The 56,149-nt window shown below is 36.6% G+C and overlaps 2 protein-coding genes across 3 annotated transcripts; both read right to left on the reverse strand.

Annotated features, from left to right (window-relative positions):
• Positions 1 to 6,062: 6,062 nt before the first annotated feature.
• LOC121423031 (mu-type opioid receptor-like) lies at positions 6,063 to 10,516 on the reverse strand. The gene is made up of 2 exons (XM_041618304.1): positions 8,725 to 10,516; positions 6,063 to 6,777 (listed from the first exon to the last, which is right to left on the reverse strand). The coding sequence occupies exons 1-2, from the start codon at positions 9,646 to 9,648 to the stop codon at positions 6,373 to 6,375; spliced, it is 1,329 nt and encodes a 442-aa protein (XP_041474238.1). The 5' UTR covers positions 9,649 to 10,516; the 3' UTR covers positions 6,063 to 6,372.
• A 7,262-nt stretch (positions 10,517 to 17,778) lies between these two features.
• Positions 17,779 to 29,071, reverse strand: LOC121422460 (dynein assembly factor 5, axonemal-like). Of its 2 annotated transcripts, XM_041617527.1 has the most exons (11): positions 28,371 to 29,071; positions 27,196 to 27,372; positions 26,462 to 26,573; positions 25,993 to 26,225; positions 24,917 to 25,126; positions 24,341 to 24,484; positions 23,036 to 23,204; positions 22,379 to 22,677; positions 21,737 to 22,088; positions 21,000 to 21,132; positions 17,779 to 18,431 (listed from the first exon to the last, which is right to left on the reverse strand). In XM_041617527.1, exons 1-10 carry the CDS (start codon positions 29,043 to 29,045, stop codon positions 21,002 to 21,004), a joined length of 2,502 nt encoding a protein of 833 aa, XP_041473461.1. In that variant the 5' UTR covers positions 29,046 to 29,071; the 3' UTR covers positions 17,779 to 18,431; positions 21,000 to 21,001. The 2 variants fall into 2 exon arrangements, with proteins under 2 accessions (XP_041473461.1, XP_041473460.1); XM_041617526.1 differs by lacking the exon at positions 17,779 to 18,431 and having other exon boundaries at positions 20,662 to 21,132.
• Positions 29,072 to 56,149: the final 27,078 nt, after the last annotated feature.

Here is a 56,149-nt window from a genome sequence, read left to right on the forward strand (position 1 = left end):
AATCCAAAAGGGTCTGAATTACGTAGCCTAAAGTCCTTGCTAATGACTTGTGTACAAAAGGCCCTTAAAGTAAAAACGAGTTGTATTTGTTCTAGTCTTGTGAGAAGACCCACTTGTCGATCAACGTTTCAATCAGGGTCTGTGCTTGCAGACTATGTAGTGCCTGCCTGCCAAACTAGGGTTGGTTTCACAAAAATCTGCGTAATATTATGCCCCTATCCCCTATTCATGTATTTTAATTGATTTTCAGATCTGGGTCCTTTTGATGAGCACTTGTTTATACACAATTACGAGTTTACTATCATCCAATCAAATTGTGAATGTTATTCTAACCAATTTCATGAAACGGGCCCAGTTATTACTAGGACCCCGTAGCATAAAACTTCCCATTCTGCACTTTGACATCCAATGGGATCTTTCATGGAATCCTTGATTTTGATTGGCTGATGAGCATTGATACCATATTAGTTACCATTGGATATGGCAAAGTTACCGGCGTAGTAGCGTTTATGCAACGTGACCCAGGTTTGTGAAGAGTGCGCAGGAAACGTGTGACATGTCTACGTGATTGAGCCTCATTAATCAATAATAGATACTGATAATTAGACTCTTTGTAACAAGATCGGTATGATAAAGATATATCGAGCTCAGGGTTACAACTGAAGTCATAATTAGAGTTTGTTATAATGAGGTTTTTGGTGTTATTGTCTGACGAGAGTGAGTGAGGTGATTTTATATCTGATTTACGGGTTAAAAGAGAGAATTACCAAAAATATGTTCAGCCCCACCCCACTTTAAAATTCACATTCGGGGCCCTTGTATAGCACAAGAAGGGAAAGTTAAATGTAAATTATGTATATAATTACAAGGGGGTGATGGGTAGAGAGAATGGAGATTTTAGCTGAGTGAGAGAGGCGCCCCGGGGGGGGGGGGCAGTCAAATGTATTGCTGTACACATGCGTGACCAAATTATTTTTAAACACCCCCTTAACGAGGTTTTCTGTGTGCAAAATAACCCCTAAACAAGTTTTCGCGGGATTTATTTACACATTTCGGCCCCTAAACAAGTCGCCAGAATATGACCCCGGGGAAAAAGCTTGGGGGAAAACAAACCCTAAACACATTGGCTAGTCTTAAAAAAAAGCTTTGGAAAATAAAAAAAAAATACCCTAAATGCGTTTGACCCCATGATTGACCAGTCTTTCAAAACCAACCCTTTCCTTGAAAATCGGTGTTTTTGATACCCTGAATGAGTTTATGCTCAACCCTCGTCCAAAACTGAAAAAAAAAACTTTAAACGTGTTTAAGGGGGGGGGGGGACTATGCACATGTGATCGGCCTATTTTATTGGTGACGGAGTGGTAAAGAGGGAATTGGATGGAGAGACTATAGTGACCAGTAGAGAAAGTGAGAGGGGAGGGGGTGGGTTAATGGGGGAGCAAAGCACGGATTGTGAGGTTTCGAGAGAGGGGATCGAATATAAGCGATTTTACATGATATGGTTTTTAGTGGTGCGAGGTGGATGGAGGAGAGAGATGCAGCTATCACATTGCAGTGACTATAGGAGAGAAACTGAAAGAGTGATGGGGGGGGGGGCTCGTGGAAGAATCGGAAGGTTTTAAAAAGAGAGAAAGCTGTCATGGATGAAGATGGTGAAGGCATAAAAATAAGTGACAATCTCCATTTATTTACTACTTTAATTTTTTTATACTTTACTCAGTATAATAACCCTTTCAAGTAGTTTTGGGGTCGTGCGCATAGGCGGCGGGGGGGGGGGACGTGTCACCCTCTAAATTTGAGGAGGGGGGACGGTCCCCCCCTAAATTTGTCGTTGACCTTTTTTTTTTTTTTTTTGCTTGTCAATTTATTTTCCTACGTCCCCCCTAAAATTTTTGGGTTGAGAACCTTTTTTTTTTTTTGCTTGTCAAAAAATTTCGGCTTGTCCCCTCCTAAAATTTTTGGCTTCCGCCGCCAATGGTCGTGCGTAGCGACGGCGCTGATCTATAGAGTTCTCTCCAATTTATATATATATATTCATCTTTCCCCCTCCCTCTAATTTTATTCACTTTTCTTCCATTTTTCTTCTTGTTTCTTAGTCCCTCCTCCCTTATTTTCTCCTCCCCCCTTTTTCATTTTTTTTTGTTATGTGCGCCGCCAATATAGAGGGGGCCGGTGGTCGCTAGTCCGACCCGCTCTTCCTGTATTAGCATATGCGAAAGACCCCTTCATGCATCTTGCTCATGGATACAAAGAAAAAATGCGGAAGGGTATTTTCATTAGCAAAATACGAAGGCTTTCAGAAATGTGATGTACATTCCGACATTAATTTGCAGAATGTTTGCTTCCAAAAACGTCAATGGTTCCCAAACTCCAAAGTTTCATAAAAGAAGCGAGAATTCGTTATGGAAATATATTTCCCACCACAGCACTCGCGTCCTTTGGCAAGGCGTTTATCTACTTTTTCCACTCTCGACCCAGGTGTAGTGAATGGGTACCCGGTAGCACATTATTATTATTATTTATTTTATTATTATTATTAATAATATATATATTTTGGAAATATATATCCCTTATTGACTAAACACAGTTTTGCCAGTGTGTTCACATAGTTGATTATGTGTAAATTGTGTGTTAACAATGGGGTCACAGTTTGGGACTTCAGATCACATAGTGAACCACATAATTACCCATATAGTTGGGTAACACAGTGTTGCCACAGTGTGTTCACATAGTTGACTATTGTGTGTTAACTATGTGGTCACAGTGTGGGTCTTCAGATCACATAGTGATCCACAGAATTACCCACATGGCTGGTATTCCGAACACAGAGCGGCACACAAATACCACAGTGTGGTATGTATTGAACTATGTGTAAACCATGTGTTCACAGTGTGTTCTCATAGTTGACCGTTGCAATTGTGTGTTAGCCATGTGGTCACAGTGCTGTTCTCATAGTTGACCGTTGCAATTGTGTGTTAGCCATGTGGTCACAGTGCTGTGATACGTGATAGTGTGGGACTTTAGATCACATTGTTAACCACATAATTACTCAAGTACATAGTTGGCATTCCGGACAGAGAGTGGCACATATATACTACAGTGTTGTGTGCAAAGAACTATGTGTAAATCCTATTTTCAGAGCGTTGATATAGTCTAAAATTTAAGTTTATGTGGGTTTCCACATATTTTCCACATAGTTGGTATCCCGGTTGGTATATTGAACGCAGTATGGTATATTTTGAACAAATGTGTACACCCTGGGCACCCTGTATTCATAATGTTGTCACACTGTGAGAATGTAGATCATTTATTTACCACATATCATCCCCATAAACTCGGCATACTGATTACACAGTGATTCGTGTGCTTATAACATAGTAATGCTGAACTATGTTTAAACCTTTCATGTGTCCATAGTGTTGTCACACTGTGGGGTTTCAGATCATTCATTCATTTACGACATCATCATGATGTCAATACGACGTCATTTAATTGCCAATCTACTGGACGAGTAAATTTGCATCGACACTTATGAAGTGATTGATTTGGTTTATTAGTACCAACCCCACACAACTCGCTCAAATCGGACCCTAAACACGTAGCGTTGGGGCAAACACAGGGGCGGCAGAGCGAATTTGAAAGTGGGGGAGGGGCAAAGGGAAAAAAGGCACATTTTTTTCGAAAGGGACACTATTTTAAAACAAAGACTAAAAATTACTTATTTAGAGCGGTGTAATAAGCCACAAATTTTGAGGCGGCTAGATGTGTCATATCACGTAAATTTATATTTTGACATTTTTATAACTAAAATCCAATTTTGTTATATAGATTTTGACATAATATTATATTTCACCCATCACTCTTTCTTTTTCTTTCCTTCTTTATTTTTCGCGTGAAAAATTGGGTGGGGAGGGTGCAAGAGGCCCCCCCCCCCTGTACGCCACTGCTTATCTACCCCACTCACATGACTCATGAAACTTAAGGCACGTTGATTATTTGTTTTCCCTCTTAAGTAGTAACATATAAAAATTAGAATATTGTTTTTCTTGTTCTAAAAGAGCTCGTTAAAACGGGTGTTTCTCAGGTTAAAGGGGTACAGTGCACATTCGTGAGGGGCATTTTTATTGGGTAAAAAAAAGGTGCCTATTAGAAGGCAAAAGGGTACTTGCTAACGGTATAAGACTGGTCAGGCAAGAAAAGGGCACAGAACACGTTTGTTAGGGGCGCTTTTCTTGGGCACTGATTCGAAAAAGGGCACTTACAAGAAAACGGGTCCATCTCAGGTAAGGGCACAGTACACATTCGTGTGGGGCATTTTTCTTGCGTAAAACTGGCACTTTTTCAGTCAAAAGGGGGGGCACTGTGCCCCCCCCCCGTGATCGCCGCCCCTGGGTAAACAGAACATCCTTCATAAAGTATTTAAGTCTTTTTATACCCTCGCAAATTGGACCGTAAACACGTAGTTTTCCTAATGAAAAATATACCATATTTTCATCATTTTAGTGTTTTAACACCCTTATTACGTTACGTTATTACGTCTGAAAAGGCCCTTAGACCATTAGTATTCTGGGGGGGGGGGGCTTCGGGCCCGGACCCTAAAGCGCTCACCCCTCCCCTCCCTCCATCCACGCCTGAATCGTTCACGACATACATTTTGAAATCCCTTAAACACTAAAAAAAATCTCACTTGATGATTACAATATCGCTGTTATAGGCCTACCTTAATTCTAAATAATAGCACTATTATTACTTTCATTAGTACCTCGCTGTGTATCTCGCTAATATGCATACAGTTTATTTCAATATCATCAACTCGTATAGGGAATCGAATAGAAGGTCAAAAAAGGTTCGATCAATATATCAATGCTTTCACCACTGGTGAAATTACTCCCATTTTCACTTTTCAATACACCATCGAAATAAGACCTTGAGTACGTACAATACTGCTTTATTATAGACAGGCAAGATTTCGAGATTTAATCATTTGAAGAACAGGTACGTGTAAGTATAGGTTTAAGAATATCGTTTTTGTTTATATTTATATTTCGTGAAGAACAAAATGGAAATGTCAGTTTAATAGTTGGATCCATTCATTAATCGACATTTGATTCTCATCAAATTCGATTATTTATACACTTATTATTTTTTTTAATTCAATTCAATTTGAATTTATTTAATTTTCAACAGAACAAAGTTAAGTGGTCGAAATGATTACAATGAACTTATACAGACAATATAAATTGAGGCAAGTACAATATATGATGTTTTTCTATAACTTAAACATAAGAGAGTATTAAATATAAGCAAAATATCATAAATATCATAAATTCTAAGAAAATGGAGGGATCCCCTAAATTCTTAAAGCAGCGCTTTTATTGTGTGGACCCCTCTAAATAATTATTGTAGAATAATTATTTTACCCTGCGAAGAGTCGGTTCATTTCAATTCATTTGAGAAAAAAATAACTTGTTACACTGAGTCGATGCGTTTATTACCGGATGATAAAAACACGCCACTAAATACTAAAATGTATAGGCCTATGTATATATATTTTTTTAATTCCACATGTTGATCATTATTGTCAAATGGTAGGTTATTTAATCTCTTCCAAAAATCTAGTTCTTATATACCATCAGATAGTAGCGCAAAATCCCCTCTCCAACCTGATTTTGCACATCATGCCATTGCGTGCCCCACCCCCTCCACATTCATCCATGCATTATAGACGTAATGGCTTTCCAGGGGGGCGTTCTCATCAATATTTTCATCTGAAAAGTTGTCAGATCTGACATCTTTCCATGATTTTGATTGGCTGCGAGACACTGTTCCTATGGTAACTGTCGGATAAAATGGGACTTGTCGGATAAAACGTCCGACAAGTCCTTTCATGAAACGCTCCCCAGAACTCCTGATCATCAGTCTGTCCCCTCAGGAATGCGAGAACCAAGACCATTCCACGTCCAGTTAAAAATAGACACTCGTTTTGCATCGATTTGTGTATTAAAGAATATATATATGTACCAATTCATAAACTATTCTACAGGTTAAACCTAATACCCATGGTCTAAAGTGTGGCATATGTTTGGGGATGTATAGTTCTCACCATGTAACGATATCAGAATAATGCTGGAAATCATTTTTTAGAGAATATAATTATATACATGTAAATATATCCCGAAGAACAGTGTCACAAGAAAAGTTTCAAAGCGATACATTTTTCTTTTTTCCGAACAAAAATGTCCGTTAATTTGTTTCATAATCCCGGGTGATACAAGATACCATAATGAAGTCCCAAATGCGTCGTTACGTTCGAATAAAACTATATGAGTATATAGGGTATATGCTTGCAATATTCTTTTATAATCATTGATACTACTTTTTACACCTACAAGAAACCATCTGCCGTAATGAAGTCCTAAATGCATCGTTGATCAGGGAATAGACGAACACGTTGACGATGTGGTTGGTGAGACGGAGAGCGGTGAGGATGTCGAAGGTCGTATCAAGAACTCGACTTCGATCGAGTGTGATAATGATGTTCTTCGGGAGGACACTGTAGACAATCTGGGGCATCCATGTAACGAAGAAATAGACAGTGATGACGAGCAACATCCGCGTTGTCTTCCGACCCATGTCCGACTCCTTCGACTTCGAAACGCGTGGACGATTCGGACGTTGACGACGGCAACAAAGGCGGTTGATGAATGAAGATGAATTGTCATTTTCGGGTGTGAGAATGGCTGCTTGAGTGCTGTCATCAGGTTCAGGGTTGTTTCTCTGTTAATAAGACATCAAGGGTTGGGAAGATAAGATCATTACTGCATTGAAACTGTGTAGGTTGGTTCGACAAGGTTCTTTTCTACCGCCATTCTTATTCTAAGTTCGACGTTCTCCAAAAATGTAATGATTAATTCATTGATTATTAATTAGAATAACTGATAAAAAAGGGAATATAATGCTTTTTACACAAGCGGGCAGTCTTCCTTTACAGCTGGAAGGAGAAATCAAACAATAATAATAATAATAATAATGATAATAATTATAAAAATATAAATAATAGCCAATTTTTATACAGTGCGTCCCAGAAAAAAAGAAACCGAGATTTAGTGATGATTTATCATAACTTAATCATAAATAAAATAGACAAATGACCTACCATTTTAAAGCGTAGAATCTCTTCTTTCATCTGAAATTACTTACATTATTCCTCATTGACGCATGAGTGAGCAAAAACAATTCAAAGAAAGGATGCCAAAAACTCATTTGGCGGGGGTATCTAAATTTCAAAAAGTCACATGACTAAAACGTTCAATATCTGCTTTTTTAGTTGATACCTTAATCACAAAAAATGGTCAAAAAGTAAAAAAGTTATGAACCCTCGAAACAATGCTTGTATTTCCATAATTTCATAAATAAACGTGTTTTCACCAGTTTCCCACAGAAGCTATCGCACGGTAACAAAAGAGATAATGCATGGCTGATCGTCAACAAAACGGAGCGTCGAGTGAGTTTGAACGCTTGCTGTAAAACCTATTCATTTTATGAAATTATTGAAATTCAAGACTTATTTCAAATAACTTTGTTATTCCTTGACTATTTTCTGTAACTGAGGTATAAAATTAAAGAGCAGATATTGAACTTTTGAAAAATGTGGTTTCTTTTTAAAACCAAGATACGGCCCGCCAAGTGACTTTTTGGAATCCCCTTTTCAAATTGTTTTTGCTCACTCATGCGTGAATGAGAAATAATGTAAGTAATTCCAGATGAAAGAGGAGATTCTAAGCTTTAAAATGGTTGGTCATTTGTACATTGTATTTGTGATCAAGTTATGACAAATCATCGATAAATCTCGGTTTCGTTTTTTGTGGGGCGCACTGTATAGCGCTTTTCCCAGAATGGCCCAAAGTGCTTAACAGCATATTATTTCCCCAGTCATTGGATTCATTTCAATCCTGCACGAAAAGTGCACGACCTCCACTCCCTGGGGATCATTTCTTGCATTTATCGCAGTCTCATAATGGCGCTGGCAAATTCAAACATAAAATATCTTTCGCATCCTACCGGGTACCCATTTAACACCTGGGTCCACTCGAGAGTGGCAAAGTGTGGATTAACGTCTTGCCAAAGGACGCTAAACCGCGGTGGGATTCGAACACACGACCCTCTGTTTACAAGGCGAGAGTCAGAACCACTACACCACGGCTCTTCCATAATAGATTGAACTCATAAGAATTTATAATTCGGAAGTTATGATTTCAATCTATGTTCTGACAACCAATCAAAATGAACAATTGATGATCAATTTGCTTTATGCCGTTCTCTGACAATGGTTATTCTTTTCAACAATGTTTAATATTGAGCATTGGAGCGGAGCATCGGTGACGAAACCACATATTTCTCAGCTGTCGCCTCCAAACTTCGACAATCTCCGAAAATAAAGTTGAGAAATTTATCTTTTCAATCAATACATGAAATATTATCATGAGTGTGAGATATTACATAATCTTGTCCGCAGAAATTTGTTAGATAGATTCATTTGACCTTTTAAATTAGATTTTAAATTTGAATTTAAAAGGTTAATTCAACTCGAGTTTGAAAACATTTCGAATTTTAGCCTGAATTTAAAAAAAATATACAAACTTTAAGCATTTCAAGCCACAGCTACAATTGCAACATTTTGCAGGTTGTCGGTTACCAACAAAAAATAAACTTGAGTTGATTTACCTTTGGTGGTGGCGATCTGGTATTCGACAGCGTCAACGGTTGAAAAGATTGAATAGAAGAGTTGGTTACGTTGTCATGGTGATTGTCGTCTGGTTTTATTGATGCGATATCAGTTGATATATTCTCGACAATGGGACTCTTGCTGTTTATCTTGACGATGGAGTTTGGAGTATCAGTGGATATGCTCTTCTCGTCTTTGCAATTGCTTGGTTGAATCGTAGCGATGGGTACCTCGTTGCCAACGAGTTTATTGTGAATCTTTACTCTCTTCTGGAGGAAAGCATAGATGATCACATACATGATCGAACTCGTCATCAACGACAGCGCAAATAGGAGCACGAATATGATCGACATCGTCAATGTCGCCGAATACGAGATCGTCTGGATACATTTATCATCTCCAGCTCCTGGGCGAACAACCTGGAATACCGTCCCGGGTATGTTGATGCCGATGCCGAGGCAGACGACGACCAACGACGTCAAAACCGAAGACCGCTTCGTGAGGCGACGTCGTAAAGGGCGACACACCGCCAGGTACCGGTCGACGCTGATGACCGTTGTGAAGAACAACGACGTGAAGGCGCTCGATGTTTCGGCGAGGTAGGCGAAGCGGCAAAGGCCAGTCGTCACCAACGAGTAAAAAGTACAGCGCACGATGAAAGCAGGGGTGAAAGCGCAAGCGAGGAAGTCGACGATGCCCTGGCCGATGATCAGCACGTCCGTGCTCGTCTTCCGTTTCTTCCTGCCGTATATTGCCAGGATAATGGCATTGCCCGGTATCCCGATCACGATGACAAGAACGTAATAAGTCATAAAAATAGCGATATTATTGTTGATGCCGTCGCCGTCTTCCGGTCTGTCCGAATCACCTCTATTATCGTTAGAAAATGTATCGTTCATAGGAGGAGACATATTTCGTCGCATTGTCACTGATATGAAATAAGTATATCACAGCATGATATCAAACTTTGTTCTAAAGCAGCAGAACATACAGCAACATCTCCATCAAAGATGAAGCTCGATCATAATTACATACAAATAAAAAAATCAAGAGTCGCGTAATTTTAATCAACAGCAGCTTTGGAGCATGTAAATCCACGCCCTCATCCGCTGTCCGTGCCGACAATAGGTAAAAATTCATATCACAAGATTATCTGCCGTTATATCACATATCCTATGGAGAATCATCAATTGACAGCTCAAACTCGAAATTATGAAGACCTTTCAAATAATCCACAGAGACAAATTGGGAGGAGATGAAAAGTAAAAGAGAAATCATTCCACTGAGTCAACAAGTTCATATCTAAGGCAGTTTTCGCGTCACTTCGTTGGGATGGCTAATGGTCGATTTTCTTTCAACGTCGGTGAACTCGTCAAGCTATATAATATAGTCTTGGTTCTTTTTATTAAAGATGCTTCCAAGTGATTACAACAGATCGAAATCGCGCGAAATTGGCTTTCGGTGACGGTGGTAATTTGGCTTGTCCGCACTCCCCTCGCTTCGTTACGTTTTGAATGAAAAAGATAAATGAATCCATTATACGTTATAGGAATACATGGGTCTCCTCCTGAGCATATTAGCTTTTCGGTTCTGTAATAAAGCACACTCGGTGATGATGGTTTTCGCAAAGTTTTGAATCATCTCATGCCTATTTCACACCAACGAAATTATCTCCTAACCGATTGACGATATGCCATTCGAAAGAACGTAATAGCGTTGATCGGTCATGATTTGGTTTTGTCGGTGTGAATGGGCATTAGGTATATACACTTCAATGCATCACCTTGAGACCACTTTACTTTGCTATATATATAAAACAGCTAGGTATATAGCTTGGGGCCAGCCACCGTCTTTTAGGGGAGGTTCATTCCGGCGGGGAGGGGGTGGGTCGCATTATGATGGCACAAGACGGTGGGATATGTAGGGTAGAGATGACGTGTGGGTGGGGTAGTAAGCCTTGCCCAATTAGCAAGCCCTCTCTCTCTCCCTCTCCCCCTCTCTCTCTCTCTCTCATAAGTCTCCCCATCTTCCTTCCTGCCTCTGTCCATACGATCATCCCTCCCTTCCCCCTCTGTGAGTGTGTGTGTGGGCGTGTGTGTGCAGGTTGATGTACCCCTCTCTAAATAACACACTGATTGGGAGTAGATGAAAAGTGAAAGAGAAATCACGCATCCACCCACTCTTTCTTTCTTTCTTTCTTTCTTCCTTCCTTCCATCCTTATTTTCTTTCTTTTTTTCATTCTTTCTTTCTTCCTTTCTTTCATAGATCCGTCTACCCCAATCCCCCTCTCTTCCATTCTCCCGTGCTATATAAATGTATCATATTTTTAATTCTTTCATTTTGGAAGGGGGCAGACAGACCCCTATACCTATATACTTGGGCCGCACGCGCGCTCCCTTGTAAATTGAGGATTTGTCAGATTCGAGGCCATCGATGTTTTAGATGTTAGATACATAATTCCACAGATTAAATAATTTGACCTTCTTTACCTCAGAATAATTGAAGCTCCCATTCCATTGTCCCAATTATTTGATTAATAGACTGTCCATACAAAAATTATCTAATGGGTTTTTACAGAGTGCCAATTCCCGCACTATACCATGACTATACATTAATTAGTCATCGTCTACAACAGTCGATCCTAAATTATGATGTTATCCTACCCACTCGAGAGCGGCGAGAGGGGCACAGAAAAATGTTCCGTCTGGCTTGGAAAAATTGATTACTTTCAAGCAACCCCCTCCCTAAAAATAGGTAATAACAAGAATGAGATCAAAATGAATATTCATCATAACAAAAAAAAACAAACAAACAAACCAGCCATGAAATGAGGCTTCTCTTTTCTATTTACCCCCTCTTTTATACCCACCCCCCGGCCGCTGGTCGCCCCTTCCCGTTTTCTCTTTTGACGGTTAGTGGACCCGCCAATTAGAAAATGTGGTATGCAATGCTATGCATGGCTACAATGTATGGTAATTATTATTTTTAATAATCGTTCTATTTTTTATGTTCTCACAACTACTTTACTTCAGGTATACGGTTGTCTATTTTCTGCGTTTTATATTTTTATGTTTTGATCTCAAACATGTACATTTTTTTATAAATTCTCTTATACAATATCAATATGATATTATCTTGTTTGTCTGTCTTTTCCCAGTAATGAAGTCGTATCATTTTACCCTGCATCTTAGGATTAGATCTTTTAACTCTGTTGCGACTAAAACCAGTCGAGGTGGCTCAAACTGATTTTCAAAAATGTATTAAAAACAAAACAAATGGTATTTTAGGCAGAAAATAGTTGAGTTATTTTCTCTCCCCCCCCTCGCTCTCCCACTCCCTCTCTCCATACCCCCTTTTCTCTCTCCATCTCTTTCTCCCGCCGAGCTCCTTCCCTTCCCCCGTCTCCTTCATCTCTTCCACCCGGCCTCTCTCCCCCTTTCCCCGTCACGACCCACTCTCTTCTACAGACATACATTCTTTCCTTCTCTTTTCAATTTTATTACCACTCTCTGTTGGCATTCTTTTTAAAGGACAAGTCTACCCCAACAAATTGGTGATTCGAATTAAAAGAGAAAAATCCAACAAGCATAACACTGACATTTCCATTCAAATCGGATTTAATATAAGAAAATTATGCCATTTTAAAGTATATGCACATCCTGAGCGGTATGCAAGTGTACAGAGTGATGACGTCATCCACTCACTATTTCTTTTGATAATATTATAATTTTCTCCTCATTGCCAAGTGAAACAACGATTAATTACTTCCTGAACATGAGGAATTAGCATTTTCTATGGTTCAGTCAAGTTGGTCTTCATTGTCTAATCTGTAAAAAATTTTATAATTCAATCAATAAAAAACAAAAGAAATAGGAGCGAATGACATCATCGACTGACTCATTTGCATGTGCATCACTGTTTTGTGAAAAATAAACGAAATTTTAAAATGTCATAACTTTCTTATATTACATCCGATTATGATGAAATTTTCAGCGTTATGCTAGTTTCATATTTCTCTATTTATCCAAATCAACATTTTTTTTTCTCCGGTGGACTTGACCTTTAAAGGGGGAGCAAACTGACCAATGCTGTCTATGGTTTCTCATTGATTGTGTGTAATAGATAGCTATAATAGTCCTACCCTTTGAGAAACAAATAATACAGAAGAGTCCATCAGCCTATAATTTTACTTTTAAAAAGAAACTAACGTGTTTTTGAGACGATAAATACCTGTTTTGCTTCTCTCTTGCTAATATGCATACTTTTTTGTATGAATGTGACGAGTAGTTGAAATTAGTGTGATATAATTCTAGTGGGCACGTGTTTCTAGACTACAGAGTTCCGAACGTAGCATTATGGGTTACATACATGGCCAGATTTGAGTGGTTGTATTTGCTTTAATAGACACAAAATGATGTGGGTTACACTTCGTAATTCCGAAGGTTCTTTATTACGAAGGTTTGTAATTCCAAAACACGTAAATTGCATATACCTCGATGTTCGTTAGTCCGAAAACGTATAAGGGTTCGTTAATTCGAACATTTGTGGCGTTATTCCGAAGGTTCGATAATCCGAAAACGAAATAAGGTTCGATGTTTCGAAGGTTCGTTGGTCCGAAAACGAAATAAGGTTCGTTGTTCCGAAGGTTCTTTAATTCCGAAAACGAAATAAGGTTCGTTAATCATTACGTTTTCGGACTGACTAACGAACCTCATTTCGTTTCATGACATTATGAAGTTTCGATTTCCCCAAAACAGGATTCTATATGCACTTCCTGGTCGGTATGTAACTGAGGGAGCTGATTACGTCACACGTTTACTTGTTTTTTTTTGTGGTCTAAAATATAAGATTTGTATAATAAAAAAGGACATAACAAATAATAATGATGGTTTTATGTATTCCATTTGAAATCAAACTCGGTTAGGAAAGATTGAAATATTTTTTAAATTATCACAAATTTGGGTCAATGAATTTTTACAAAATAACACGACAGGATTATAACATGTCTTGAGGGGGTTTTGAGCTGTTTGGCCAACTACAATATGATTGGGAGAGAAGTGAAATATGGAAGATAGATTCGCCTGGATTGAAAAATGAATATCAGGGCATTTTGGTTGAACATTACGATTACTGTTTTTATAGCAAAGAATATAGTTTTTGCTATTATATCACTTTGCGTATATTTTTTTTGTATATGCTTTATTTCATGCGATCTCCTTATTTGAGGAAAGTACCCATCATTCAATTTTGCCGTGGCTAGTTTTCTTACGATCGTCTGCGTTCGCGGAGCAGGTTTGGAGCGGGGGCGTAATACATCTGTCAAGCGTTTAGATACGTCGTTTCGATGTTTTTATAAGCGCTACTATATTAAAGCGGATTATTATTATTATTTTAAAAATAACATATGAGCCCATTATTTACAACGAATATCGATGACTAGAGCAGTGAGTAGACGGCGATTTCGTGAATTCTTTACCATCAAGAGGGGGGGGGGGGGTAAGACGACCATCTTCATTCTATATCGGCTGTTGTATAAAATTCGACAATCTAGGGGGGTACGACCAAATAAAAATCCATGTTCCCGCCTCTTAGTGGATTCACTGGACCATTAAGTATACAAGCTTTATATATTCAGAAATGAACTTAGACGCCATTATATTTCGTGACCTTTGATCCGAGCCTTTGATCAGCGGAAGTTTGATCAGTTTACTTGTAAAGGCATTCAGATTTATCTAAACGTCTGATTTTATATAGCTGTAATGATAAGGATTTAAGATTACCTAGGCACATGATATTTGGTAATGCGTGTTACTGGCAAATAATTTGGAAATTATTCTGATTTAACTCGTACCTCATGATCATGCGCCAACGAAAGTCGTGAAAGAATCCGGGAAAGGATCATTTTCATTTATCCTCCGTTTTACGTTCAGGAAACCACTGGTTGTTTATAGCAAGCAGAAGGAGAGGAAATAAATGATTTTACAGACTGCTGTATAGGAATGTAGAATACTAAATTGCCTTCTGGTTTCAAGCACTATGTAGACTATTTCACTGTTCCGGTATATGTTTCACTTCTGTGAGGATTGATCATGGACTATATATACATTAAGTCATTCCTCGAGACACCGTCAAACACTTCTTCTGACTCTCTATAAGTGTTGGGATGATCTGAGTGCTGTGTGAATGCTCGGCTGGTTTTGAAGCTATTCAGCATATTGAAACCTAAATGAATATGTGATATTTTCATTTATGCATGGACTTAAACCGATACAGTCACTGCCTGGTAATATTCTACCTCTTATATTGACCAGGTAAAGAGTCTGAAAGTCCTTTGTGTCTGGAGGAAAAGACATTGTTATAGAATTATGGAAACTCAAAGTGGCTGTTTAACGGTGCACTCAAAGTTGCGGTTAGATTCGCTGGAGAATTTGGAAGAATAATGGTTGGTATATGAAACAGGCCTGCGGTGATCCATTCCCCCGATGATTATTTAACTCTCATAAATCCCATTTTCATAAAAGAGCAATTAATCTTCAAATAAAAGTATTATTTTCATCATGTGTCAGACTTATTCAGAAACTGGATGTTGCGGCGGTCAGAAACTTCAGACCGTGTCTTTGGTCAAGAAGTTCTTGATTTTTCTAGCATTGATTTTGGCCTCGGTTTCACTCTCCGTCGCTCTCTGGCTGCGAATCGCACGACTTGGATCGCGGAGATTCGTGTTAGGGGTCGACGATCAACGTACGATTTGGGCAGGCAACGGCGATTTCTCTACGACCTTTTGTTCAGAGTACGAGTTAAAGGTGAAGAGCACCTCATCATTTGATCAATCGAAACAGCAAGGACGAGACGTAGATCAAGGATTTATCGATGCATATATGCTTTTGGATTACCCAAAACGACGAACCACGTATACCAACTCTAGAGAATATACCATTAATCTAACCTCATCAACAGACTACGTTTATTGGGCGTATCATTTGAATAATCCCGATAGCCTATTCCTCCGCATGACAAGTTCAACTTGTTCAAATTTGACAATGTATAGATTTACAGAAAATAATTTCTTGCAATGGATGGATGACTCGCGGCGCGGTGTCTTCTGCTCCGAGTGCATCAGCCAGGCATATCGGCCTCACTGTGTTTTTGACAAAATGAAAATGGAATTGCTGTTCTCCGATGAAGTCCAATCCGAATACATATTCTTATTTCAGGACCAGACACTCTCTCCAAATTCATCACTGACGGCGACATTCTATTTCACGCTCTCCCGTGAAAATCTGATCATCGATGATGACGATGTCGCCGGTCGCTGCAAGAACGCAACAACCTGCCGGATAGACGTTCTAAAACCTGCGGACAGCATCATTTTCAACATGGAGGCCCACGCTTCCGCATCGTCCGTAACCTTGGAAACGGGATGCGTTCCCAACGTTGGTATGTACTCGGGATATTTCCTCGCGGCGCCTCTGGCGATATGGTCCATCTTCGCAGGGATGGCAGGTTTCATATTGCTTCTTATAAAATGCCAAGATGACGTGATCCTATACGCGGACAACGCCGACAATGCGCGTACCATGGCGAGGTTAAGCACCGGCCTCCGCCAGCGTACAGCAACGACACTCGCACAGCGCCCTCGTCGCAAACTCGATCTGGATTCGCCATTTTTTCCCGAGGGACGCCAAGACAGCAGCAGCTTCCTCTGATTAACTACGAGGTCACATCGGATGAGAGCGAACAGGGAGTTTCGAGAACTCCTCCTGCCTATGGCACCTTGGACAGAGTCTCCGTCCCGCGGTCTGAAGCCAGAATGGAATCTCAGTTTGAAATGTACGCCAGCACCCCTCCTCCTGACTATAGTGACGCCCTCTCTCGTTGCAGCAGCCAAGATGGTGATAATGCTGTAACAACTGCCTAGTTGGTTATTCCCCATTTTATTACAAATGTATATAAAACATCCACAAATTTAACTTTGTCGTCGAATTCTACAGATGTTATTGCCGCCGACTTTTGCTTTACGTCTTTCATGCCAGAGAATTTTTTTTCGCCTCATTTATGTTTCCAAATGGTAGATAGCTCTGGGGAACCTTGATTTAAGCTAGGCCTACCATACATACATGCATAGTATACTTTCAGTCTCTTCAACTATATCGCCTAAATAAAGTATGGGTAGGTGCTAAATTGTGCAGCAATTTTTGTCTTCTGTGGAAATTTTTAACATAAGCGATTTGAAAATATCCAGTCGGCAAAGACAGGTTTTATATATTTCATATTTTCAGAATCATATCTTGTTCTTCCCTAGACATAGAAATACACAAAACACCGACTTTGTTCACTCTGATATTTTTGAGAGGGTCCACGAAGCTAATTTTTTCATATATTGTATTTTCTTTTATTAAGATGTTTGTCTGAGTCAATTGTGGCTTAGCCTGTTCTTCATGTAAACTAAATTATACTCTTAGACCATTTCAATAGTGCAGTTAATAACAATTAAATATGAGAGGGGAAATTTTGAGAAAATCAGCCTTGTGGGAGGACCTCAATATGATATCCCATGCCATCTGGGCCCATCTTACAAAGAGTTACGATTGATCCAATCAATCGCAATTCTATGGAAATTCAGTATCATAACATTTTGTACAAGAAATAAAAAAAATGTCCTTTGTAAACAGAACGAAGCACACTGAACTTTCAAGAAAACCATCGATGTATGAACAATATCTATGAATACATCATAGATAGAAAATATTTTGAATATGCATTTCAGATGTTGACATTTCTGGCTTTCCATAGTTGTGATTGATTGGATCAATCGCAACTCTTTGTACGACGGGGCCCAGATCTTCCAATCAATTATTTGAAAGATATAATCTTTTTACTGAACTAAAGGGAATTTCAAAGGTATCACATCAATGTACAGTATATCCGAATTCTCTCAGATGCGTTCTTGATAAAACTTGTAGTATTGGCAATAATTAAGGTAATTTTACTAATAAAAGGTAATATCAATATTTAATTTATAATTATTTATCACTAATCAATATCAATAATTAAGGTAATATCAATAATTATGGTAATGTCAATATTTTCATCCATGTTAACTGCATAATTTTGGACACACCTTATAGGAATGAACTAAAAATATGCCTTAAAAACATGGAACTTAGGGATGATATGTACTGACTGTAAACTATGATGAAGGCTTTTCAATTCAAGTTGTAACATGTCACTGCAACACTTAGTATATGTGGAGCTATTAATGATTAACAGAGGTAAATCCACATGATATAAACAATCAAGAAATTCAGATTCATAATATAAAGAAAATTATTTATTGACTTAATTTAAAAATGCCATATTTTTGCAATGTTGTAGAATGATATATAGTGGCTCTTACAGGGCTACAATACTCCCCAGGGAGTGGAGATTGAGAGGACGTGTGTACATTGTGTGCTGAAAAGCAAAAATATGATGGTGAAATAAGAGATGATGTCCAAATGTGTAAAGTGCAATATAAAAGGACAATAATATCATATCTATGATTCTTAAGTTCATGACTAAGTTACTAAGAAATTGTTGGTATGAAAGAGTTCAGGTAATAGAACAAAAATATTTTCAAAATTTTACAATTTCAAGAACAAGGTCTGTGTTCGAAACAGCTCACTGGCCTGCAGATGGGGGGACTTGGAGGGCTCTTGCTCCCACCTACTTTTCACCAAAAAGAAGAAAAAAAGAAAATGAAAGAGAAGGGTGAAATATTATATTTTTTCTGATTATGTCAAAATTTTTCACAAGATTGTATTTTGTAATAAAAATGAGATGACAAAATTTTTGCTCGCTCGCTTTGCTTGCAACTTTAAAAAAAATTTCCGTGATGTGCCATAATTAGCCCCCTCAAAATTTTAAATACTGGTATCAATGGACACGGCCCTAATCTCTCCATTGACATGCTAATAACCTATTGATTTATACACACACAAAACAATTATCAGACCAAAAAATGAATCATAAGATTTCGACACACTTTATTACAAAAAATGGAAAACACCGGAAAATAATGATATCATCAATTCTGTAATAATTCTTCCGGAATATCATTCATTCAATGATGAATATCTTTTGTCACAATTAGATTTTTAAAAAAATCAAATATATACAGATTATTTTCATATCCTACAATATGAAAAAGTTTGATGTCATAAGAGTGTAAGAGGTTTTTAACAATCAAAGTTTGCCCAGCAATTTATTGAGGGACTCAGAAGCTTTGAAGAGACTTGTAAGCACATAAATTTACAATATAACCAAACAGTTTTCTAATGTTTCAATCAGATGTATAACTGCATTTTTTAGGCACAAATCAAAATTTGGATGACAATGTGTGTTAATGATAAAACCATCAATTAACATTCAAATATTCTAACTAAAATGTAGCTACTGCCAGTAATTACGCAAAAACCCATTTCGCTTGCCATAATTCTACAGTTTGGAAAGTCATCTGTATGAAGACACTCTAATTTGATACAGAAGTTTAAGAGAGAACAAAAATGAATATGAAATTTTAGGGTTTCTGATTTAATCTTTATTCAAATTCATTGATGATTAAAGTGAAATGTTTAAGCATTTTATTTGTTTCATACTGTATTATATACATAGTAACTTGTAGAGCCATAATGCAGCTGAGTTTAAATAATGAAAGATTTACCAATGGGTGATTTCAAGTTCAGTGTTGACCTCTTGGTGTTGGGTCAATTTTATGGGAGTATGACACCATACATATAATGAAGATGGTCCTGACAAGTCACTCACTAGGTGTTGAGCCGTCAATATCGTGGCCTGGATTATTTTGTTTCAACTTTGAATAGGTTTTGGAGCTAGGAAACAATATCCAAAATATGCTTCCAATACCAACAACAGTAACACCGAACTTGAAATCACCCACTGTAATGATATCAGAAGTGCCGTAATGTGCACCAATGTACAGAGTATCAGAAATAACATGTACTTTGTACATAACTTTATGGTTGAAATTTCCATTGTTCAGCAAGGAAACTATGCAACTGATAATCTCTGGTTCAAGCAAATGATCTATGAACATGTAACGATCATAAAAACCTAATAAATTTCTCACTTTTGACACATCCATTTATATTTGCTTTTATTGCTTTCAAATAGACTGGCCACTTGCCAACATAGCGGATGGAAGATCAGAGTAAGAACTATTCTTGACTTATAAGTTATAAATTCTGTAGGTTTGCATGTCAGGGAAGAATGAATCAATGTAGAGACACATTGCGTCTTTCATGGACGTAGCTTGGTCTGGGAATGTTAAGTTTGGCTGGTTTGCTCCCAAAATGTACCATAAAGCATCAGCATTGATTGATACCAATGGAAAATCAATGTAGAGACTTCATGATACACATTGCGTCTCTCATGGATGTAGCTTTGGTCCGGGAATGTTAAGTTTGGCTGGTCCTCTCAGGACTAAACACGTGCTTATAAATGAAATTTTGCTCACTAGGTGTACCATACAGCATCTGCATTGATTGATACCAATGGAAAATCAATGTAGAGACTTCATGATACACATTGCGTCTTTCATGGACGTAGCTTGGTCCGGGAATGTTAAGTTTGGCTGGTCCTCTCAGGACTAAACACGTGCTTATAAATGAAATTTTGCTCACTAGGTGTACCATACAGCATCTGCATTGATTGATACCAATGGAAAATCAATGTAGAGACTTCATGATACACAATGCGTCTTTCATGGACATAGCTTGGTCCGGGAATGTTAAGTTTGGCTGGTCCTCTCAGAACTAAACACGTGCTTATAAATGAAATTTTGCTCACTAGGTGTACCATACAGCATCTGCATTGATTGATACCAATGGAAAATCAATGTAGAGACTTCACGATACACAATGCATCTTTCATGGACATAGGTTTAGTCTGGATATGTTGACTTTGGGTGATCCTTTTCAGGACTATACACATGCTCACGAAAGTTTTGCTCACAAGGTGCACCATAAAGCATCTGCATTGATACCAATGGGATAACAAAAAAATTCAAGGTGCAAAAGTAAAATGATAATTGACAATATTTTGGTCATATCGTGTTGCCGCGATATCTCCACATAATCATAAATGCATTAATGAATCTTCCATATCACATAACTTAGATATTATTAAAATATTACTCAGCACTAGTAAAATGTCACATTTGATAAACCAGTCAAAGGGATATCACTACACACTGGATGAAAAGAATGTATTTACTGTTATTGCATCAATGTTTGAGCGTGTTTTATCAGCTGGTCACAGTAGATGAAGCTGCGATGTTTGTGTCGAACCGATTCTATTTCCCTGATCAGCAAAGACGGTTGGACCTTGGCGGCTTGCTTGAGTACATCTACATAGGGTTTGATGAAAGAGAAAGACAAAATATTAGTGCCATCACATAGAAAGAGAAAATGAGGATAGAAAAAGAAAGGTAGATTACTAAAGGAAAGGAGAGAAGCATGGAAAATAAATCAGCAAAAGGATAAAAATAAACAAAGTTACTCAGCAAGGAAGGAAGGAAAAGAAAGAGAGTTAGAGACAGTCTATAGAAACAAAAAGCCCTTGATAATGTACTGCTAAATCTTGAACAAAGTGAGATGTTACTTGACCTGAACATGCATCCTCTCTGAAAAAAAATCTGAAAAATAGCCAAGCGTCGCTAAGTCACCCGCGAAGTCCGGGGTGCCCTGGTCAGGGTTTCAAGCTCTTGCATAGTAGAAAATTGAAAGTGAATTTTCAAGGTGGGACTGCATGATAGTTTTATCATTTCATTAAAAAAGTAAAAGTAAAGTTAGTATTATTTATTCTCCTTAACATTTAACTCTCTTTGAGCGATACAGACAATACAGAAGAATAATGAAGTTTACCAAATTTTTCTAGTACACATTTATAACAAATGAAGCTTGAAATGTGAAGTTTAGGATTTTTGTACTTAAATTCTAATAAGTACTCACCAAGCACGGCCTCCTGGATGGTCTGGTCAGGATCGTCCATGTGAATCAGAAGGCCACTATACAGGGTCTCTAGGTGAGCCTTGTACAGTCCCACGTCGTAGTCCTCAGGAAAGCAACCAAAGAATGCCCCGAAGGTCTTGGCCACTGCCACCCTGATCTCGTCGCTACTGTCATCCAGGCGCTTCAGGAGCTCCATGTAGACCTGGTGCAGGCGTTCAGGGTCAAAGGTCGTGGAGCCACAGACGGTCAAGATCTTCTGCAGGATGCGGACGGTGATGAGGCGGGTGGAACGGGAGTCGTCCTCCAGGAGCGTCAGCAGCTGGACTTGGAGATCATCCATGATGGAGTCCAGCTGTTGGGTTGAGAAGAGTGTTTTAATGATCAATACGAATTGAGAATAGGGTCAGAGCTTGAGGTATTAGAACAAAGGTGAACAGAGATTATAGACTGATTGAAGACAAGAGGGAAAAAGATATTGACATAAATATAGCATCTTGACAGATTTAACACCTATACAATAAAAAGTTAGAATGTTTAAGTCATTTTTGACAAATTTCTCAGGAATTGGTTGAGCATAATCTCTTAACTTCCTCATAAACGGTAAAAACAAAACAAACTATTGCAAATAAGGGTGATTCCTACCTGCTTAGCTGTGAGCATTTCACTCTGCAGGAGGGCCCAAAGGCAGGACACGGCTGTGGTCCTGATGGCTGTAGCTGTCCTCCCGGCATGCCACACACAGTTGGGAAGGACCATTGTCCGAACAACGGTCAAGGAGAAGTCCCTGAACCTGTCCTTGGAGTCGAGGGTCACTGGAGCACTCATCACCAGACGGGAGAGCAGGGAAAAGAACTTGAGACGGAGTTCTGCGTCCTTGTCCGGCTTGAGGTTGGTCTCCAGGATGGGGATGATGTCTTCCAGGAGATCACCCACAACTTCACCTGAAATTGTCAAGAAGCATATCAATGTATCACCAAAAATGTTCATCGTTCTCATTGGTGTGATGACATCAGGACATGTTCAATTAATGTGGCCACTCAGACTCAGATGTGTGCCCAGCTGGAGCTACAACTGGGGTAATATATAGTGCACCATTAAATAGACAACAAGATAAAAGGCCTATAATTTTTTCTCTCGTTAAACTTTTGAAGACCATACCAAAAATCATCATTCTTAAAGGTTTCTAAAATATTATTTCTAAGGGAAATAATCCAATTTAGCCCCACTTTCCCCATAAAATACCTACTAAATGGGGTAAGATCCTACTTAGTAGTTCTACAATTCATAACTAATCCTAACCTGCTTCAGAGAGCAGACAGTCAAAGACAAGCCTCTCCACCGACAGGTTGGTCCACTGATGGTATGAAGACTGGAAGGACTCCAGGACTTGCTTGGTATGGGCATTGTAGAGGGAAGCAGGGGTCCCATGACCCGAGGCTGCTGCTAGGTCAGTCAAGGTGGATTTGACCTGTTTAATCAAAGGTGGGTCACAGATATTAGGTAAGTTATTAGTAGAACAGCACAACCTGGCATTTGTTGAAAATTTTCTCAAAATTTGAGAAGATAATTTTTTTTTTCTTGCTTATATTCATGTTTACATGATGTAATTTGTCTTTGATCAGTTTACTGCTTATAAACTTACTTGCTGATGTACAATTTGAAATGTGAATAATAATAATAATAATCATAATAATAACAACAATAATAATAATAACAATAATAATATGATTTATATAGTGCTTTTTCCAGAGGATACAAAAAGCTGTTAAAGGCATTTCAAGTTTAGGTTTATATTTATACTCATATTTTTTCAGATTTTTTGTTTGGAGAAGACAAGATATTGAAAAAAAAATGAAGCCGGCCTGTTTTCTGGATTTAGAAAGGATAAAGAAAGGAGCAGATGAAGAAATAGCAAAGAAATGTAAAAAGGAAGAGTGGTTGATATAAGTTTGAACAAGTATTCAATAATGTATTCTTTCAGAAATGGGTAGCCAATGAAGTTCATTTTATAGTAGAGGGGTAGCATCACACCATTTTAGTTTTTGACGGATTAAGCGTATCTGCATAATATACATATGTATGAAGCAAACCTATACAAATAACTGGCTTTTATCTTCACATTTAGTCATTCGGCTCACTGGCAGAAGGCATTTAAACTCTCGCACACACTGTATCATTTTGCATCACATGCACTTGAGCTAATGCCCTTCTGCCAGCTGCATAGGAATTGAAAACAGAGCATGCGGGACCTACCGCCCTTCTGCCAGTCAGGCAATGATTTTTGTCACTGACCAAAGAGTGTCGTGGCCCAGTGGGATTAGTCTCTGGATTTTAAAATAGAGGATCGTGGGTTCAAACCCAGCCATGGCAGAGTTTCCTTCAGCAAGTAATTCATCCACAGTGTGCTGCACTCGACCAAGGTAAGGTAAATAGGTACTGACAGCAACAGGAAGTAATTCCTCAAAAAGCTGTGTGCACCTGAATAGGTAACCTAGCTCAGCGGGGGTAATAATAATTAGCAGGGCCCGCTGGGAGAACAGTTTTCGGAACTGAAGTGGCTACCCTGGGTAAATATACCGTTACTATTATTATTATTGTTATTACCTTGTCTCTGAGTTCACTATCTCTTGCAGTGGCCATGATGGTGATGAGAACGGTGAAGAGTTCCAAGGTAACATCACCACAATCTTCTTTAGCAACCAGAATAATGGACATCACACAGGACAATAGCTGATTCTGGTAATTCTTCTGTACAATGAAGGAATATGACAATAAAGAATCGCTTTGATAAAAACAGCGAAATAAAAGCTTTAGTTGGAATATATTTTTTATGAGATCAATGCTAAGTGAACTCTTTTCTTTCTTGAAAGAAAACAATTAGACAGGTATACAAAAAAAAGAATAATTTCTAATCATGTACTTTCATTTATAGACAAACATACTATAAATCACAGGCAGATCAAGGATTTTCCAAGGAAAAATTTGACCAAAAAAAACATAAAAAACAAACAAGATTTCAACCTAAATTTAAGGACATATCATCCTTGAAAAAAGTTTTATAAGCACAAAAAAAATAAAAATTTATATTAAAATTTTAATTGTGCCTCTCAAAAGGGGGGGGGGAGGCAAGGGACGGCTTTGCCCCCCCCCTGGATCCGCAAGTGATATAAATCTACTTACATCTTCACTCCGACACACATCTGGCTCAGCCAATGTTTTGCAGATAGCGACGAGATATGATTTGAGGGCTGCCCTCTTTGTTCCGAGTAGAACAGAGGCAAAGGTCATGAGGACGCCTGGTCCCTGGGCAGCCTGGACCGTCGGTAAGATCAGCTTACAGTAGATCTCTGGTCCTACATAGAACCCAACCAGCTCACCAGACTTCTGAATCTGAAATAGCAAGATGGATTTGAAGGCACTAAACAATGTTATTTTATTGCATGCTTTATGTATCCAGGGCCCCATCTTAAAAAGAGCTACAATTGATCTGATCAATTGCAACTATGGACGGCCAGCATCTATTATGCATGTTTGTTCAAAATATTGTCTAGCTATGATATATATTCATGCATTGTTTTCTTCAAAATTCATTCAATGAGCACTAGTGGTAAATACGACCTTGGTGTACATGCACATGCTTTCAAAAATTACACTAAGATGGACATCCTGTTTCATTCGATTATTTAGAAACAAGATATGACTAAATTTCTTGCAACGAATATGACTGTATAAAGTGCACTGACATTGTACTTATTGACCCTCATTCTCAAAAGAGGTTTAAATGGTACGAAGTCTTAAAATGCAGGGAATAATTTTGCTTTACAAATTTGAATAACATTATTGGTCATAAGAGAAAAGCTCTCAACTAAGTAATGATTGTATAGTCCTATGCAAAAATATGCTATACAAAAGACTTCATGCATAGCAGTCTTTCAAAAATGTGGAATTAATTGCGATGTGATACCAGGAAAATCATTCCAAGTATTTAAAATCATTTCTGTTTTCCTCTTACTTTTGTTGAATACTGTATGTTAATGTAATTTCTTTTTCTTTTCTTTTTCTCCCCGTAATCCCTCCATCCCTCTGTGCCTCGGAATAGTTTACTTGACAGATGGCACATAATAAATGCTGTGTATTATTATTATTATTATTCCCTGAAATGATGGTGATGGTTCACTATGATGTTTCTTTCTCTCTCTTTAACAAATTTGGGACTGCCATTATCAGTTGTACAAAATACAGTGATTATAACCCACCCTGTGGACCACCTCCATCTCTTCATCGGAGCATGCCTTGTACATCCCAGCCAGGAGCGGGGCCATGTGCTGGGTGGTGTGGTCTTCAGCGTTGACCAGGAGAACGTGAAGGAGCTTGGCCGACATGATGCGGTTGGTGATGGTCCAGTCAGTGAGGTCGTTGAGCAGGCCGGGAAGGATCTTGGACATGTTGCGGAAGATGAGGGTTCTGCAGCCCAAATTGGGTCTCTCATCTGAAAGAAAAAAATACCAGAAAAATATACCCGTCGTCTTGAAACGAATATCATATCCTTGGTGTCATACATTTTTTTGGAAAAAACACATTCATATTATGTAGAAATGAATATGAATAATGACATTCACTTTGAGGGAATTTACCAATACTAAAAGTAAGATTTAATTGTAAATGTCAAATATTAATAGTCATTAAATGATTTTAGATGGTTAATTAATAATAATTAATGCTTACTGTATCCTGGTGGAAGCTCAATCTCTGGATCAACAAAATCCATCTGATCCTTGAGATCCTTCTCATTCTCCTCAGCGTATTTCTTTCCAACATCTACCCAAAGCTGCTTAGCCTGAAGGAAAAAATTAAGATAAGAAGAATAGAAAATGAAACACTTTACAAACACAAAGCCAGAGCAAGGGGCCTGTTTCATAAAGAGATACAATTTGACCCAAAAAAATTACATATATGAAAAGGGCTAACAGATGTGGGTTAACTGTTGACCGATAATAATCATTAGAAATTAGATGGAAATTAATGAAATTCTATTATTCATTCTGGATTACTTGGTAAAATATAATATGGAAATCAACAACACACTTTTCCCCTCTCCTTTTTTTTCCATCAAAATATTGAATGAAGAAAGATCTACTGTAATTTTTCTTGTAGGCCAAAATGCATAAAAAGCAATTATAATCAACAAAACTTTTCTTTTCAATTCCAATCCCTCAGGCTCACGCAAAATAACCACTGTGGCATCAAATGTATTGTAATTAAAGAAATAAAAGGAACACTTACATACAACCCTTAAAATCCCCATCTAACCAAGTAACGAGGGGCACATACGCAGAAGCTTAAAGCCTCAACACCAAAGTAAACCAAAGTAGTCAACCAAATATATATGTAAATTGATTCAGTATCTTCATTGCCTGTTTATCTAATTGCCAACTTACATTCTCTACTTCAGGACTTACTTTGCTTGAGATTTCATCCAACTCATCCGTCTGGCTTGTCAACAAAAGAGGAATTAGCTTATGATGGAAGGAGTAGCGATCAACAAAGTCAAGTAACCATCCACCAACAACATTAGTGACTGCTAGCCTAACCTGAGGGGACTGGTCAAAGAGCCGTTGTGCTAGATGTGATATAACCTGTCAAATAAAAAAATTAATTTCATTTCAATTTTGTTCAAATATGGTAATTTTTAATGGTGTTTTTTTTTGTCTTTGGTATATTTCTTATTGTTATTGGAAGCTTGCAACTGAGATAAAAAAAACAAGAATAAGAATGCACGCAGTCAGTGTATTTATATTCTTGTATGATGAATCAATACATAAGAGGGAAATATATTATCAAATTATCTGACAATATCTAGAGTGATAAATAATAATAAATATTTCAATATAGGATTTGTATAGCCTATGTATCCACCTTGCTTGGTGCTCAAGGCGCTCCTATATTATCCCGGCTAAGCTGGTCTACCGATTACAGTGCACACAGCTTTTTGAGGAAGTACTTCCTGCCATTACCCGTTTACCTCACCTGGGGCGGGTGCGGCACAATGTGGGTAAATTTTTTGCTGAAGAAAAAAGCCATGGCTGAGAATCAAACCCACTTCCTTCAGATTGAAAGATGAGAGTCTTAACCACTAGACCACGACGCCCCCACGATGAACACATTTCCCCATCATTTCTGTAAGGTGCATGTAGATACATGCATTTTCTGTGGGTTATAATATATCCTTGATATGGAATCATCTCCCATTGGAAGTAGTGAACAGTTACATCACATTAGGTCTTCAAGTCAAAGATTATAGAGTCCCAGATGCAAATAGAACACTTAAAATCTGACCCATCCCAATCTCATCAACTGAATTCAAACACCCCAAGCTATATTCACCCCATCCATGTACATGTACATGAAACTACGGCAAACCTCCCACATATGAAACAATGTAAAACATATGTGCTTAGTGGCACTGATTGAACTACACAAAAATAAGTCTTTGGGAAGAGTTCTGTTTTGCAACAGCCCCCCAATTTGAAGACAATATATATAGAACTATGAGGGTTAGGGTGGCTGTCGCAAAAGGAACTCTTCCAAAATCTTTCATGAAAAAAAGGGTTATTGCTTCACAATTCACACACACCTTTTCCATGGGTTTGTGATTTCCAAACTGCAAAACATCTCCAACTGTGTAAATTACTTGCACCCGAACTTTGGAATGCTGATGACTAATAGTCTGGAGTAGAGGAGTGATAAGGCTTTCTGATTGCATATGAAAATGTTGTGGAATTATTCTAGCTAACTTGCAAGTGCAAGTGCAACTTTCTCTTCGTACATCCGCAAATGGGTCAACAAGTGTTCTCTGCAAAATCTTGACAAAATCATCCAGAAATGGTGCCGATTTATCCCCAGTTAATTCTACAAGCTTTGTCAATAGCTGGACAAGGGAAAGTCTGAGTTCTTCTGCTGACTCCACGATTTCCTGGTTGCCTAAACGGGTCACAATCGTTGGAACAAGATAAGGGAGGATTTCTGAAGGCCGCGGGATCCTCTCCACAAACTCCTGAACAAGCTGCGCCGACAGTTCCCGGCACTTGTCAACTGGATCACCGAAGCATTTCAGCAGCGGCTTCATCTCTGCTTCAAAAACTCCTTGTAAAACTTCTGCATCGTAGGTTGGATCCTTTCCGATTGTTTCTTTTCGTATATTATCCAACGCTCTCCGTTTTGCCATTCGACTTCCTTCACTCAGACAGTTTATATGGCGAGCAATCGCCTGCCGAATCTCAACAATTTTTTCAGTCGTGGGAGCCGCCATCTTTCAACTGTTGCCGTGACACGGAATGCTAAACGATGAGGGCGCGTATCTTTTATACAGTAGGCGGCAAGTACTGTATAGTAAGAATTAAAAAAAAAATCTGTAGATTATTTTATTTTATTTATTTTTTTTTGGGGGGGGTGTTTATTTCCCCTATTTTCGGGTGATGAATACGAACCTACTTGTTGTCAAACTAGAAAAGATACTGAGGAGTTGACATGAATTAGGCCTATAGGTCTACACTTAAGTTCACTATAAATAGTTGTATGAAAACACAGTATAACTGCTAGAGGCGCCAGAATTTTTAAACGGGGGAGGGCATTTTTGGGGAGCAAGGGCAGACATGAAATTTGGGCCTGTTTCACAAAATCAAGCGACTTGATAAGGGACCTAGTAATTTACTAAGTCAGTGAATTGTAAAGATGATATCTCACGAAGTAAATAATGCGAGCGCGAACTGAAAATTTAAATATCCTGAAATGACGACTCTGGACGTTCTAAGCACTTTTTGTAGCAATTATACAAGATGGGCATTCATGCAAGCGCGTAGCGCGAGCTGAAAATTGTAGATATTCAACATTTTCTGGTGTTTTCAGATTAAATTTAGTTTTATTTCCAACAGAAATGACATAAATAATGATACAAATAATTTTCATACTTTATAACAAATACTTTCGATACAAATCATTGTCATTATAATCATATAAAAAAACATGATAATAAAGATATAAAGATATGTACAAAATATGGTGCATTTTGTAGACAAATTATGATATATAATTTAAATAGAAAAAAGGGTATCTGTGAAAATGGAAGATTCACTAAAAAGCATAGCTTGTATAATGTGAACCTCCCTAAAGAAAGAGAAGGGGGAGCGAGAGAGGGGGAGACGCAATGGTTGCTATTTGCCTACGGAGACTTGCTGAATAGATTAAAAAACAAACCAAAAAAAGCAAAAACAAAACAAAAAACAACAAGATAACCCACAGAACAATAAAAAACAATAAAGAGTAAAATACCACAAAGAAAAACAAAAACAGGACGACAAAAAGAAAAATAAACATAAATAGAAACAGGACGAATTGCGACCGAAAATAGAGAATAAAACAAAATGATAGAGACTAATAAAAATAACTTGGTGTCTGAGAGGGGGTAATAACGAGCGGGAATTAGTAATAAAGACCTCGTAGGATTTAAGTAAGAAGTTTTTCAGTTTTCTTGTAAAAGAATGTATGTATGTGGTTATACGAACATGTAGGATGTAAAAACAAATATTGAAAACTCATATCTCGCCCCCTTCGGCAATATTATTCCTTCTCTCCCCCTATATTTTTCATAATGTCTCTGTTTTCTTTGCAGTATCGTCCCGTATGTTTGTAATCTTATTATTTCTCGCCATTAGCCATCATTTTATTTTTTACTCTTATGATTAGATCTCATCATAGTTAATTTTCTCACAGCTACACATACGAATGAGTCTTCAATTTTTAATTGTTCGATAAAGTATGATAGGGGATGCACGCTCTACAAGCAATACTTCTTAGTGGATCCCCTCTTTTCCAAACAAGGTTTTGTTAATACTATACTATATTTATTACTATAGTTGATTTGTTTTAATATTTGATTTGTGTTTGTATTTGTCTTTGTATACGATGAATATGAAGCAGTGGCCGCGGAACGGTTTTCAAAGTGGGGGTGGGGGCTGAGCCAAAAGTGGGGGGGGGGGGCTGATATGCTAAAAAATCACAATCCTATGGTCATTTTACGTTTTTGTACACGGTTTTGGAAAAAAAGTGGGGGCTGAAGCCCCCAGCCCCCTGGTTCCGCGGCCCCTGTTATGGAAATAGAAATATTGAACTAGAAGAATTTGTGTATAATGTATACTGACTTGAACACTTGATTTTTTAAGCCCCATGCTATCCTTTCGAACACATTTTATTTATCTCAATCAACAGCCACTGTCATTGAGAACTTCGAACGAAAATTTGAATTTCATACATTGACCTGAAAGATGTTTGTGACTAATATTCTTGAGAGCTAACAGTGAATGGATGAGAAACTTCTCAAAATTTGTAGCGTGAAAAGGCTGTTTTGGAGCACTTTACAGCTTAAAAACATTTTGTTTTAAGTTTTCAAGATTTCAGGGAGGGTAAATGCCCCCATGCCCACCCACCCCACTTGGTGCCGCCACTGTGAAAACAAAAGGATCAAGGCCAAGGAATAAGATCAAGGTTAAGTTTGAGGGAAAATATCATTGGTCAAACCATGCTTTACTTTTACAAATTCTGCAAACTCCACACCTTATGATCCGATTTTGGAATAAAACGTAAGAATTTTTTAAATCTAAACATTGAGACATGGAACATCTTACAGTCAGAACTGTGTAAAGTTCTAAATTGTTGAACAAAATTTAATACTTAATGCTCATGTTGAAATATGAGACTATGCATCCTTACTAAAGCATGAATAATAAGTATGATGTCTATCTATCTACATAATGAGTTCGAATGTTTTCAATAGTACCTGTAACGTTACTGACACTTGTTGTTGCTATAGTTTGTAATAGTATAAAAAAAATACCTGCTGTACTATTTAATCATGTGTCATGCGAAGTATTTCATGCCTATTCTTGCTTTCTCGCCTCACTATATGCTCTTGTCTTCTCCCTTCTCTTCCTTTACCTTCTATAATATTGTTAATAATCTACAGACCAAGAAGAGCCCAGGTTTCGATGGTATTCGTAATTTCCTACTTAAAAAAATTATTTTAACTATCGTCGATCCTCTGGTCCACATATTTAATGTTTCTATGAACACAGGGAAAGTACCTATAACCTAATGAAACTAGCCAAAGTCATCCCCCTTTACAAAAAAGGTGATAATCAGCTTGTTTCTAATTACCGTCCTATTTCATTGCTCACTTCGTTATCTAAAATTCTCGAGAAACTTATACATACTCGTACAACTACGTTCTTTAATACATGCAATACTTTTTCGAACTCGCAATTTGGTTTCCGCGAAAATCATAGCACCTCGCATGCAATTTTGACTTTTATTAATAAAATTACTTCTTCCATAGATAAAGGTTGTCATACTGTTGATATAAGACTTCTCCAAGGCCTTCGATACCATTAACCACGAAATACTTCTTCATACATGTAAACTTTCTTTTTATGGTATCAGGGGGAAGGCCTTGGAGTGGTTCAAGAGCTACCTAACAGACAGGTCTCAGATTGTGTCAGTCAACAACGTTGTTTCTTCTACTCTTCCCATTACATGTGGAGTACCACAGGGTAGTTTACTAGGTCCTCTTCTTTTTATTACATATATTAATGACATAAAAAAGTTCTAATTTACTAACATTTGTATTGTTTGCTGACGATTCGAACATTTTCTTTTCTCATGATAACCTAAACCAACTTGTAAGAATTGTAAAGTCAGAACTTATACATGTCACTGACTGGATTAAAGCGAATAAACTATCACTTAACTTACAAAAGACGAATTTTATGTTTTTTAGTAACAGAATAAATACAATACCTGATAACATAATTTTTGATAATACTGTTCTTGAAAATGTTTCAGAGACCAGATTTTTGGGGGTTACTATTGATAATAAGCTATCATGGAAACCACACATCAATAATATTTGCAAAACAATTTTAAGAAACATCGGAATTATCAACAAACTCAAATATTTTCTCCCATCTCACACTTTACTTACACTGTATCATACATTAATATTACCATACATTAATTATGGCATTTTGGCATGGGGTTGTGCGACCCAAACACAATTACAAAGAATACTGTTGCTGCAGAAGAAGGCTCTTAGAATAATTTTTCAAACCCAATTCAGATCACACACAGACAGTGACAGATATACTATTCTTCCAAAATAATATTCTTAAAGTGAGCGATTTATATCTTTTCCAACTCGCCCAATTTATGTATAAACTAAACAAAGATGATCTCCCAACAGTTTTTTCAAATATGTTCTGTAAAAACTCCTCTATACACGATTAATCAACGAGACAACGTAACTGTTATCACCTACCCCCTACCCGTACTATATTAGCGAAAAACTCTTTTATCTTTTTTGGACCTGTGTATTGGAATTCACTGCCCAACGACTTTAAAGAATCTACAAACCTTAACATTTTCAAACGCAAACTCAAAAAGATGCTCATTTGTCAATACTCCACACCAACAAGTCAAGCTAACACATAACCTAAAAGTACATAATAACTTAACCTTTAACTACCAATAAATTACTTATAAAAAACAACACTACAACATGATACAATACATTACGACCTGTGCACCTGGCTGCCATGTTTCCTATTTTCATTTGCACTTTTTATTTCCACCTCCCTTATCTCCCTCTTTCTTTCCTTTGCCACTTTACCCTCCCTATTATAATTTTGTAAGTACTTTTTTGTGTGTGTGTTACCACGGTAATTATTATTATTTGAACTACTTTCTCTTATTTTTTTATTTTGACATTTTGTGGATAACTTGTTTTAAGTTTGTCTTCTGCGTCCGTCTCGATTTTTGTATATAGTTGTATATATAGTTTGTTTATAATTAGCATTGAAACTAAGTTTAGGGGCTTGCCTTCTTTACAAGCTTTTGCTTTTCTTGGCAAGTCCCTCCGTTCATTTCTTGTTTCTTTTCACTGATAAAATTACTGCAACAAATTGTAGTTTTGATTAATTTACATTCAACATTTGTTACGAAATGTTATTGATTTGTCTGTAATATCTATTATATTGAATATGTATTGTTACTTTGATTGTATTTTGAAAAAAATTGTTGAACGGGAATAAATAAATCTAATCTAAATCTAATCTATTAGCCCTTTCTCTTATTTTTAATCATTAGGCCTATAGTTTTACAGGCGTATCCCGACACAAGCACATGCATGCTTTCTGGGTTTTACGCCTTCTTAAATTCATGTGCACAATTTAGGCCTACTGTATTTTGCATTCATCGTTTTTGTACTATTCATGTTATTATTGATTAGTATATATATTTTACATGAAAAATGGATGAAATATCAATAGGAAGAAAACAAATGTTGAATTGAAATTTAAACAAAGCGAATTTAATCGTAACGTCATAGCAATCGTGCGATTGGCTTTAGGCCTACGATTTAAAACCAGCTGAAGTTTAAACTTTAATTTGAAAGACAATATCCTAACTCATGGGACTACAATTTTGAGGGAGAAAATGCAAAAGAGAGGGAAAATATGGAAGAAACCTAAGAGACTTTATAATACACAATGTAAATGCACCAGAAATGAAGCTGTTTATAGAGTATAAAAAATGGCTACCAAAACGGCTGTGTCGGGTGAGGCACGAGCCCCCCCCCCCATTCGAGAAAAGGGCCCCCTAAATTCCAGAAATGAGGGGTCGGTATAGGCAGAGGTCAGACTACCCCTGGCGGAATTTAAGCAAAAGGAAATGTAAGAAAAGGAAAAGGGGCCAACAAAAAGTATGATGGAAAAGAAGTAAGAAAGGTGAAAAAAAGCGGGAAAATTACAAGTTTAGAAAAATAAGGGGAATACAAAAAAAGAAGATAAATTAGTTGGAAGACTGAAAAACACGAAAGAAAAATAGAAGAAAAGAAACTAACAAAATTCGGAAAATAAAAACGGACAATTAAGGGAAAAAAAATGAAAAAGGGAAAATCATGCCGGAGGCTAAAAAAACATAAAAAAAAAGAAAGAAAGAAATCTCCACCGTCGGGGCCTATATCGCAACACACAGTTAAGTTATAATAAGTTTAATTATTAAATGGCTACTTAAACAAAGATTTTACTCCATTTATTGAAACATTGTGTACACTTCTTACAAGAAACAGTTAAACTACCATAACGTCATGAATATAAGTTAAAGGGGCGTTGTTACTGAAAGCGTAACTTATCCAATAATCTTCAAATTTTGAAAATCTGACACAATAATGTCTAGACAAACTTAGGTAAAGCCCTGCATGTGGGTCATCTGGGGGTAAATGAACCTAATTTATAGGCTCCCCCAAAGTCCCAAAGAACATTATAAACCATAACATACCTATACTTAGAGATGGATACCAAAACATAAAGAGTATTCTATCAAAAGCAGTTGGCATAATATACGGTAAGGTATATTGGCCTAAATAGAAAAGGTTAATGAATGGTGTTAAATTTCAAGCCCCTCTTACTTGCCAAGTAAACAGCATTAAGCCAAAACAATTTTCATCTAACTCGTTTCATGAAACTTGTTTACAACAACAAATTAACAATAGAAGTAAGTGTTAAAAGCTACTGAAAGTCTTCATTGGCTGATAGTAAATTTGCAAAAGAAATTGTTTATAACGGGACCAGATAAGATGCACAATAATTTGGATCTTCGATACTCAACAGGGATTCTGTCCACGCCCTCTGCGTTTTGGCACAATGCATGCATCTTGCACAAAGCGTCTGCCGTTACCAACCGCAACTCAGTTTCAAAATGAAACCGCTCATCTAAACGTTGGAATTTACTGAATAATCACGGATAGGATTTTCTTTCTTGTGAAGCTTGACCAAGCAGGAATATTTAGAATAGACAAAAAGTTTCCTTTCACTTGTTCAGGTATATTTATGTCTATTTGTTTGAGCTACATTTTACTACCGATAAAGGCCTCTGTACCCGGATTTTGGCTAGCGGATAACGGGGACCCGGCGGCCTAGGAGGTGAGCAGGGTGCCGTTGACAGACAAAATACCGCGGACGGCGCCTGTGTGTGGATGATCATGAGCACTCATTCAATGAACAAGCTGAGAGTGAGACTGAGAGAACAGTGCATATTTTTCATTCTTAGATATTCGCCATTTCTCTGTTTATGCATGTGAACGGAAGTTGATGCTATCGTGCTTTAGATTGTAACAAAAACATTTTCAGGTAAGAATAAAATTAATTTAATTTTTTTTTAGACCTAACCACGTTAGAAAGAATGGCTAACTTACAAAATGTAGATCGACACAAATTTATTGTTTAGGCCTAGGCCTAAGTTAGACCTACAGCTACAGCCAAACTAAAAAAGTCATGAAAGTAAAAAGTCAAACTGGCCGTCTGTGCTCTGGGCCTGGCGCCAAATCATAACCTTGTCCTTGGTCATTGAATGAGTGGATGTACTAATATTCATTCTGTACCCTTTTCTGTTTTCGTTCATTGTCTATTTGCCTTGTTGTACTTGTAGTTGTAGACCAAAATCTTCGGTCTGTGTTATTTCTTGTTCCGTTGAACTGTGTTGGCTCCACTCACCAATTACAGAGACCGAAGTTTTAACTCCTCTACAGGGATTCAATGGCCATGTGTTTATGTATTAAGTTCAGATAAACCAGGGAAATTGGAGTTGCGCTACAGCCAAAATAAGTCACTGTTTTTCTCCTTTTGAGTTTATTTTGTATCCCATTTAGTGCATTTCAGGCCAAAACTGAATAATAATCCTTATTTTGGTCCAGTTCTTTTTATAGATTTTAATGAAATAAAGACAAAAATCGATGAGCCCTGTCGGGGGGATTTTGCATTGTTAACCCCTAATGGTGGCTGCACGTTCGCGAGCTGTCTGTGTACGAGGAGAAAAAAAATGTTAAAAAACTCCTCGAAACAGATGTCTGCCAGCTGTCCATTGTTGATGCTGTTTCTTTCATTCCGGCTATATAAAGCAAGATAGGAGACATCTCTCAGACTCTGAATTCTGTCTGAATAATCTAGAATCTACAGAAAACTATGGAACAGGTTGGGATGGGCATATGCCACAAAGCAGGTAACGTATGTCCATGCAAATGTTTTCACTGGTTAAGTCAGTTGCTAGCGTTTAAGTAGGCCTGCAAGCAACAAACCTGGATATGGGAAAGTCCCGTAGATCTATGAGGCCATTCTCATTACGCTTTCTAAAACTAGTTTACTGGAAACCGATTCAGGAAACCAGTTTGGAAGATTACTTTGCTAGCGTTCTCACTTGATCACACGAAAGTGGTTTTCAATTTCACTTCATGTAAAGCGCTCTTGTTGCTATGGAAACGCTCTCAGTGGGGTGACACGTTTTGCGCAAAATTCGAAACTGCAGCATAGTCATTCTACACCTGTCGTGTGGAGTAGTGCGCTCAAAATGTGCGAAGATCGCTTCCCGAAGAATGGTTGTGTCCTCACGCTAAAACCATTTTAACGAGGCAAAGCGATCTTGAAAACTACATCGCGAGGTGGTTTTCCAAACTGGTTTGGAAGATCGCTTCCAAGACCGCTTTGACCGTTCTCACTACACGTTAAACTAGTTTCCACTAAACTAGTTTCCAGTAAACTAGTTTTAGGAACGTAGTGAGAACAGCCTCTTAGTCCACCTCCGCGCCGAGCCTGTACCATAAAAGCATTTGGTCTGATTGCCAGTAAGCCCTTCTGTTTTATTTTATTACATCATATGACGAGCTGTTATCAATTAACTTTTCACTTGACAAAGTGAAAGATATTTAACTGGTAAATGAGGTGAAAAGTAGACCATCTAGGATTTAGACTCAATGCAAATGAGAATTAGACTAAGTGGATATCAGACCAAATGAAGTGTAGACCAAACTGCAATTACATTGTAGATTGTAGAACCACATTGTAATTCATAGTAGACCAAACAGGATTTAGCCCATGTAATGGGGTAAATTAAACTCAAGAAATAGACCAACTGCTCAATCATTGCCTATTGTAGTACTGGTTACTTCTTACCTTTGATCTCTGAATTAGATTGATCAATTTTTTTAATTATTTGTGAAACACTCAACCCCAGAAATTTGTGCAATATGGGAGACTTGTTTTTAACTTCATACACTTTGTACAAACATATGTAGGCCTACACTGTATGTTTATGAGCAGTCTTGCATTTCATCTTGTCTAACATTTTTATATTTTTTGTCTATAGATGCATACTTCTTGTATTTGTAACTTTGAGAATTACCCTGAAAGGGTCTGCTCAAGTTTTTGTGAATGTGGAAATTAATTATCCTGTATGTTGAGGCCAGGACTACACTGTAGTTCCTGTAATTTAACAGGTTTTCTGATGATCGAGTTGGTCTGAATACCTATCGTACAGAATGGGGGAAATATGAAAATGCAAGTTTACAAAATGTACTCTCGCCTTTTAAACAGAGGGTCGTGTGTTCGAATCCCACCGCGGTCTAGCGTCCTTTGGCAAGGTGTTAATCCACACTTTGCCACTCTCGACCCAGGTGCTAAATGGGTACCCGGTAGGATGCGAAAGATATTGTATGTTTGATTTTGCCAGCGCCATAATGAGGCTGCGATGAATGCAAGGAATGCTCCCCAGGGAGTGGAAATTGTGCACTTTTCGTGCGGGATTGAAATGAATCCAAAATGACCGGGGTAATAATATGCTGTAACGCGCTTTGGGCCATTCTGGGAAAAGCGCTTCATAAAAATTGGCTATTATTATTATGAATTCACAATGTTCTTCCATTACCGAATAGGCCTACTCTTTTGCCAAAGATTCCTGGTGAAATGATTGTCCTTGGGAAATACTTCCAAGGAAAGAATAATATTGGTTAGGGCATGTAATATATTCAACTTTCTAGCTGTACGTGTGTTTGCATAATTTCCAAAACATTTCAGGTTTTGGCAAACTTCTTAGGCCTCTAGTTTATTGTGTAACTGCATGAGCAACCTCAATCTCATAATGTACTGTGTGCTAACTAAGTATTTCATGGCCTTGGAAAACTAAATCAATATTGTACTTCTACTTAGTGAGTGAGTCAGCCATTTATAGCTCTGTACCATTAGTTAATCTCTTCATGCGAGGGGGGGGGTGATGATGATGATGCAGAAAATGCAGTAAAAGTGAATGCTGAGAATATACAGTAGCCTATAGTGCAAGATCTTGGTGTGGAATAGACTTTCTCTGTTTATTTTGTCTGTTCCCAGATTATGAAGCCTATTAGTTTTCAAGAAAACAATTAAAATTAAAAAGGTCTTAGAAAATTCAAATTCCCATCTGCAAAATTTTGCAGCCTACTGGAACATTCTTATGAATTTTGTCTAAAGCTTTGGCAGAGGCCTTTGCTCTGCGGGGCCGACCCTGTGGATCTCTCTTCCACGGGGTCTGAAAACCCAGACATCAGTAACCAACTTCAGAGGCAACCTGGAGATGTGACTGACTTGTATACGTGTAGTTTCAACTTGCTTTGCTTTTTTTGTGGTCCTTTTCTGTATTTTGCTCTGAAATGCCTTGAGCCTTTAAATTAGATGGAAAGTGTGCTAACTGCTATAAAAATTCTTTGTATTCTTATTTTTGTTATTATTATAAAAATTTGAATTTAACCAATTTGCCAATATCTGGCTTCCTCTCCTTGTCGGTTGTTAATGTCTTTCTCATGGGCATTATGGCACCTTTAACATACTGCATGCATTGTAGATGTTTGATGTATCAGAAAGCTACAGATTTTTTTTTTTATAGAATCTTCATCCTATAACATGTTGAGAAGTGGCTATTGCTGAAAAAAAATTGGTTGAGATACTGACTTTAAAAAAATAATCACAAAATACATTCTAAAAACAAAACTTGTTATTTCCATATTTGTGATTCAATATGAAGTGATTTTCTTATTTTCTCATGGATGCATCAGATAGGACTTTTAAACAGTACTGACGTTTGAAACAAACTTATCTAACTTGTCTATGAATGTAGAATTTTTAAATACATGAAGGGCATTTTTAAATCTATTGGTTAGTGCAGTGGTAGATCAATGAAAGTTACATTTATAAATATGAAGAGCAAAGAAAATTTAGTTTTATTTCCCCTGTTATTAAAAAAACCCCAAACAAACATTGCAAATAAACAATGTAGGCCTATACTGTATGGTGTAAACTGTGTGAGAGTGATGCAGTTATCGATCAGCATAAAATCAAAAGTGAAAGGATGTGCTATTGATTTTTTTACCCCCAGTAATGAACAAGGATTGTTAATTGGATGTTTTGTGACCTTGTTTGCAATATAGACCTCTACCTCCTATGCAGTATTGTATAGTGTGCTGTTGATGAGGCCAACAAGACAAAAAGAAATTCTAACTGTAATGATTTGTTTATTTCTTACTGTTGAATTAGAAAAACACTTCCAGTGATACGTGCACATGTAATTCCCATAATGAGAAAAGAAGTTGGACAAACAAATGTTATGGTTTCAGACTTCCATTACATAGCATACATGTGCGTGACCAATTAACAGATCTGAAAGATCATAATGGTTCCCACCTGAATGTTTAAGCCAGTGTATGTCACTCAGCATGCTGTTTTTACTTTACGAATGGCCACCGTTTTTTTTTTCCTTTTAATAATCATGTTACTTGATATCTAGCATTCCGTTTTTTTGCATCAAATTTAGTAGTTTGTTTTAAAAAAAAAGATGTAAAGAGGAAGTTCACCTTGACAAAAAGTTTATTGTGAAAATAACAGGAAATAATGATTGGTGAAGGTTTGAGAAAAATCCATCAAAAAATAAAAAAGTTTTTTAAAAGTTAACTTTAATTTTTTGATTTGTGACATCAAACATGTATGTGAGAAGCCTTCCAACATATCATATAAATGAAATGTTTTTTTCTTTAAAATTGTACCTTAATACCCTTTTTACACAGGATTTTCTTAACCCCGGACTATCGCTAACCCCGTACTATCCTTAACCCCGTACTATTTTTTTTCCTTTTCACACATGCCAAATTGTTATTGCTAACCCGGATAAGGAATGCTTGCTTTTTACACACGAAACTCATTCGTAGTACAAGTACTTCACTCGTACACTTTTTACACACGCTAAAATTTCCTTAACCCCGTACTATAGGTGGGGCTAAATTGCCATTTAGCCCCACCTATAGTACGGGGTAAAGCTTAGCCCACTTTCGTTTTACACATGCGATCTTAACCCCGTACTATTGCTCTTAGCACCGCAATTGGTGGGATAACCCTGCTTTTTTGCAGGGCCAAATAATCCCGTACTATAGGTGGGGTTAGCCCACTTTGCAAAAATGCTGTGTAAAAAGAAAGTGGGCTAAGCTTAACCCCGTACTATACATGTAGGTGGGGCTAAATTGCCATTTAGCCCCACTTATAGTACGGGGTTAAGGAAATTTTAGCCTGTGTAAAAAGGGTATTAGACTATTAATAGACAAATCATTTCACACCTGCTCCAAAAGAAATGAAAAAATGAGTCATTACAAACCAGTAAAAATATGAAAATCATGCATTTTATGGGACAGATGCTTGTATATGACATCACAAATCAAACACTTTAAATTCTAATATTAAATTTTCTTAATCTTTGATGGATTTTCCTCAAACGTTCATCAATATTTTTAAAAATATTTTATTTACAACAAACTTTTCTTCAGGGTTAACTTCCCTTTTGAAATAAAAATAATTCAAATTCTTTATCATAAAATTTGTTTGTGTTGTTTAATAGCAAAAGGCAATTCTTAAAATCAAGAAAAATGACTTGCCACGCTGTCAAAAACGTTCAAAAGTGTGACAACTCCTCAAGTCACTGTTTACCTTATTCAATTTGATTAATTTTATTCAATCATTTAAAACCAGCCCAAAATCAAAGGAGAATGGAGAATAGGTTTATGACATGAATTTCTTGATTATGGTACAGTATGAAGATCATCATATTATTTGATTTTAATAATCCCAGCTGGAAATAATTCCAAGAAATTGTGTTATCTGCTTGTAATCTTGCAAAGATCAGATTGACTATTATTTACAATTAGAAGTGATAGTAAGAGAGAGAGTTTGATATCACAAAAAAAATCAATAAATTAGTATGAAATATCACTTGAACATGATTGCTATGAATACTAATTTTCAATGATAGGAATCGTACACAAACAGTGATTGTGAATTATAAGAGAGTTTCTTCAATTGGTGTGATGAAAACCTGACTGTTGTATATTAATTTGTAATTATCATCTTTGATTGTAGTTGTGATATGTACAAATATAATCATATGCGATTATTGTTATCATCACATCATCATTTCAATTATTTCTTAACTGGTCAATAATGTCAAGATAAGGATTGAACCATACTGCTTTCAATGAAGTCACATACAATGCTTACCAGCTGATTCCGTTTATCCTAACAAATTCATATTTTGGCCATGATTTAGGTTTTCCACGAACAAAGTATTATTTTAAGGTTATTTTACATGTTCACCGATAGGCCCATAGATAAGTTTTAGCTAAGATTCCTCTTTGATTATTAATATTGTTCACTTAATTATTTTTCACCAATATATATATGGATGCATGCACGTTCATGTTAGTTTTTCATGATTATGATATTGTGATCAATCTCGTCTGATGGTTGAATGATATTAGCCAGGGTATTTGCACTGAGTGTGAGTCTGTTTCGTGCATTACCTTCTTAGGTTTAATGATGCAAGATAATTCAACCTTCGTTGCACTCACGCTGTATCCGGTGCTACCAGTATCAAGGGCCATTAGAGATTATTTGTCTTGCAAATTGCACGAGCTTTAATGATCTTTATCAAGCTGAGCTCCTGGTCATTTCTGTGCACATGATATCATATTTCCGCCCAAACACTTGTCCTTCTTCCTTTAGCCATTATGCTTTTTTGTTGTGATGTTGCCATGGTAACTTCCATGTGGCACTTTATTTCATAATCCAATGGAGATTGTAGTCAAGCGTGTAAATCTTTGGAAAAGAAATCGCAAAAGATTACCATACTTGATTTGCTGGGTTTTGCCCTTTTTAGTAGTATTTTATTTCAACCATTTTAGCAATTGAATTTGTATTATCCATTGTCATGAACATAATGCAGTGATTTTTTTTCATGATGATTAGCTGTGACTTTGCAAATAAAGTCTAAGCTTTTTCTGACTTAGCTTTTGACAGAATTTACCAGTCAAAACTAATTTTATACTATGTAACATTCTACAAAATTTACAAATCTTTCATGAAATACTCTAATCCCCAGGGGCCGATTGCACGAAAGGGTCTTTCCAAGGACCGTCTTTCTTGTCGCCCATCTTTTATGGAAAGCTGTATGCAGGATATTTCTGAAATGTATGATAAACAAAAGAAATTTGTTAGCTAGCATTTAAATCAATTTGTATACGATTTAATGATATATCACATTTTATAAGCAAAGATTTTGTTTACTTTAACGGATGAATAAAAAAATTTTGCAGGTAATTTATTTAAAATGTGTTTCACATGGCGCATCATAATAAATGGGCGACACGAAAGACGGTTCTTGCAAAGACCCTTTCGTGCAATCGGCCCCAAGTATCCGAGAAAAAAGTGGAATACTGGATTTCAGGGTTTGCAGCTAAAACAGGACGATTTCACTTCTACGCGGTATGTTCTTTTCACAAAAGAGATTTTGTTTTTATTAAACAACATTCATTCATTCAGTCAGTCAGTCAGTCATTTATAACTAATTCTGCCTGTGCTTTATGATATCCTAGAATATCAGTTTTTACTTTATAAATAATAATTGGGTTTAACTTGAATAATGAATACTGTTAGTCTTACATGTACTCTTAGAATTCATCATCGTTGACATGAGCAGTGATTTTTGGTCTGTCAAGATGTGGGGGGGGGGTTGACTCTCTCCCAGCAACAGTATAAAAAGTTGAAATTTGAATGGTGACATCTTCCCCTATTCTGTGGGGATCACTGCCATTGGTGTACATTGTACATCTGTGATACTGTCATATTATTTGTCATACTATTCAAGGGGAGGGGGGGGGGGGGGGGTGAAACAATAGATCACCTTCCCTGAAAAATAGGTTCACTAAAATAATATTATGCCACTAATAGCTGTCCATGGTCCCTGACTCCAGTATACATGTACCTCAAAATTCAGCAAATTTGAGATATTTTTTTAAAATACTTGATTTTTAGTATTGACATATTAAAAGACATACTTGATTTGCCAAGAGAAGGAATTAGGGGACTCTGTTTAGACAATACAGGGTTGTCACCAGGGTTGTCACCACTGCCATATTTCTATTCAAAATACAATTTTTTTTTAGCCATTCCCATATTCTTGAATTTTCAGATACGAGCTATTAACAGCCGACCGATGACATACTGTACATGTGTTTTACCTCCCCATTTTTTAATTAAAAAAAATTGTAGTCTGAACATTTATCGCTTTTTCTTTCTCCTCTGATTTTCATCATGGAAACTTAGGTGTCCAGCTAAATTAGAAGTGTTTTCTTTCCATTGATTATTGAATATTTCTTCATCTGGCGTGCAGGTGAATAAACAAGGCACCATCATCAGCAGGTTTTGCCATTAAATGCGAAGGAGATGCGCTTGTTTTATCAGGAGGTTTCTCCATATTCCATGGGTTTTAATTCATGACAGTTTCATGGATTTGGGATTATCTTGTGGAGCTAGCTTTAATACAGTGGTTACTTTATTTAAGGTTTCCAAGAGATGTTGAAATTTATTGATTTGTGTGAAATGTGTGTTATATGTTCATGTACCTGTGAAATGCTTGGATTTGGTAAAATACCTCACAATTATCCAGTATTTGGTGGTTGTATTTGAATTCATTTTGGATAAAAACTTCCACTGGCCCAATACTCTTGTGGACATATTTACAAAACATTTCTTAGGGTGGAACATAGATGTAGACCAATATTACATCAGTGCTGTCTTGCATTTTGCTTACATTGTATCTTTAAAGGACAAGTCCACCCCAACAAACAGTTGATTTGAATAAAAAGAGAAAAATCCAACAAGCACAACATTGAAAATTTCATCAAAAATTTGATAAAAATAAATAATAATATAGGGTATTTACATCTGTATTGTGCGCATATCCACCGTGTTAGGTGCTCTACGCGCTCCTATATAGCTAGGCGTTCATAGTGCACACAGCTTTTTAAGGTATTACTTCCTACCAGTACCCATTTACCTCACCTGGGATGAGTGCAGCACATTGTGGATCAGTTTCTCGCTAAAGGAAATTATGCCATGGCTGGGATTTTAACCTACGACCCTCTGTTTCAAAGTCCGAAGACTAATTCACTGGGCCACAACACTCCATGTAAAATAAGAAAGTTTGAAGTTTTGCTTTCACAAAATAGTTATATGCACACTCTGGTCAGTATTCAAATGAGGAGACTCATCCACTCATATTTCTTTTGTATTTTATTAGATAAAATATGAAATATTATGTGACATTTAAAAGACAAGTCCACCCCAACAAACAGTTGATTTGAATAAAGAGAGAGGATAAGTTATTATATTTCTCTATCAAAGTCCTTGACTGCATGCACTCTGCACATGGAAACAAAATGTTTCCTCCAAGTGCCTATTGTTATTATTGTATGGCAATTTAAGACTAAATTACAGGCAATAAAATTGCCTTTTTTAAGACTAAATTATAGGCAATAAAATTGCCTGATGCTACATGCAGGCGTACATGTATTTAGATTCTTTCTCGGATGGGGCGGGGGATTGCCATTGTCCTATATGTACATTTAGGTGTAATTTTTGACTGAAGGTATGTTACAGGGCCTAGTTTTAATCTTATCCAGGTATCACTGAAAAATATTGCCCAAACAACTGCTCTGTTACTTTGTCCACTATCACCTATCACCCATATTGTGCCTCTGTTCTGGATGTTGTGAAAAACTCTTTCTTTTGGAAGCAATGGATGAGTTTGCAGAGGGAGGGATTAGAAGGGCAAAGGTGTAAACAATATCTATTGTACAGGAGACCCCCTGTTCATAGTTCTTTCAATTTAAAGTGGGGGATGTGGTATGTGCAAACTAGACCTGCAGGTCAGTTATTTTGAGCAATATCTGGGCTATTAATTTAATGGTAATAGTTAAAGGTATTGTGTAACTTTGTGAGCAGCCGATTTAAAAAATTCTCAAACCAAGATGAAACATGTGTACAAGTGCATGTATTAGAACTAATAAATCCTGAAAACAACCATTATTGAGAATGAAAAGCTAAAACTACAAGGCAAACACCGATTTTGTAAATAGGCGTCTTATAGACACCTAAATAGTACACATAAGTGTATGGGATGAAATTAAGATGTTGTTTCCGGTCACTTTATATTTCGGTTTTTGAAGCACTAAATAATTATTTTCGAACGCAATTTTTTCTGGGCTTCATTTTTGTAACATATAACAGGTGACAAGTGTGACCTTCTAGCTCAGATTTTTAAAAGTCAAACCAATGTTAACCAATCACTTTAATGTGAAATTGGAACTTATGTAGGTCCTACATGTACGGGATGTGGAACAGCGGTTTAAAGGGATTTTCCTGGCTGAAAATAGAAATAATTGAGTAATCTTTGTCTAAGATCTGTAAATAAGTGTTATCTTGATCTGTTCAAATCATAAAACTTTTCCATGTAGCTTGGAGTACATTTTAATCCTTAAATAATGCCTTTGTCCATTATAGTAGGTTTATATGATATCTGTTACAGAGTCTGGAGTATGGAAGTGAGCTGTACTGTGTACCCATTATTGTAAAAGGTCCATAGGTACATGTACTCATACCAACTGCTTTGATATTCTGGTATCAGTGGAGTCATGGTCTTATGAGGATTCGTTACAGGGGTGTTAAATTTCACCAGGTTGAGTGAGAGTTTACAAAGTCTATTGTTTATCCTAACTCGTGTAATCTTCTGTATAGAATGGTGTACCTCAGTTTGGCGAAGATACAAGTATGGCTTCTATTTTTCTAGAAGTCTGTCTTGTGTGTCTGAGCCAGGGAATAAAATACGGTGTACATGGGTGCCCGAGCCATTTTGTCCCATAAGGGTCAAAAGAGCCCCCCCCCAAAAAAATTTCTCCTTTCACTGTAATAAAGCAAATCCAATTATGCAGATTTATGCAATATATTGAGAAAAGTAGCCCCTAAACAAATATATATATTTTTTATTTCCTGGTCTGAGCCACTTTTTTTCAATGGTCTTATCTATTTATGATCTGTGCTTTACTGTCATTGCAAGTTACATGTTGAAAATGTCATCAGTACAAATAATTCTGATGATGAAAGCAGTTCTTTTTAAAGATTGACATTCAATAATTGAACATTTTAATATTCCTTAAACATTTTAAGATAAGTCTGCAGTGTAAGTTTGAAATGATTGTATTAGATTGGAGTCACGTTACATTTTTATTATACATGTATACATGTAGGTCTATTCAGCAGCAAAATACTGCAATTCAAAAAAAAATTTAGTCAGGAAAGAGTGACCAACAAGTATACATGTATTCTTTTGATAATAAAAATATTAATGAATGCAATTTTAACTTACACTTTAAAATTTCTGGTAAAGTAGATTCATGTATAAGGAGTAACCATTTTTACTTGGCATCTAGAAAAGGCACTGTATACAGTCTGTGTACAGTGTCTGCGCAATATTTGATCTTTACTCTGTAATGAAGTCTGAATATTGCCGAGTTCATTTCCAATTTTGCTAGAACGCTGGATTCATTTTGTGGCATTTAGACGTGACATTCACCCTCGGTAATGCACATGCAAAAGTGCAATTATATGAAAGAGAGGAGTCGTGTATGTGGGTAAAGACGATCCTGGCCAATCTATTCGCAAGTTCGGTTGTCACAATGTTGTCCGTGTCCCATGGTGTGGGTTTAAGTAGATTTTGATGGATCTGCAGATCATATTTCCAGAGCAGGTGCCCCATTAAAGAGAAGATGAGGATAATGGGGTTCAAAGATTTAGAAAGGAGAGGGAGAGAGAGATGTACAGAAATGTGTAAACAGAGGGAGAGAACAGGAAAAAGAAAGAAGAAAGAGAGAGAGAGAATGAAAGTGAAGGGGGAGGGAGTGGACAACTACAGATGAAGGATTAGATGAAAATAGAACAAATTAAGTAGATTTTTTTTACATGTGTTGTATGAACTATATAACTATTGGTGACAGAAGGGAAATGGAAGATGAAAATAAAAGGGAATCTGAAATACAGATAAAAATGGAAAATATATCAATTTGAAATAAGAATTAAAAAAAAAAATGGTTTCCGTCTAAAATCAAAACCATTTTAAGGAAATATGTAAAGTTGATGGACATGTCATGAATGTAAAGATAGGCGGTTTCAGACCGCCTCGAAGTTCGCCAGTTCCAGGTATTCTCTGATCGGGAAATTTACCCCGATCAGAAAATACCAGGTATTTTGGTAATGTGAAAGCAAACTATGCGTAATTTCCCCGAAAGAAAATACCCGCTAAATAGTAGGTACTTGGCAAAATTACGAGAACTTTCGTGGGGATTTTTCCAAGGTCGCAGGTATTTTGGCGATGTGAAAGCAAATTACGGGAACTTTTATCCCAGCGTATCGTTGGGCGCGGCGGCGTGGGTGGCTGCTGGGCTAGTGATTTTGAATCTCCCGCCTTGCCTGCTTATCAGACCACACTGCGCATGCTCGTAACTTCGGGAACTTATCCCGAAGGATGTGTTTCGGGGCGGTGTGAATGCAGGAATAATTAACGGGTATTTTTTAGCCTTAAAAAGTTCTCGTAATTCCAGGCGGTTTGAAACCACCTGATGTGACATTTCAGCGCCTGCCTGTTCTTTAATAGCATTTAAACATTGAAAGAAAATAAATGTAATCACTCAGGCCTACATTTGCTTTTTTTTTTCTTGTTGTAATTAGGCATCTTGTGCGTATATGCTTAGTAGCCATATAATAGTAGGGGTCCATAAATGAAAATTAATGACAAACACCTTTCTTTCAAAATCTTTTAACGTTCTCCCTCAGTTGTGATCCATGGTTTGGATTTGAGATTGATGTTATTGATCTGTTAATACACAAATATGAATTTAATTAATTGTAGAAATCAACCCCATAATCAATCCATAGGCTTTAATACAGGACCCAAGTCCTTGGCTTGTCAAATATTGACCCTGAAACTCTAGATCAGACAGCAATTGTAGGCTAAATTTCAAGCAATGTTTTCCAACTTGATCCCCGTGAAGCATTCATGGTCACCCGCTGCTGTTGTCTGGCTGGAAGTAGAGAAGCCGGTAAGAAGGTGATTTGTTTGCAGAATGGGTCCACTTAGGAAACGTTCAATGAAGTAAAATACACCAATGGGTCCCATTCAGACTGGTAATGAAAAAAATTATAAGATGTGATCAACTAAAAAATAAATATGAATGTTTGCAAAGCCTGCTCTCTAAAACTGCAGGGATTTATAGTAATCCAGATAGATTGTAGTTGGAACTGATCATATTTTGGATTTAGTTTTGATACTAAAGATTCATTTTTAATTCTCAAATCTATAAAAACCAAGACTTTTTATGTTTTATCCTAACTTTACAATAGGCCTACGAAAGTGACATACCGATGTAATGTTAGGAAACATCTGTTTCCATTTGAAACATTTAATAAAATTCACATTTCATACACAATATGATAAATCTACATTGCACAGAGTGTAGCCAAACTACCTGTATGCCATAGAGGCTTTTCTCACTATGTTCCTAAAACTAGTTTACTGGAAACTAGTTTAGTGGAAACTAGTTTAATGCGTAGTGAGAACGGTCAAAGCGGTCTTGGAAGCGATCTTCCAAACCAGTTTGGAAAACCACCTCGCGATGTAGTTTTCAAGATTGCATGCTTTGCCTCGTTAAACTGGTTTTAGCGTGAGGACACAACTGTTCTTCGGGAAGCGATCTTCGCTCATTTTGAGTGCGCTACTCCAAACAACAGGTGTAGAATGCCTATGCTGCGGTTTCAAATTTCGCGCGAAACGTCTCACCCCACTGAGAGCGTTTCCATAGCAACAAGAGCAATTTACGGGAAGTGATTTTGAAAACCACTTTCGTGTGATCAAGTGAGAACGCTAGCAAAGCGATCTTCCAAAGTGGTTTCCTGAATCGGTTTCCAGTAAACTAGTTTTAGAAAGCATAATGAGAACGGCCTCTTAGATACCTTTAAAATTTGAATATTCTACACTACAGGGAAAAAGAAACTTGGCATGATTTTGCGGGATGCGCATTTTCCCGTTAGGCACTTTTTGATCAAAACACGATGCAATCTCGAAGCAATCACGATGCAATCCCGTTATTTTTTGGCCACTTCAAAATGGATAACGGGATTTTCAACCCGCAAGATCGATATTTCAACACGCTATCAACCCGATAGAAAATCCTTAATTCCCGATAGACAGCGGGCCACTGCTAGCGCGCGCATCAAACGCGTCCCCCGATAGAAATCCATGTGCGCAGCTCTTGACCGAGTGACCCAGTTATAGTTATAGTTACGTCTTTGGCTTAAAGGACGAGTAGATTTTCTTTCCAATGTTTATTTACGGTGCTAGCTCCATGATTTATTTTCCAGTGTTTGTTACCAATGACTTCTTCCGTTTAAAGGACGATTAGATAATCCTTTTTTGTTTTTCATTTTTATCTTTTCTGTAATTTTATAAAACTTTAATCAGGTACGTATTTCATTCAAACAACGAGTATTTTCATCATTTTCTGTTCATTATGTGTTTTTTTTTATTTCATCATGTCTTTTATAAAAGATTCGCTTTCCATCATTTACTGTTCATTGTTGTTGTTTTTAATCAGTAATATTTCGTTCATTTAAAGGACGAGTAGATCTGCTAACCATCATTTTGTGTTCATCAATTCTGTGTTTTTTTTATTTCATCATCACGCTTTCCGCCATTTCCTGTTCATAAATTCTGTATTTCTTATTTTATCAGTTAGTCGTTCATTTAAAGAACGAGTAGATTTGCTTACCATCACTTTTCTGTTCATTCTTTTTTCCCATTTAATCGGTTACGACTTTCATTCAAGGACGAGTATAATTCAGTTTTGAGTTTTATTATGGAGTTATGAAATAGACATCGTAACAGAATTAATCGTAGTTATAGAAATTTGAATAAAAACACAACCTTGAGATACGAAATCCATATTAAGAATGGAACAGAGATGACTATATTTGCCAAAAATCATTTTTTTGTTCATCAATTCTTTGTTATTTTCATCACTTATGACTTTTAATCAAAGAAGATTTACTTTCCATAATTCCATTATTTTCTGTTCATTAATTTTTTTTTATTATTATTTTATCAGTTACGTCTGCATACGTCGTTCATCTAAAGGACAAGTGAGATTCGTCTCCCATAATTTTCTGTTCGTCAGTTATGTGTATTTTTTTTAATTTCATCACTTACGTCTTTTATTCGAGGAAGATTTGCTTTCCATCATTTTCTGTTCAATGTTTTTTTTAATCCGTAATACGTCGTTCATTTAAAGGACGAGAAGATTTGCTAACCATCATTTTCTGTTCATCAATTCTGTTTTTTTTTTATTTCATCACTTACGTCTTTTGTTAAAAGATTCGCTTTCCGCCATTTTCTGTTCATAAATTCTGTATTTCTTATTTTATCAGTTACGTCGTTCATTTAAAGAGCGAGTAGATTTGCTTGACGTCATTTTTCTGTTCATTCTCTTTTTTTTCATTTAATCGGTTACAACGTTCATTTAAAGGACGAGTATTATTCAGTTTTGAGTTTTATTTATGGAATTATGAAATAGAGATTTAGAATCAAGTTATTGTAACGGAATTAAACATATAGTTATACTTAAATAAAAAACAACCTTTGAGATACGAAATCCATATTAAGAATGGAACAGAGATGACTATATTTGCTAACCATCATGTTTTTGCTAATCAATTCTGTGTTATTTTCATCACTTACGACTTTAAATCAAAGAAGATTCACTTTCCATAATTCCATTATTTTCTGTTCATTAATTCTGTATTTTTTTATTTTATCAGTTACGTCTGTAATACGTCGTTCATCTAAAGGACAAGTGAGATTCGTCTCCCATAATTTTCTGTTCGTCAATTATGTGTTTTTTTTATTTCATCACTTTTACGTCTTTTATTCGAGGAAGATTTGCTTTCCATCATTGTTCGTTGTTTTTTTAATCCGTAATACGTCGTTCATTTACAGGACGAGAAGATTTGCTCACAATCATTTTCTGTTCACCAATTCTTGTTTTTTTTTTATTTCATCACTTACGTCTTTTGTTAAAAGATCCGCTTTCCGCCATTTTCTGTTCATAAATTCTGTATTTCTTATTTTATCAGTTACGTCGTTCATTTAAAGAGCGAGCAGATTTGCTTGCCATCATTTTTCTGTTCATGCTTTTTTTTTTCATTTAATCGGTTACGACGTTCATTCAAAGGACGAGTATTATTCAGTTTTGAGTTTTTATCTATGGAGTTATGAATTAGAGATTTAGAATCAAGTTATTGTAACGGAATTAATCATATAGTTATAGAATAACTTAAATAAAAAACACAACCTTTGAGATACGAAATCTATTAAGAATTGAACAGAGATGACTATATTGGCTAACCATCATTTTTTGTTTATCAATTCTGCATGTGTTTATTTTCATCACTATCGACTTTTAATCAAAGAAGATTCACTCTCAATCATTTTTCTGTTCAATTCTGTATTTTTATTTTATCAGTTACATCGTTCATTGCAAGAACAAATCTATTCCCTTTCCATCATTTTTTTAGTTCCCAAAATTATGTTTTTTATTGTTTCATCAATTACGTCTTTTATTCATAGAAATGCTTTCCATCATTTTTCTGTTCAACAATTCTGTATTTTTATTTTATCAGTTACATCGTTCATTCCAAGAACCAATAGATCCCCTTTCCATCATTTTTCTCTTCATCAATTGTTTTTTCATCAGTTACGTCAAAGAACGAATAGATTCGCTTTCCATCATTTTTCTGTTCGTCAGCAACTCTTTTTTTATATTTAATCAGTTACTTTGTTTATCTGAAGGAGGGATGGATTCGCATTTCTGTTCATCAATCCTATGTTTGTTTTTTTCAGCTACGCCTTTCATTCAAAGAACATGTAGATTTGCCCAGCTGAGATTCGCATTTTCTGTTCATCAATTCTGTTTTTTAATCACTTGTATCCATGGTTCATTCAAAGAACGAGTAGTTTTATTTTCCATCATTTTTCTATTCATCAAGACAGACATTGTACCTTAATTCCTAAGAGGATTTGAATAGTAAATGGAAATGTTCAAAACAAATTGTCAAAGCCTTCATTTTCTGAAAATAATAAATTGTTTAAAATAACGTGATAAGTAATTTTCCTATATTTCCAAATTTTCACAACATAATGAAGCACACTATCAGTAGATTTTATTTTCAAGAGACCAAACATCTTTATGGAAAGAGGGGTGCGATATTCCAAAGCTGGTGTCATATCGTAAAAAAATTGTAATAGGCCTATCTGTATTTTGGTGTATTTTTTCGGGGGTGGAAGTCTGATTGATTTTAAAAATATTTATGTATTTGATATGATGAGTGTTAAGTCATATCCATTGGCATTGCGGCAACCCCAACCGCCCTTCAAAGCATTATCATATTTTGTGCGAATAAATCTTTCATCCACCCAACTAATGTATAGTGAGTGGAATATAATGTGTACAACTTGTTATAAAGTTTTGTATATTTTTCTAACAACTGCGGATCGAATGCTGAGAGAGAAGAATATTGGGGATAATGGGAAATAAAATGCAGAATCGTGTGCAGGACACGGAGAAGATGACAAAAAAGGACAACTCCATATTCCGTATCCGTCCGACCGGGACATTCATGAAATTTTCTGTCCCTGATTTCTTTTACTTTTGACAGTCTGTGCACTGCAAAAACTGCGGTGTTAATTCAACACCAGTCTGGAATCTATATGACCACACTAGAGAGGTGTTAAAAAAACATTGGTTTGGTTTTGGACTAATTCCAAATATGCGTTTATACAACACCAATTATTATTAATAAATCATCGATTTGAATTAAAGCCGGTGTTGTTTCAACACTTCTTTCGTGTGGTCATATATTCCAGACTGTTGTTCAATAAACACCGCAGTTTTTGCAGTGTGGTCAGTTTATGAAAATGAAGTAAAACTTGAGAAAAAAAGGGAATCGGACGTACAAAAAGGTTGATAATTTTTTGGAATTGTCCAAAAGGAAGGGAAATAAGAAAGGACCAGGTTCAGGACATGGCTAAGAAGTCGAAGAAAATTATAAGGAAAATAAAAAAAGGAATAAACTACAAAAGAGGAGGAAGAGAACGAAAATATTTCGCTCTGTGCAATCAAAATGAACGTCTCTTTTATTGCCGTAAACATGGTAAATGCGTTTGTTTCCGAACAATTTTGTTTTGGTGCCTTCTTCAAGATCTCAAGTCGTAACGAAACTCATTTGAAAAAAAAATATTTTAGAAAAGGCAAGTACAACTCGTATCTTTCAAATGTTAGGGATGATTTCACGTCGTATAACATATTTTTGTGATATTTTTACCTCACAACTCTTTACGAATACGAACCTTCAACAATTCTTAGAATATTATTTCTTATACCTCTTTACCATGCCGTGTGCTCCAAGATCCAATCGAATCTCGTATTATTTCGAAAGTGAAGTATCCGATTTTACGTTATAAATCATATCGATATGATATGATTTATACTTCAATACATTTTACGAATCCATATGTTGAAAACCAACAATATTTCTAGATTATTCATACTTTTTATCAAGCCAGGGCGCTCCAATATCCAAGCGAAACTCGTATCTTTCAAAAGCTAATAATGATTTTTTAACTCCAAATTCTTTACGAATATGTTAAGAACCTTCAACAATTTTACATTATCATTTTCATATAATTTGATCTGGCTAAGGTGCTCCAATATCCAAGCGAAACTCGTAGCTTTCGAAAGCTAAGAAAAATTATTTTACGTCATAGATTACATGGATATGATTACTTTCTTCCTTAAAACTTTTTACGAATAATTATGTCAAGAACCTTCAACAAAATTAATAGATTATCAATCATTTTCATACGCTTTAATCAGACCAAGGAGCTCCAATATCCAAGCGCAACTCGTATCTTTCAAATGCTGAGTATGATAATTTCATGTAATAAATCATAGCTGACATGATTACGTCATAACTCTTACGAATAAAGAACCATCAACAATTTCTAGATTATATTTTGTACCTTTTTATCAGGGTCTGTGCTCCAAGATCGAAGCGAAACTCATATATTTCGGAAGTAAATTTGAGTGATTTTACGTCATGAATCATATCGATATGATTATATTTTAACCTCAAAACTCTTTACGAATTTGTTAAGAACTTACAATTATTTTTAGATCATCATTAATTTCAAGTCGTAAATGGGTGATTTCAAGTTCGGTGTTGACCTTTTTGGTGTTGGTGTATGGTCAATTTTTACACGATTATAACGCCAAACATAAAATGAAGATGGTCCCGAAAAGTCAATCACTAGTTGTTGAGATGACAATAATGTGATCTGAATCAGTTATGCAAACTTGAATAAGTTTTAGAGTTAGGGGAAGCAATCAAAATTTCAACACCATCAGGGCCGACACCGGACTTGAAATATCTCAGTCAGATGATTTCCATTTCATTACTCTTTACAAATATGTTAAGGAACTTCAACCATTTTATAGATTATCATTTTATACCCGTTTGTGTCACACCGGGATGTCTCTATTATTCCGAAAATGCGTCTTTAATATTTCTTATCGGAGAACATAAATTCTGTTCAAAATGTAAATGGACATTATCTGAAATTGTGAAAGCCTCAAGACAATCTTAAAACATGTCCCGCCTTATAATCATGAATAAGAAGGGTTTCCTCTTTACAAAAAAAAACACATTCGGATATTCAATGAATGATCTGTGAACGAAACACGCAATATTCATGTCAGAGTAAAAATGAATTAGCAATGAAAGTCGTCAATACAGTTACATTTCCACTTCAATCCTTTTTGTTCAGTTTCGCGCAAGGGTGATCATTCCCTTTAAAATCATTTCCTGTTGTTGTCTCGCCTTTTAAAAGGTGCGCGCGCATGTCCTGAAACTAGCTTGCGCATACATCTATCGCGCAAAAACGCGCGTCAAACCAACGGGATCTCGGTGGAAGCATGGAAATCACGTTAGAAGCGGGGATGAAAATCACGACCGCGCACGATAAAATCACGAC

This window comes from Lytechinus variegatus, chromosome 10, assembly GCF_018143015.1.
Source record: "Lytechinus variegatus isolate NC3 chromosome 10, Lvar_3.0, whole genome shotgun sequence".
In the NCBI taxonomy this organism is placed as follows: Eukaryota; Metazoa; Echinodermata; class Echinoidea; order Temnopleuroida; family Toxopneustidae; genus Lytechinus; species Lytechinus variegatus.

What these genes read in the sequence shown, in the direction of transcription:
- LOC121422460 (XM_041617527.1), bottom strand. Translation starts at nt 29,045, where the DNA reads ATGGCGGCTCCCACGACTGAAAAAATTGTTGAGATTCGGCAGGCGATT. An exon ending in AGATGGAGGTGGTCCACAGG is followed by an intron (nt 25,127 to 25,992) that starts GTGGGTTATAAT and finishes TTGCTATTTCAG; the next exon opens with ATTCAGAAGTCTGGTGAGCT. An exon ending in ATAGTGAACTCAGAGACAAG is followed by an intron (nt 23,205 to 24,340) that starts GTAATAACAATA and finishes TTGATTAAACAG; the next exon opens with GTCAAATCCACCTTGACTGA.
- LOC121423031 (XM_041618304.1), bottom strand. Translation starts at nt 9,648, where the DNA reads ATGCGACGAAATATGTCTCCTCCTATGAACGATACATTTTCTAACGAT. An exon ending in CCAGATCGCCACCACCAAAG is followed by an intron (nt 6,778 to 8,724) that starts GTAAATCAACTC and finishes TCTTATTAACAG; the next exon opens with AGAAACAACCCTGAACCTGA.